At 33.4% G+C, this 72,089-nt stretch overlaps 1 protein-coding gene across 1 annotated transcript; it reads left to right on the top strand.

The window, feature by feature from the left end:
* Window positions 1–17,017: 17,017 nt before the first annotated feature.
* LOC139898686 (WAT1-related protein At5g40240-like) lies at window positions 17,018–54,709 on the top strand. The gene is made up of 7 exons (XM_071881442.1): window positions 17,018–17,249; window positions 17,375–17,440; window positions 48,378–48,491; window positions 48,956–49,154; window positions 49,229–49,387; window positions 50,481–50,632; window positions 54,289–54,709. Exons 1-7 carry the CDS (start codon window positions 17,047–17,049, stop codon window positions 54,437–54,439), a joined length of 1,044 nt encoding a protein of 347 aa, XP_071737543.1. The 5' UTR covers window positions 17,018–17,046; the 3' UTR covers window positions 54,440–54,709.
* Window positions 54,710–72,089: the final 17,380 nt, after the last annotated feature.

The following is a 72,089-nucleotide window of genomic DNA, read 5'->3' as shown; positions in this document are numbered from 1 at the left end:
AGTGGAAGTATGTTTTCTAAAATGGTCATCTAGACGTCGTTCTTTCGACTGAAATGACTATCTTTACAATAATGACTTGTAACTTATTTTTCCGACTATAAACCTATACTTTTTCTGTTTAGATTCATAAAATAGAGTTCAATATGAAACCATAGCAATTTGATTCACTCAAAACGGATTTAATATGAAGAAGTTATGGGTAAAACAAGATTGGATAATTTTTCTCATTTTAGCTACGTGAAAATTGGTAACAAATCTATTCCAACCATAACTTAATCAACTTGTATTGTATATTATATAATATTGAGATACCATAGACACGTATACAATGTTTCGACCTATCATGTCGACACATTTATATATATTTAGGAACAACCATAGACACTCTATATGTGAATGTTGGAGTTAGCTATATAGGGTTGAGGTTGATTCTAAAATATATATAGTTTGAGTTGTGATCAATACTGAGATACGTATACACTGGGTCGTGGATTGATTCAAGATAATATTTATCGATTTATTTCTGTACATCTAACTGTGGACAACTAGTTGTAGGTTACTAACGAGGACAGCTGACTTAATAAACTTAAAACATCAAAATATATTAAAAGTGTTGTAAATATATTTTGAACATACTTTGATATATATGTATATATTGTTATAGGTTCGTGAATCAACCAGTGGCCAAGTCTTACTTCCCGACGAAGTAAAAATCTGTGAAAGTGAGTTATAGTACCACTTTTAAAAATCTAATATTTTTGGGATGAGAATACATGCAGGTTTTATAAATGATTTACAAAATAGACACAAGTACGTGAAACTACATTCTATGGTTGAATTATCGAAATCGAATATGCCCCTTTTTATTAAGTCTAGTAATCTAAGAATTAGGGAACAGACACCCTAATTGACGCGAATTCAAGTCTAGTAATCTAAGAATTAGGGAACAGACACCCTAATTGACGCGAATTCTAAAGATAGATCTATTGGGCCTAACAAACCCTATCCAAAGTACCGGATGCTTTAGTACTTCGAAATTTATATCATATCCGAAGGGTGTCCCGGAATGATGGGGATATTCTTATATATGCATCTTGTTAATGTCGGTTACCAGGTGTTCACCATATGAATGATTTTTATCTCTATGTATGGGATGTGTATTGAAATATGAAATCTTGTGGTCTGTTGTTACGATTTGATATATATAGGTTAAATCTATAACTCACCAACATTTTTGTTGACGTTTAAAGCATGTTTATTCTCAGGTTAATACTAAGAGCTTCCGCTGTTGCATACTAAAATAAGGACAAGATTTGGAGTCCATGTTTGTATGATATTGTGTAAAAACTGCATTCAAGAAACTGATTTCGATGTAACATATTTGTATTGTAAACCATTATGTAATGGTCGTGTGTAAACATGATATTTTAGATTATCATTATTTGATAATCTACGAAAAGCTTTTTAAACCTTTATTTATGAAATAAAGGCTATGGTTTGTTTTAAAAATGAATGCAGTCTTTGAAAAAACGTCTCATATAGAGGTCAAAACCTGGCAACGAAATCAATTAATATGGAACGTTTTTAATCAATAAGAACGGGACATTTCAGTCAATGGGCAACTTAATTTAGCACAAAATTTTCTACTCATATAGCTTTTATCCGCACCCCAATCAAATAAAACATAAGCAGATTTATCGTCAATAAGAAACGTACCCGTAACAAGCTCCAGGTCTTCCTGTGCTTCTACCGCATTAATATTGAAAACTCTTCCACGACCCTGCCCATTAGTATTCCCCTGATTCGGGCAATTTCTAATAATGTGGCCCGGTTTTCCACATTTATAACAAACAGCGTTGGTATTACTTGCTCCGACACTATTCGTTTCAGCATTACTTGTTCCGACATTATTTGTTCCTTTAGTTCTGTTAAACTTTGTTCCGTAGACCTCACACTTTGTCGCGCTATGACCATTTCTTTTACACCTGTTGCAAAATGTTGTGCAAAACCCCTGATGATTTTCTTCACACCTATGACATGGCTGTTTTTGGTTTTTGTTGCCGTTGTTGTTATTGAGGTTGTTGTTGGGATTGTTATTGTTGTTGAAACGGTTGTTGTAGTTGTTGTTGTTGTTGGGATGTTTGTTGTAGTTATTATTAGGATTGCGGTTATTGTTGCGATTGTTGCTGCGGTTGTTGGGATAGTTGTTGCGATTGTGGTTGTAATTGTTGTTGTTGTTGTACTGGTGACTCTTGTCACCGTTTTCCTCCCACTTCCTCTTGAGTTGTTTCGTGTTGGCTTCTTCGGCCGCCTGCTCTTTAATTCTTCCCTCAATCTGATTTATGAGTTTATGAGCCATTCGACTTGCCTTCTGTATAGAAGCGGGCTCGTGTGAACTCACATCTTCTTGAATCCTTACTGGTAACCCTTTTACAAACGCGTCGATCTTCTCTTCTTCATCTTCGAATGCTCCCGGACACAATAGGCACAACTCTGTGAATCGTCATTCATATGTGGTAACGTCGAACCCTTGTGTTCGTAACTCTCTAAGTTCTGCCTTGAGTTTATTGACTTCGTTTCTAGAACAGTACTGCTCGTTCATCAATTGCTTGAATGCCGACTACGGTAGTGCGTAAGTAGCATTTTGTCCTACCTGTTCAAGATAGGTGTTCCACCACGTTAACGCAGTACCTGTGAAGGTATGCGTAGCGTACTTAACTTTTTCCTCTTCAGTACACTTACTTATAGAAAATACCGATTCGAATTTCTCGGTCCACCATTTCAATTCAATTGGTCCTTCAGTTCTATCAAATTCCAAAGGTTTGCAGGCAGTGAATTCTTTGTATGAGAATTCTACACGATTTCTTGCGCCGTTAGCTGCATTGCTAGATTCAGAGTTATTGTTGGTATGTAGCGCAGTCTGTACTGCCGCTATGTTTGCAGCAAGAAAGGTACAAAATTCCTCTTCGCTCATATTCATTGTGTGTCGAGTAGTCGGTGCCATTTCCTTCAAAATAGCCAACTGAATTGAGTTAATCATACAGAATATTAAGAGTAGTTAATAGTATTTCGTAGCATAATATAAACTCATTTATAAAAGCTTTTTCTTCATATTAGCGTTTTATAAGTTTAAATTCGGGTACTATCTACCCGTTAATTTCATACTTAGTAGCTAATATACAATTCAACTACTACAATTCCATATGAAAAACTGATTATAATAATATATCACATAGAAATATTCTTCAAACTTACAACTTCGCTATATTACATATAACTTGAAATATAGTACACTATGAAGATAAATCTAGTTAATACGCAAGTTGTTCAGCAAAGGAAATAAAGACACGTGATTCATAAGTCCAGAAACAAGTCATGCATTCTGGTTTTACTAAGACGACTTCCCATCCTTGGTCTTGTGGAAAATAACCATTATGACCATTGGCTAGGCAGCATGTTGTAATTTCGTCAAAAGGACGAGGGTTTCGTAATGTCCAACAGCCCCGTAATAATCTAAAAACCTTGTTTCTCACCCCAACTACTGAATCCGTCACTTGTGAGAAGGTTTTATTTAAAAGTTGCAATCCGATGTTCTTTTTCTCACTTTGGTAAGAAGTGAACATCACTAACCCGTAAGCATAACATGCTTCTTTATGTTGCATGTTAGAAGCTCTTTCTAATTCACGAAATCCTATGTTGGGATATGTTAAGTCAAAATAGGTTATTAACCCGTAGCGAAAAATTGCATTTGGGTTCCTCGTATTTAATGCTTTAAAGAAAACACGGCGTAACTTACGGTCTCCCCAATGTGATATACCCCACCTATCAAAGGAAAGCCTTTTATAAACTAAGGCATTTCTGGAAAGTCTTTCAAATGTTTGACAAGTTAATTTCGCCATAACTAAATGTGCTGATGAATTCTGACCGACTCTAGACAAGATTTCCTCAATCATATCCTCTGGTAGGTCTTCTAAAATATTCGGTTGTCTACCCTTAAAGTCCATTTTGTTTTTATACTGTAAAATAGACAAGGATTAGATTCGTAATAACAAACAATACAAGCAATTTTTACATAGAACATAAAAGTACAAGCACACTACAATACATATAATACACAACATGATTACAACCCTCTAATCTGAATCACTGGTTTCTTCTTCTTCGGACATGGTTCGTTTTCCTAATTTTCTAGGAATATATGGTGTTCCTCTAATACGAGCCGTCATTTTCTATAATGGTTTAGAAAAACCTGGTGGTTTAGAGGTTCCCGGGTCATTGTTACATTTTAGGAAATACGGATGTTGCCGATACATATAAAGTTCATCGGGGTTGGAATCGGGTTTCTCTATTTTTATACCTTTTCCCTTATTATTTTCTTTCACTTTATTAAATTGGGTCGAGGTAATTTCTATAACATCATCGGAATCCTCATCGGGATCCGATTCATCGGGAAATTGGTAATCTTCCCAATATTTTGCTTCCTCAGCAGAAACACCATTGACCATTATTAACTTTGGTCTACTGGTTGACGATTTTCTTTTACTTAATCGATTTACTATATGTATCATTATTTCTTCCTCCGGAACCTCTTCTTCTTCTGGTTTCTCCTCTTCTGATTCCTCCTCTTCTGGTTCCTCCTCTTCCGGTTCCTCCTCTTCCAGTTACTCCTCTTCCGGTTCCTCTTCGGGAATTTGTGAATCTTCCCAAAATATATTCGACTCTTCATTATTATTAGGTGAATCAATGGGATTTGTACTAGAGGTAGACATCTATCACATAATATCAAATACGTTAAGAGATTAATATATCACATAATATTTACATGTCAATAATATATAGTTTCCAACAACAAAAATGTTAAGCAATCGTTTTTGAAGAAAAACACGGTCGAAGTCCAGACTCACTAATGCATCCTAACAAACTCTGTAAGACACATTAATGCAATTTTCTGGTTCTCTAAGACCAACGCTCTGATACCAACTGAAATGTCCCGTTCATATTGATTATAAACGTTCCATATTAATTGATTTCGTCGCGAAGCTTTGACCTCTATATGAGACGTTTTTCAAAGACTGTATTCATTTTTAAAACAACCATAACCTTTATTTTATCTATAAAGGTTTAAAAAGCATTACGTAGATTATCAAATAATGATAATCTAAAATATACCGTTTACACACGACCATTACATATTGGTTTACAATAAGAATATATTACATCAAAAATAAGTTTCTTGAATGCAGTTTTTACATAATATCATTTAAGCATGGACTCCAAATCTTTTCCTTATTTTAGTATGCAACAGCGGAAGCTCTTAATAATCACCTAAGAATAAACATGCTTAAAACGTCAACAAAAATGTTGGTGAGTTATAGGTTTAACCTATATATTATTAAATCATAATAATAGACCACAAGATTTCATATTTCAATATACATCCCATACATAGAGATAAAAATCATTCATATGGTGAACACCTGGTAACCGACATTAACAAGATGCATATAAGAATATCCCCTATCATCCCGGAAAATCCTTCGGACATGATAAAAACAACATCGAAGTACTAAAGCATCAAGTACTTTGGATGGGGTTCGTTAGGCCCAATAGATCTATCTTTAGGATTCGCGTCAATTAGTAGATCGGTTTACTAATTCTTAGGTTACCAAGCAAAAGGGGCATATTCGGCTTCGATCATTCACACATATAATATAGTTTCATTTACTTGTGTCTATTTCGTGAAACATTTATAAAACTGCATGTATTCTCATCCCAAAATATTAGTTTTTAAAAGTGGGACTATAACTCACTTTCACAGATTTTTTACGTCGTCGGGAAGTAAGACTTGGCCACTGGTCGATTCACGAACCTATAACAAATATGTACATATATATCAAAGTATGTTCAAAATATATTTACAACATTTTTAATACATTTTAATGTTTTAAGTTTATTAAGTCAGCTGTCCTCGTTAGTAACCTACAACTAGTTATCCACAATTAGATGTACAGAAATAAATCGATATATATTATCTTGAATCAATCTACGACTCAGTGTATACACGTCTCAGGCTAGATCACAACTCAAAGTATATATATTTTTGGAATCAACCTCAACCCTGTATAGCTAACTCTAACATTACTGCATATAGAGTGTCTATGGTTGTTCCAAATAATATATATACATGGGTCGATATGATATGTCAAAACATTTGCATATGTGTCTATGGTATCCCAAGATTACATAATATATTAGAATACATGTATAATATAATATAAGTTAGCTAGGATATGATTTGTATAGAATTGTTACAATATTTCCCGTAGCTACAACAATCAAAAAATATCCAATCTTGTTTTACCCATAACTTCTTCGTTTTAAATCCGTTTTGAGATAATCAAATTGCTATGGTTTTATATTGAACTCTATTTTATGAATCTAAACAGAAAAAGTATAGATTTATAGTCATAAATATAAGTTACAAGTTGTTTTTGTAAAAGGTAGTCATTTCAGTCGAAAGAACGACGTCTTGATGACCATTTTGAAAAACATACTTCCACTTTGAGTTTAACCATGATTTTTGGATATAGTTTCATGTTCATAAGAAAAATTATTTTTCCAGAAGAACAACTTTTAAATCAAAGTTTATCATAGTTTTAAATTATCAAACCCAAAACAGCCCGCGGTGTTACTACGACGGCATATGTCCGGTTTTATGGTGTTTTTCGTGTTTCCAGGTTTTAAATCATTAAGTTAGCATATCATATAGATATAGGACATGTGTTTAGTTGATTTTAAAAGTCAAGTTAGAAGGATTAACTTTTGTTTGCGAACAAGTTTAGAATTAACTAAACTATGTTCTAGGGATTTCAAGTTTAAACCTTCGAATAAGATAGCTTTATATGTATGAATCGAATGATGTTATGAACATCATTACTACCTAAAGTTTTGTGGATAAACCTACTGGAAAAGAGACAAATGGATCTAGCTTCAAAGGATCCTTGGATGGCTTGAAAGTTCTTGAAGCAGAATCATGACACAAAAACAAGTTCAAATAAGATCATCACTCGAAATAAGATTGTTATAGTTATAGAAATTGAATCAAAGTTTGAATATGAGTATTACCTTGTATTAGAAAGATATATTACTGTAAATAAGAAAGATTTCTTGAGGATGGATGATCACTTTACAAGATTGGAAGTAAGCTAGCAAACTTGGAAGTATTCTTGATTTTATGAAACTAGAACTTATAGAATTTATGAAGAACACTTAGAACTTGAAGATAGAACTTGAGAGAGATCAATTAGATGAAGAAAATTGAAGAATGAAAGTGTTTGTAGGTGTTTTTGTTCATTGGTATATGGATTAGATATAAAGGATGTGTAATTTTGTTTACATGTAAATAAGTCATGAATGATTACTAATATTTTTGTAATTTTATGAGATATTTCATGCTAGTTGCCAAAGGTTGGTTCCCACATGTGTTAGGTGACTCACATGGGCTGCTAAGAGCTGATCATTGAAGTGTATATACCAATAGTACATACATCTAAAAGCTGTGTATTGTACGAGTACGAATACGGGTGCATACGAGTAGAATTGTTGATGAAACTGAACGAGGATGTAATTGTAAGCATTTTTGTTAATTAGAAGTATTTTGATAAGTGTCTTGAAGTCTTTAAAAAGTGTATGAATAAATATTAAAACACTACATGTATATACATTTTAACTTAGTCGTTAAGTCATCGTTAGTCGTTACATGTAAATGTTGATTTGAAACCTTTAAGTTAACGATCATGTTAAATGTTGTTAATCCAATGTTTATTATATCTAATGAGATGTTAAATTATTACATTATTACATTATCATGATATTATGATATATTAATATATCTTAGTATGATATATATACAGTTAAATGTTGTTACAACCATAATCGTTACATATATGTCTCGTTTCAAAATCATTAAGTTAGTAGTCTTGTTTTTACATATGTAGTTCATTGTTAATACACTTATTGACATGTTTTCTTATCATTTATCATGATTAAATATAGTGTATCAATATCTTAATATGATTCATATGTATTTAGTAAGACGTCATTATAACGATAATCGTTATATATATCGTTTCGAGTTTCTTAATTCAATAAACTCAATTTTATGTAAATAACTCATTGTTAAAATACCTAATGAGATAATTACTTATCACAATATCATGTTAACTATATATATATTCATATATATGTCATCATATAGTTTTTACAAGTTTTAACGTTCGTGAATCACCGGTCAACTTGGGTGATCAATTGTCTATATCAAACCTATTTCAATTAATCAAGTCTTAACAAGTTTGATTGCTTAACATGTTGGAAACATTTAATCATGCAAATATAGTTTTCATTTAAGATATAATCATGGAAAAGTTCAGGTCACTACAATCATTCCGGGAAATCCTTCGGACATGATAAAAACAACATCGAAGTACTAAAGCATCCGGTACTTTGGATGGAGTTTGTTAGGCCCAATAGATCTATCTTTAGGATTCACGTCAATTAGTAGATCGGTTTACTAATTCTTAGGTTACCAAGCAAAAGGGGCATATTCGGCTTCGATCATTCACCCATATAATGTAGTTTCAATTACTTGTGTCTATTTCGTAAAACATTTAAAAAACTGCATGTATTCTCATCCCAAAATATTAGATTTTAAAAGTGGGACTATAACTCACTTTCACAGATTTTTACTTCGTCGGGAAGTAAGACTTGGCCACTAGTCGATTCACGAACCTATAACAAATATGTACATATATCAAAGTATGTTCAAAATATATTTACAATATTTTTAATACGTTTTACTGTTTTAAATTTATTAAGTCATCTGTCCTCGTTAGTAACCTACAACTAGTTGTCCATAGTTAGGTGTACAGAAATAAATCGATATATATTATCTTGAATCAATCCACGACCCAGTGTATACACGTCTCAGGCTAGATCACAACTCAAAGTATATATATTTTTGAAATCAACCTCAACCCTGTATAGCTAACTCCAACATTACTGCATATAAAGTGTCTATGATTATTCCAAATAATATATATACGTGGGTCGATATGATATGTCAAAACATTTGCATACGTGTCTATGGTATCCCAAGATTACATAATATATTAGACTACATGTATAATACAATATAAGTTAGCTAGGATATGATTTGTATAGAATTGTTACAATATTTCCCGTAGCTACAACAATCAAAAAATATCCAATCTTGTTTTACCCATAACTTCTTCGTTTTAAATCCGTTTTGAGTGAATCAAATTGCTATGGTTTCATATTGAACTCTATTTTATGAATCTAGACAGAAAAGGTATAGGTTTATAGTCAGAAATATAAGTTACAAGTCATTTTTGTAAGAGGTAGTCATTTCAGTCGAAAGAACGACGTCTTGATGACCATTTTGAAAAACATACTTCCACTTTGAGTTTAACCATGATTTTTGGATATAGTTTCATGTTCATAAGAAAAATCATTTTCCCAGAAGAATAACTTTTAAATCAAAGTTTATCATAGTTTTTAATTATCAAACCCAAAACAGCCCGTGTTGTTACTACGACGGCGTATATCCGGTTTTACGGTGTTTTTCGTGTTTTCCGGTTTCAAATCATTAAGTTATCATATCATATAGATATAGAACATGTGTTTAGTTGATTTTAAAATTCAAGTTAGAAGGATTAACTTTTGTTTGCGAACAAGTTTAGAATTAACTAAACTATGTTCTAGTGATTACATGTTCAAATCTTCGAATAAGATAGTTTTATATGTATGAATCGAATGATATTATGAACATCATTACTACCTCAAGTTTAGTAGGTAAACCTACTGGAAGTGACAAGAAATGATCTAGCTTCAAAGGATCTTGAATGGCTTGAAAGTTCTTGAAGTAGAATCATGACACGAAAACAAGTTCAAGTAAGATTATCACTCGAATTAAGATAGTTATAGTTATAGGAATTGAATCAAAGTTTGTATATGAGTATTATCTTGATATAGAATGATTTCTTACTGTAAAAAATAAGGATTTCTTGAGGTTGGATGATCACTCTACAAGATTAGAAGTGAGCTAGTAAACTTGGAAGTATTCTTGATTTTATGAAACTAGAACTTGTAGAATTTATGAAGAACACTTAGAACTTGAAGATGGAACTTGAGAGAGATCAATTAGATGAAGAAAATTGAAGAATTAAAGTGTTTTTAGGTATTTTTGGTCGTTGGTATATGGATTAGATATAAAGGTTATGTAATTTTGTTTTCATGTAAATAAGTCATGAATGATTACTAATATTTTTGTAATTTTATAAGATATTTCATGCTAGTTGCCAAATGATGGTTCCCACATGTGTTAGGTGACTCACATGGACTGCTAAGAGCTGATCATTGGAGTGTATATACCAATAGTACATACATCTAAAAGCTATGTATTGTACGAGTACGAATACGGGTGCATACCAGTAGAATTGTTGATGAAACTGAACGAGGTTGTAATTGTAAGCATTTTTGTTAAGTAGAAGTATTTTGATAAGTGTCTTGAAGTCTTTCAAAAGTGTATGAATACATATTAAAACACTACATGTATATACATTTTAACTGGGTCGTTAAGTCATCGTTAGTCGTTACATGTAAATGTTGATTTGAAACCTTTAAGTTAACGATCATGTTAAATTTTGTTAACCCAATGTTTATTATATCTAATGAGATGTTAAATTATTAAATTATCATGATATTATGATATATTAATATATCTTAGTATGATATATATACAGTTAAATGTTGTTACAACGATAATCGTTACATATATGTCTCGTTTCGAAATCATTAAGTTAGTAGTCTTGTTTTTACATATGTGGTTCATTGTTAATACACTTAATGACATGTTTACTTATAATTTATCATGATTAAACATAGTGTATTAATATCTTAATATGATTCATATGTATTTAGTAAGACGTTGTTATAACGATAATCGTTATATATATCGTTTCGAGTTTCTTAATTCAATAAACTCAATTTTATGTATATAACTCATTGTTAAAATACCTAATGAAATACTTACTTATGATAATATCATGTTAACTATATATATAATCATATATATGTCATCATATAGTTTTTACAAGTTTTAACGTTCGTGAATCACCGGTCAACTTGGGTGGTCAATTGTCTATATGAAACCTATTTCAATTAATCAAGTCTTAACAAGTTTGATTGCTTAACGTGTTGGAAACACTTAATCATGTAAATATCAATTTCATTTAATATATATAAACATGAAAAAGTCCGGGTCACTACATGGAGTGTATGCTCTAGTTGCACCACCACAACGCACTAAATGAGCCCTCAAAGGAGGATGGGGATATATATATTGGATATGAAACATCTTCAATTATAAGATATATTGAACCCATGACAGGTGATGTTTTTACAGCATGTTTTGGTGATTGCCTTTTTAATGATAAATTGGTCCCTAGATTAGGGGAAGAAATGAAAATAAATAAAATGATGTTTCATGGTGTGAACAACAATTAAGGTATCTTGATCTTCGCACAAAAGAATGCGAAACAAAAGTTCAAAAAATAATGCGTATGCAAGAACTCGCAAATCAATTACTTGATTCATTTAAAGATATAAAAAGAGTGACTAAATCATATATAATAGCAGGAAATGCTCCAGCTCGAATTAAAATTTCAAAAGCTGGCAATAATGTCACTCATGAGTCTTTGTCACGTATGAAACGTGGAAGACCAATTGGTTCTAAAGATAAAAATCCTCGAAAAGAAAAATCACCTGATAATGAGGTAATAGAAAATGTTCAAGAAGAACCACAAATCAACATTCCTTCTGCAGAGGATATTGATAAATGTAAATACATAAATTGCGATAAATTATGCAATATTATGGAACCGAAATGAAATGAAAAATCTTGATGAGATATTTTCATATAATGTTACAATGACATCATGAATAAAGATGATGATCTGGAATCAAAATCTGTCATTGAATATCAAAATAGACATGATTGAGCTCAATGGAAAGGAGCAATACGAGCTGAATTAGAATCGCTCAATAAAAGAAAAGTTTTTGGATCAATCGTTATCACTTTTAAAGATGTGAAACGTATGGGATACAAATGAATTTTTATCCGAAAAAGAAATGTGCAAATGAAGTTACAAGGCAAAACTAGACTTGTAACTCAAGATTTTCCACAAAGACCATAAATGAATTATGAGGAAAATTTATCCTCCTGTAATGGATACAATTACTTATTAGATACTTAATCAACCTGGTAGTTACTTAAATGCATCTCATGAATGTTGTTACTACTTATCTGTATGGATCACTTGATAGTGATATACATGAATATACTTGAAGGGTTTAAGGTATCATAAGCATCTAATGCAAAACCCAAGGGAATGTATTCCATTAAATCACAAAGATTTTTATATGAGTTTATACAATCGGGACGTATGTGGTATAACCAATTAAATGACTACTTGATAAGAAAAAGGTATACATATAAACTTATTTGCACGTGTGTTTTATAAAAAACAATGTTCGAATATGTGATCGTAGTTGTTTATATTAGTTATCTTAAATAAAGAAATCTATGAAGCCATTCAACTTCTAAAGAAAGATTTTGAAATGAAAAAATCAAGTATTACGTTGATTTACATATTGAGCATATGACCAATGACTTACTTATACATCAAACAACTTATACCAAAAAGATTTTTAAAACATTTTAATATGGACAAGACAAAAAACCATTAAGTACTCCTATGGTTGTTAGATCTCAATATTGATACTGATCCATTTCATCCTCTAGAAGATCATGAAGATCTTCTTGGTTAAGAAGTTCCATATTTTAGTGCAATTGGGGCTCTTATGTATCGTACAAATTATACAAGACCTGACATTTCTTTTGCATTTAATTTGTTGACAAGGTTCAGCTCAGCCCCTACCAAAAGGCATTAGAATGAGATCAAACACATATTTTGATACCTTCGGGGAACTACTGATTTATAATTATTTAATTCTAACAACTCGAAACAAGATTTGTTTGGTTATACAGATGCAGATTATTTATCTGATCCACATAAAGCTAAATATCAAACTGGATATGTATTCCTAAATGGAGGCACGTCAATATCATGGCGTTCTCAAAAACAAACACTTGTTGCAACATCATCAAATCATGCCGAAGTGATTGCATTACATGAAGCCACTCGGGAATGTTTTTGGTTAAGATCAATGACACAACTCATTACTGATTCTTGTGGACTAGAACGCGATAAAAGTCCAACAACTATCTATGAAGATAATGCAGCTTGCATAACACAGATGAAAGAAGGGTATATCAAAAGTGACCGAACAAAACACATACCTCCTAGATTCTTCTCATACACTCAAAATTTCATCAAGGACAACCAGATTGAAATGAGATATGTTGAATTCAGTAAAAACTCTGCCGATATTTTAACCAAATCACTTCCAACTGCTGTTTTCAGAAAACACGTTCATAATATTGGCATGAGGCAAGTTCAAAAGATGTAACGACTCAGCGATGTCTACTTGAGGGGGAGTTAACTCTAAGCTGCACTCTTTTTCCTTTGGCTAAAGTTTTTATTCCACTGAATTTTTCTTTAGCAAGGTTTTTAACGAGGCAGTAACATGTAGTTGATTTTTTTTAATGAAACAAAAATGTCGTCTAAGGGGGAGTGTTATAAATCATAGGCTTTTGATAAAGTAAAATGTGGTGGCCGACACTTTTTGGTGGATCAACAAATTAAGTGGATCAATTCACGAATATTACTATTCCACCTAACTGCACAGTGAATTATTGTAGTATTCGAATGTAATCACTGATTGTACCATTCTTACATATATATGAAATATATATTCCTCTCTCCATTACTACTCTTCAATATTTAAGTATTGTATAAACTTAGACAAAAGGTAGTAATAAACTACTAAATTACAACAGTTAGTAATTTTAATTTTAATTATAATGTATGTTTTTTATAATGGTTTTATTAATTTTTAATATATTTTATAACAAACTCATATTTTTACGGGTCTTACAACCAAGTATCTTTTAGATTGAACTAGTTCGAACCGTCCCGCGCGTTGCGGAGGGGCTTTCGGGCTGCGTATTCACATTTAACGTAGCGTTGTGCATTTACATAGGGGAACACGGCCATGTGTTAAGCGCCGTTTTAGATATCCTTGTGTTAAGCGTTTTTTAAAAAGTATCTGTTTCGAACGTATTTAGTTTTGTTTTGTTCAATAAATTTTTTCGAGTGTAACGGTGCTGTCGGAAAAATTTAACTCGCGGCGAGCAGAAAGATACGGGCTGTCGTTGTGTTTAGCGTTTTTTTTAAAAGTGTCCGTTTCGAATGTGCTTAGTTTCGTTTTGTTCATAAAATTATTTCAAGTCTGACGCTGCCGTCGAAAAAATTTAACTCGTGGCGAGCGGGAATATACGGGTTGTCGTTGTGTTTAGCGTTTTTTAAAAAATTATCCGTTTCGCGTATAGTTAGTCCCGTTGGGTTCGTAAGATTCTTCCGAATTGAACGGTGGTCTGAGAAAAATTTAACTCGTACCGAGCGAGAAGATAGGATCCGTTATAAATTCGGGTGAAATTAGTTTATTTATTTTATTGAAGGTATATATTTACACTTTTAACCCCTGAAAAAGTGTAAACTTAAGGGGCCGTTGTGTAAATATAGCCGAAGTTGAGGGATCGTTTGTAATGTGAACGCAAACTCAAAACGACAATACGATATAACTAAAACTACACACTTCTCCATCTCATTTAGTATATAAAGTATTAGTATTAATATTAATTAATTAATATTAATTAACAAGTTTTTTAGTTAGCCGCGCGTTGCGGCGGTGAACCCCTTATTTTTTTATATATATAAAACATAATTAGCCAGTTTTCGTTGTACACAACCTATATTTTAAATTAAATACTTAAACGTTAATAACCATAAAAAAAAAATTAAAGAGAAAATATCTTTCCAATAAATAACTACAATAGTTAAAATCAACAAAATTTGAATATTCTTGTTATTGAAGTAGTAAAGTGTGTAAGTAGAAAAGTATATTTGTAAAAAAAAAAGGAGGTAAAGTAGAAGATGTAAAAAATATTAAAAGAAGTGGTAAAGAAAGAATAAATGAAGTCATTTACAAACTATAAAAAAAGTTAGATTGAAAAAAGAATTTTAAAATTATAGAATGAGAGTGAGAGGACTGAAATAGGAAGAAAAAATGTTAAGGGGTGCATTATGAACAATTTAATAAAATGAAAGAATAATGGGTAAAAAAATTAAAAAATAATAAAAGGGGGGAAAAGGAGAGGGAGAACTGGGACTTGGGAGTCGAACCTCTGACCAATTGGTATATAAGCCAGACGGATAGCTAGTGAGCCGCTCGTGCTTTTGTTTTAAACTCACAATTTTTGGTATTTATACCTTAAAAAAGTGGTTTTAAAAGAAGACAAAAACAATTCAAAATTTTTACCCTTAAAGTTGATTATTATTACGGATGGGTCCTAATGAAATAGTGATCATTTTTTTTTTGTCTTGTTTTGTTTTCTAAATGAATCTATAGATAATATTAATATTAATATTAATATTAATATTATTAATTAATGATGATCATTGCATACGATACATATGTTTCGGTTAGTAAGTTGTAGTTTTTTGTTTATGCATGTTGACCAATAAAAGTCAACCTACCAATACAAAGTTGAAATTTCACCATCTGAGACCAATATAACTTTATACGCAACATGTTGAGGAATCAATCCTTAATACTTTTTTTTTTTTTTTTTTTTGAAAAAAAAAACGAAAACTCATATAGAAACGAGACCGTTTTCTAAAAGAAAACGCCCCTCAACAAGAAATCAATCCTTAATATTTCCTCTTGACTGCATTTATTTTGCAAATTTGGCTTGTCTTTTTTTCTTCTTTTTTTCTTGTTTTGAACAGCTATATGAATGTTATTAAATCAAAACACTAGCAAGGAGTTAGTGAATAAACAAAATACAAACGGTTAAAAAACCAAGTTGACCAGAATAAACAGAATACACACGGTTAAAAAACCAAGTTGATCATGACGGTACAACTTACATCTAGCTTTTTGCCAAGTAGCTAAAGAAAAAAAAGATTACAAAAGGTTATTAAACCAAATTGACCATGACGGTACTTTACATCTAGCTTTTTGCCAAGAGAAAGCAAATAAACGAGAACAGTCAAACAAATCACTTTCTCGAATGCTATTGTTATTAAAAACAATATCATTACGAAATCGTCATATCCCACCATAGAGCAATCGAGAAAATGCACGCGAGTCTATGGTAAATAGGAAACCCAACCTCCTTAACCTAATTTCTTCTGATCTTAAAAAAAATTCTCTCCTCTCTTCTCTCTTGCTCCCAAATGACGGTTACCGCTTTCACTAACCGATGTGATTTTTTTTTTTTTTTAAAAAAATTCAAATACTTCTAACCCGAAGCATGTAATCATGTAATACATAACACGCATTAAAATTAAATGTTCTTAGGAAAAAAAATCTAATTTGGCGAATTATAGAGTTTAAGTAATGGTCGTTAAATATTTAGCTGAAACATCAAGGTCGTTCCTGGTTATCGTTTAAAAAATGACGGACGTTATCATTGGGTACCAACAAAGAAAATTTACCAAAGCACATGTACCAACAATGCAAAAACAAAGTTAAAGTTTCCTCATAAAATTTACAAACAGCGTAATTTTTTTTATTTATTATTATTATTTTTTTTTTTTAAAAGTAAAAAGAAAAAAACACACTCTCTATTACGGTCTGATTCAAGAAATGAAAACACACGGATTAAATATGTAAATTCATAAACTTGGGTCTTGGGGTTGGTAAGCTATCAGATCAATAAATATCAATACCTTATCGATACTTAAAAAAGTAAACAGAGAAAACGCAGAATATAGAGAGAGAATGAGTGTCAAAGAAAGGGGCATATTCTTGTACAAAGACGTATTACCATTTGCAGCAATGGTAATGGTTGAATGCATGCAAGTAGGTGGTAACACGCTCTTTAAATCTGCAAGTGCTCAACAAATTAATTCTTATGTTTTCACCTTCTATATCTTCCTTATTGGCTTCATCATCCTATTGCCTTGTTTTATCATCTTCTATAGGTATGTATGCAAAAATGTATAGTTGTGATTTAGACTTGGTACTAACTAATCAAGTAATCGGCCTAATTTTGATTTTTCTAATTTGGAATTTTTTTAAAAATCATTTTTACCTAACTTTATTGTAGAAGAACAAGCATTCCACCCGTCGAGTTCTCAATTATTTGCAAGATATTCATGCTCAGTGTGCTCGTGTAAGTTACCTTAACTTTGCAAATTGCACAATCAATTCACTGAATAATTATAAAATAAGTTTATACCTTTTCAAATTGTGTATTCATCAGGTTTTTTCGTTTTAATCGATTTGGTTTTCTCAGTTATGAAAGATTTGGGAGTAAAACTGAAACTGAACCCAAAATCAAATTCAATGTTATAAATAGTTCTTGAAGTACTGCAAGTAATTTTAAGTCATATTTATTTTTTTATTTTTTTGAAAAGCAACTTTTTATCAAGAGACCACAAAATATACAAGGCTTATAACCTATACAACTCGAATGCTATACAACTCGAATGCTATACAAATATATACAACGCAACAACTTGTACAATATGCATGTTAATTAGTACATCCATCCTTTCCAAATCTAGCTTGTACGGTTACACATATCTTCCCTAACCCCTCGCCCACCTGCCACAATAATCCTGCATTTTTTAATCTTAAAAAGACACTATAAAATATCCACTAAAATACCACTAAATCACCATAATATCTCGATTCTTCACTCCTCCTCCTTCATCATCCACTGGGGGCACCTGCAACCCCTGTCCTTAACTAGTTTCGCCCGACTCTTACACTCTGTTACAAAGTTTTATCCAGATAGATAGAAAAGAAAATAACAGAAAAAGAAAGTATATGAAAGAAAAGAAAAGAAGCGATTACTATTTTTATGTTGGTGTTCCCAAGTCGGAGGAAAAAGAAAGGAGTAAATAAATGTGTATTTTTTTTTGTTAATTAAATTAAATGTGTACAATGGTATTAAGTAGTTGTTGAACCCTCGTTTCGCGCCTGGGGTTTGGTTTTTAATGTATTTTATTGTGTTTAGTTTGTAAAATTATTTCGTCGCTAAAGAATGATGTCGTTGAAGCGCAACTCGAGTCGAACTAAAAGGTATAACCCGTGAAAGATATAAATGTTATTTTAAATTAACAATATATGTCCATCTCCGCGTTTAGCTATATAATTATCGACTTTTAAAAATTTAACGCAAAATCAACGTGTATGAAAAGTACTTCACATATTTAGCGTTTTTTAAAAAGCGTCCGTTTTGCGTATAGTTAGTGACATTGTGTTTCTAAAATTATTTCGAGTTTAACGATGGTGTCGGAAAAATTTAACTCGTTGCGAGCTAAAAGATATGACCTGTTGAATATTTGGGTGGAGTTTATTTAACATTTTTTATGAAAATAGTTACTTGACACTTTACGCCTAGTTTGGGGGTCGAAAATGCCCCTAATTACTATTAATAATTTTTTTCTATTATTAGATAATATAGTAAAGTAATAATTAATACTCTGTAATATCATGCGTAAAAAGTCAATAATTTAGTATACTCCGTATTATTATTATTAATATATTAAAATTAAAATTCATTTTTGAATTCAATTTCTTATCAAACCGAATTTAAATTTTTTAAAATGGTTTCTATTAATTCTCGATCCAATTCCAAATCTAATATTTAGATAAAACCGTTTCAAACAAATATTGACACTCGTGGTATACAATTTTTTCAAAAATATAAGTTAATTAGAGAAATAATATATTTTCTGATCGAACTGAGCTATGACACCCATACCTTATCTCCGAATTAATAACTAAAACCGGCCACCACAAATTTCCTTAAAAAGTAATTATTGTTTTTTTTTCTTGTGACCATATCCGAAAAACATTTTTTTTTTCTTTTTGAAAAGCTACTTTTATAGTAACTAATAACTAGAAAAAATTTCGACCGCGCGTTGCTGCGGTTATATTCGACGCGCGGTCGAATTTGGATATACGTTGTTTGGTACCTAATATATCTAGTAGGTTGGGTTGTTTGTTGGACGTGTATGTAATATAGCCCGAAATATTTACTTTTTTAACGGTGTCCGTTTCGCGTATAGTTAGTGCGTTGTGTTCGTAAAATTATTTCAAATTGAACGGTAGTCTCAGAAAAATTTAAGGGCCCGTTATTTAGTGTTTTTTTAACGATGTCCGTTTTCGCGTATAGTTAGTCCCGTTGGGTTTGTGAGATTTTTTCGAGTTGAACGGTGGTCTCGAAAAAATTTAACTCGCACCGAGCGAGAAGATAGGGCCCGTTATAAATTCGGGTGGAGTAAGTTTCTTTTATTTTAATAAAATTATATATTTATATATATATATATATTTACGCTTTCTACCCCTGAAAAAGTGTAAAGTTGAGGGGTCGTTGTGTAATTTGAGCGGAAGTTGAGGGACCGTTTGTAGTGTGAACGCAAACTCAAAATAACGTTCCGTTAAAACTAAAACGACCAAAATTCGGTCGACTAATAGTATATAGGTATAATAGGACTTTGGTTATATTCGGGTTGTCTCGCAACTAAGAAACAAACCTAGATACTTGCTCAAATGCGAGCCGAACAAGACAAAATCAAATAACCATTAACAAGCAAAGATACAATCAAAGAGGAACGAACACTACCGAACTGTAACAACCCTCACTTTTCGACTTCTAAATTTACTGAATTAACCCTAGGGTTATATGTCTGACTATATATATTAAGGGTTGTTATATACAATTAAATATTGACCGAATAGTAATTTTTATTCAACAATGTACGCTTAAATAAATAATATATTATTAATTTATATAATTTGACATAATTTAACTAAGTATATAAACTTTGTATCACTTTTATTATTTAGTTAATGTATTATATATTTAACTATATAATAAATCTAATTATATATAAATGTAATAATATTTACAAACTTACTAAAACTATAGTTTAATAATTAAAATCATAATTATTATTAAAAATACAAAATACCGAATTATTTATTATTTCTATGTAAAATTTGTATTTATTAATTAAATAAAAAAAATAAAAAAAAAATATTATTGACAAATATTCTTGGAAAAGCATTAAATCAGTTTGTTTATTTATATAAAAAAATCCTTAAAATAAATGAAAAAATAAATAAATAAATAAATAAATTACTTTTTAATTAAAAATTGTAATGAAAAAACTACTTTTATTATTTTATTTTGTGCATTATCCCATGACCTAACATTTAATACTTTTTAATTTTAAAATTCCATTAAGAATTAAAATATTTCTTTTTCTTTTAATTATTTTATTCTTTTTACCTAATTTTTTCAAGTATAAATACCCCTCATTTCTCATTCAAACTCACACCAAAATTTCTCTCATTCTCTCTTTGAAGAATTACTACTAGTAAGTATTCTTTTCTTACTTTTTATTTTTTTTACTTTTTACTTTTTACTTTTTACTTCGGTTATTATTTTTACCGAAACATATAAATAATGTTATAAATTATATGCAATTAAAAATAAAATAAATAACATGTATGCACTATTACTATTACTAGCACCTATAACCTACTACTTATATTGTAACATAAAAACATTTTGGGATATGTATTAGAGATGTATAGATCTTCGAACTTTCTTGACGAATGGTTTCTATGAGATTCTAGGCAGAGGGTTTGGATTTCCGATTTAAAAGGTCCTATGGCTCAAGCCCCTAGATCTAAATTAGCCATTCGAAGGGAAATGGGTGATTGGAAGCTTATCTAATACGGCAAGTATCCTAAAATGGAAAACACTGATAAAAGTAGAAACTCTCTAGTCATAGAAACTTAGTAAAATAAGAAACTTTCTAAAAATGGAAACTTTATAAAAATAGTAACTTACTAGGAATAGAAACTTAGTAAAACAAACTATACTTAAACACATATTTAAACTTAAACATGGGCAAAACACTTAACTACTCTTAAATGTCAATAGGTTGACTTTCCTGCTCACTCATTCAACTCTTTATTCCGATGAATAACTCTCTCTCTACTTACTAAGGTGAATTCATAGCCCCTCTTTATTGCTAGCAAACTTACTTACTTTTACTTGGGGTGAGACACATGCTGTTTTTACTTTTTACACTTTAGACACAAGTACCAAACTGTTAAACTATGCTATACCCGGCTATGTCCGACTAAGTCCCTACAGTGATATTTTTAATTGCTGCGGCATGCTTAATTATTGGGGGTAGGCCTATCGGGAGTAACGTCCCCGATACATTTGACTAAGTCTTTGTATTACTTAATAATGAAATTAAACCGACAAGGACAGACACAACTTGTCATGGGGCAAACTTGAACGTTTAGTCTAAATATCACGCATTGGCATAACTTTTTGATCCTGCGGGAGATCAACCTTACAAACTAAATCTTGTGGTCTAAAACAACGGTCAAACTTTCGTTAAACCTATGAACTTCACTCAACCTTTTTGGTTGACACTTTAGCATATTTTGTCTCAGGTGCTGTTTGATTCAAGCTCTTATACTTACTGCTTATGTGATGCTACTTGGACATAGGATCAAGAGATATCACATTTATTACTTCTGCATGTGAACATTTACGTTATTGTTATTCCTGTCATTGTAACGACATTTCATTTTCTGCTGCGTACTCAATAAAGTTAAATTCATCATTTAGTATTGTTCTCGTTTATTATAATATGTTGGTATGTTTTGATATTAGTGACGTTCCTTCCAGACCCTATTGGGAGGACGTTACAGATTGGTATCAGAGCATAACCAGGCTGTTATAGAGAACCAGGATTGCATTTTTATGTGTGCCTTACTTGTTAGCTAGGGTGCCTTAGCAATCTAGGAAACTATAACCTTTCCTGCCTTAGAATTAAAGCACTTAGGATTGCCCCATAATCTTAACGATTATGCTTTAATAAACTTGACTTAAAGATTCTAATCAAAATATCCTTCCTAATGTTAGGATCTCTAATTATCATCAAACGACCAAAATGAATCTTTTCAAGCCAACCGAAAAAGATACTGAAAGGTCTTCCACAGAAAGACCAGTCCAAAGTCCACCTTATGGCTTTGGTGGTCCTCCCTCACCAAATTATAGCCCAAATACTACTCTAAAGTTACATGGGTCTCCTGAATACTATCCAACCCCGAGGAATAAAGACAAGAGGAAATGTGTTGAAGAAACTGGGCCGTCAAAGAAAAGATCCCGATCTCCTTTCTACGATGAAGTTGATGCCAAGTACGAGCTCATGAATCTGCGAAAAACTACCGATGACCTAATTCGCCATATTGCAAGGATCGATTTTCAAATGAAGGAAAAAGACCTAGCGATCAAGAAGCTCATGGAGGAAAATGTTGAACTAAAGAAAGAGATAAAGTTGGTGAAGTATGAAGGTGATAGAAATACCCGATGGGGGAAGCAATCTCTCTCCTACCTAAGAGAAGATGTTGACCTTAGATTGAAGATGGAGGAAAATCACGTGAATAATCAACTTTCTATAAGGGACCACAAGTACCATGTAATCAACAATGAAGTTTCTAACCTTTATGATAATCTCGAGTTCCTGCATGAGAAACAAAAGGCGAAGAATGAGAAAGTTGAGAAGTTTATGAAGAAGGTTGAGGACGAGAAGAAGGAATGTGAATCTTAATATTCTTTAGTTATCTTTCTATTTTCCATCTATGTAAAGGTTATGCCTTAAAACTATTTCTATTTCCGAATCATATATTAAAAGGCTTATTTAATGCCTAGTTCCTTAATAAAATAAAGTGTTTTATTTATATCATGTGATATTAATACTTTATCTTATTCCTACTTGTAATTGCTCAAATTTGTTAACTTATCCGACTTATGTTCACTTTTATGTAGTGACATCATGGTTCGTTCAGCTGCACCTACCCTTAACAATGTTGTGTTAACTATTGAGCAATTCCAACAGTTACGCGCTGCCGCCCAAGGCAACGCCCAAGCTAACCATGCTAATCCACAACCGAAACCTTGTTCCTACAAGGATTTTTCAAACTGTCATCCTCCTGCATTTAAGGGGACTGAAGAAGCTGTCGAACTAGTCCGTTGGTTCGAGAAGATGGAATCTATTTTCCGTATTTGCAACTGTGGTGATAACGATCGAGTAAAGTATGCCACTAGCTCATTGGGTGGAAATGCTTTAACTTGGTGGAATGCTCATGCCAAGTCCGTAGGAATTGATAATGCTAATGCAATTCCATGGGATGAACTCAAAAGCATGATGGTCAACAAATTCTGTCCTCGAAGTCAAGTTCAGAAACTTGAAGCTGAGTTCTGGGAACTCAAGGTCAAGGGTACTGACATTGATAACTATACCAATCGTTATCTGGAGCTTTCTACTCTATGTCCTGAAATGTTTCCTACTGAAGCTAGAAGAATTGAGCGGTATATTGAAGGTCTTTCAGAGGATGTTCAAGGGAATGTTATTGCTGCTGAGAAGGTTACTTTGGATGCTGTGATTCTCATGACACAAAATCTCATGTTGGCCAAGAGAAGAAGGGCGTCGACCAATAAGCAAGTTGAAACCAAGGGTAATGATGGTAAGAGGAAGTTTGAGCCATCTCAAGGTTCGGCTCAGAATGATAATAAGAAGCCTGCGGATGGTACAAGGTCGAATTATAAGGGTACTTATCCTTTCTGTATTCGTTGTGAGAGGCATCACCCGGGGAAGTGTACTGCAGTTTGTGCGTTGTGTAAGAAAGTGGGACACGTTGCTAAGACGTGTAAGACTCCTCCGAAGGATAAGGCTATTGTTCCGGCCAAAGCTCCTCCTACATGCTATACTTGTGGAGAGAAGGGACACATTAGTCCGAATTATCCTAAGAAGAAAAATAATCCCGCTACTGGAGCTAATGCTACTGCTGCGAAGGGTCGTGCGTTTGTTATTACTGCTGCTGAAGCCCGAGATGAAGATGAAGTTATCACGGGTACGTATCTTGTCAATAATTTCTATGCAACTATTTTATTCGATACTGGTGCCGACAGAAGTTACGTGTCTAGTGATTTTTGTACCCTATTTGCTGAAAAGCCTCAACCCTTAGAAACTAAAAGATTAGTAGAAGTAGCCAATGGAAAGGTCTTGCAAGTCGATAAAATCTATAAAAACTGCAACCTAATCTTAGCCGATAAAGAATTTAAGATAGACCTTTTGCCGGTCGAGCTCGGAAGTTTTGACGTCGTAGTTGGAATGGACTGGTTACGTCCATTGAGAGCTGCCATCATGTGTTACGATAAAACCATTCATGTTCCATTGGAAAATGGAGAGACTCTTATCATCCAAGGTAAAAAGAGTGGTTCCAATCTCAATATTATCTCCTGTATTAAAACCCGCAAACACCTTATGAAAGGTTATCCAGCTATTCTAACCCACGTTAAGATGATCGAATCGAAAGAGAAGTGTATTGAAGATGTACCAGTGGTTAAAGACTTTCCCGATGTGTTTCCCGAAGATCTTCCTGGTCTTTCACCTCCTCGACAAGTTGAATTTCAAATTGATTTAGCTCCCGGTGATGCTCCTATTGCTAAAGCACCATACCGTTTAGCACCTTCCGAAATGAAGGAACTTTCCAACCAGCTCCAAGAACTATTGGATAAAGGTTTCATTCGTCCAAGCTCGTCCCCATGGGGAGCTCCTATTCTATTTGTTAAAAAGAAGGATGGTACGTTAAGGATGTGCATTGATTACCGCGAACTTAACAAGCTTACTATCAAGAACCGTTATCCGTTGCCACGTATTGATGATCTATTCGACCAACTTCAAGGGTCAATTGTTTATTCAAAGATTGATTTGAGGTCCGGATATCACCAACTTAGAGTCAAGGAATCTGATATTCCTAAGACTGCTTTTCGCACTCGTTATGGGCACTATGAATTCTGTGTCATGCCTTTTGGTTTGACCAATGCTCCTGCCATTTTCATGGATCTCATGAACCGTGTCTGCAAACCTTATCTCGATAAATTCGTCATTGTTTTCATTGATGACATTTTGATCTACTCCAAGAGTGAGAAGGAACATGAGCAACATCTGCGCGTGATTCTTGAACTCTTACGAAAGGAACAACTCTACGCTAAGTTTTCTAAGTGCGAGTTTTGGCTCAAAACCGTACAATTCCTCGGACACGTTGTTGATAGTAATGGAATACATGTCGATCCAGCTAAGATTACCGCTATCCAGAACTGGGAGATACCAAAGACTGCGAAGCATATTCGTCAATTTTTGGGACTTGCCGGTTATTATCGGAGATTCATAAAGGATTTTTCCCTTCTTGCCAAACCTCTTACGAAGCTAACTCAAAAAGGGAAGAAGTTTGAGTGGTCCGAAGAACAGGAATCTGCTTTCAAGATTCTGAAAGAGAAGTTGACCATAGCCCCGATTCTATCTTTACCTGAAGGTACTGACGATTTTGTTGTTTACTGCGATGCCTCAAAGCAAGGCTTTGGTTGTGTTTTAATGCAACGTGAAAAGGTTATTGCCTACGCATCTAGACAGTTGAAGAAACACGAGGAGAACTATACCACACACGACCTTGAGTTAGGTGCCGTGGTATTTGCATTAAAGATATGGAGACATTATCTATATGGTACCCAGTTTACGGTGTACACTGACCATAAAAGTCTTCGACACATCTTTGATCAAAAACAGCTGAATATGAGGCAAAGCCGATGGCTCGAGTTATTGAACGATTATGACTGTAAGATGGAATATCATCCTGGCAAGGCAAACGTAGTTGCTGATGCCCTTAGTCGAAAAGACGATGTTAAACGTGTTCGTGCCTTAAACCTGAAAATCAAATCAAATATTATATCACGAATCTGCGAAGCTCAACTGGAAGCTATTAAACCAACACTTATCGAAGGTGAAGGACCTATCGGTTTCGAGAACCAACTCCAAGTGAAAGCTAATGGTACACGGTACTTTGGCAACAGAATTTGGATTCTCCGCTTCGGTAATCTCCGTGAACTACTCTTGGATGAAGCTCATAAGACTAGGTATTCTATTCATCCGGGTTCCAGTAAGATGTACCACGATGTGAAGGAATTCTACTGGTGGCCTAATATGAAAGCCGACATTGCTACTTATGTTAGTAAGTGTCTCACTTGTTTGAAAGTCAAGGCTGAACATCAAAAGCCTTCTGGTCTGTTGACACAACCCGATATTCCGCAGTGGAAGTGGGAATGTATCGCTATGGACTTTATTACTAAATTGACCAAGACTTCTAGTGGCAATGATACTATATGGGTCATAGTAGATCGTCTTACTAAATCTGCTCATTTCTTACCGATCAAGGAGACCGACAAGATGGAGAGATTGTCACAACTGTATATCAAAGAAATTGTCTCTCGTCATGGTGTTCCTATATCAATCATATCCGATCGCGACAGTAGATTCACTTCCAGATTCTGGAAATCCTTACAAACTGCTCTTGGAACTCAACTCGACATGAGTACTGCTTATCATCCGCAAACCGATGGTCAAAGTGAACGAACCATTCAAACATTGGAAGATATGCTTCGCGCTTGTGTTATCGACTTCGGCAAAGGCTGGGATAGACATTTGCCTTTGGTTGAATTCTCTTACAATAATAGTTACCACTCAAGTATTAAGGCTGCACCTTTTGAGGCCTTATACGGACGAAAATGTAGATCCCCACTGTGCTGGGATGAATTAGAGGACAGACAGTTAACTGGTCCTGAAATCATACACGAGACAACCGAAAAGATAGTTCAGATTAAGAAACGAATAGAAACTGCCCGCAGCCGACAGAAGAGCTATGCTAATAAAGGTCGGAAAGATTTGGAATTCCAAGTTGGTGACAAAGTCATGTTGAAAGTATCCCCTTGGAAAGGCGTCGTTCGTTTTGGTAAACGAAGCAAACTAAGTCCGCGTTTTGTTGGACCCTTCAAGATTACTGAAAGGATCGGACCCGTGGCTTATCGATTAGAATTACCTGCTGAACTTAGCAGCGTACACAACGTATTTCATGTCTCGAATCTTAAAAAGTGTCTCGCTGATGACACTCTCGTTATTCCTTTGGATGACATTCGCATTGATGATAAAATGCACTTCATAGAGGAACCCGTAGAAGTCATGGACCGATCTGCTAAACGCTTAAAACAAAACACCATACCTATTGTTAAGATCCGTTGGAATTCACGACGTGGCCCTGAGTATACCTGGGAACGTGAAGACCAAATGAAACAGAAATATCCCCATCTCTTCTCAACCGCTGATGCATCCGAGAAGTCTACCTAAAATTTCGGGACGAAGTTTTTATTAACGGGGAGGTACTGTAACAACCCTCACTTTTCGACTTCTAAATTTACTGAATTAACCCTAGGGTTATATGTCTGACTATATGTATTAAGGGTTGTTATATACAATTAAATATTGACCGAATAGTAATTTTTATTCAACAATGTACGCTTAAATAAATAATATATTATTAATTTATATAATTTGACATAATTTAACTAAGTATATAAACTTTGTATCACTTTTATTATTTAGTTAATGTATTATATATTTAACTATATAATAAATCTAATTATATATAAATGTAATAATATTTACAAACTTATTAAAACTATAGTTTAATAATTAAAATCATAATTATTATTAAAAATACAAAATACCGAATTATTTATTATTTTTATGCAAAATTTGTATTTATTAATTAAATAAAAAAATAAAATAAAATAAAATAAAATATTATTGACAAATATTCTTGGAAAAGCATTAAATCAATTTGTTTATTTATATAAAAAAAAATCCTTAAAATAAATGAAAAAATAAATAAATAAATAAATAAATTGCTTTTTAATTAAAAATTGTAATGGAAAAACTCCTTTTATTATTTTATTTTGTGCATTATCCCATGATCTAACATTTAATACTTTTTAATTTTAAAATCCCATTAAGAATTAAAATATTTCTTTTTCTTTTAATTATTTTATTCTTTTTACCTAATTTTTTCAAGTATAAATACCCCTCATTTCTCATTCAAACTCACACCAAAATTTCTCTCATTCTCTCTTTGAAGAATTACTACTAGTAAGTATTCTTTTCTTACTTTTTTTTTACTTTTTACTTTTTACTTTTTACTTTTTAATTCGGTTATTATTTTTACCGAAACATGTAAATAATGTTATAAATTATATGCAATTAAAAATAAAATAAATAACATGTATGCACTATTACTATTACTAGCACCTATAACCTACTACTTATATTGTAACATAAAAACATTTTGGGATATGTATTAGAGATGTATAGATCTTCGAACTTTCTTGACGAATGGTTTCTATGAGATTCAAGGCAGAGGGTTTGGATTTCCGATTTAAATGGTCCTATGGCTCAAGCCCCTAGATCTAAATTAGCCATTCGAAGGGAAAGGGGTTATTGGAAGCTTATCTAATACGGCAAGTATCCTAAAATGGAAAACACTGATAAAAGTAGAAACTCTCTAGTCAAAGAAACTTAGTAAAATAAGAAACTTTCTAAAAATGGAAACTTTATAAAAATAGTAACTTACTAGTAATAGAAACTTAGTAAAATAAACTATAATTAAACACATATTTAAACTTAAACATGGCCAAAACACTTAACTGCTCTTAAATGTCAATAGGTTGACTTTCCTGCTCACTCGTTCAACTCTTTATTCCGAGGAATAACTCTCTCTCTACTTACTAAGGTGAATTCGTAGCCCCTCTTTATTGCTAGCAAACTTACTTACTTTTACTTGGGGTGAGACACATGCTGTTTTTACTTTTTACACTTTAGACACAAGTACCAAACTGTTAAACTATGCTATACCCGGCTATGTCCGACTAAGTCCCTACAGTGATATTTTTAATTGCTGCGGCATGCTTAATTATTGGGGGTAGGTCTATCGGGAGTAACGTCCCCGATACATTTGACTAAGTCTTTGTATTACTTAATAATGAAATTAAACCGACAAGGACAGACACAACTTGTCATGGGGCAAACTTGAACGTTTAGTCTAAATATCACGCATTGGCATAACTTTTTGATCCTGCGGGAGATCAACCTTACAAACTAAATCTTGTGGTCTAAAACAACGGTCAAACTTTTGTTAAACCTATGAACTTCACTCAACCTTTTTGGTTGACACTTTAGCATGTTTTGTCTCAGGTGCTGTTTGATTCAAGCTCTTATACTTACTGCTTATGTGATGCTACTTGGACATAGGATCAAGAGATATCACATTTATTACTTCTGCATGTGAACATTTACGTTATTGTTATTCCTGTCATTGTAACGACATTTCATTTTCCGCTGCGTACTCAATAAAGTTAAATTCATCATTTAGTATTGTTCTCGTTTATTATAATATGTTGGTATGTTTTGATATTAGTGACGTTCCTTCCAGACCCTATTGGGGGGACGTTACACGAACCGACAAAGAAAAAAACGAACTCAAACAAAAAGAAACCGACAAACATCAAAACGCCTAAACTTAACACACTAGGCAACACCTCAAAAAACATCAACCAATCGACCAAACCGCTAAAATCGCTTCCAGGGTAGGCCCGGAGGGGAGTAACCTGATCGACCACTCAGGGAAGAAATTTTTTTTAAGAACAATTTTTTTATATATATATATGGACACAATTAGAGATATTTGAGAAACAAAGGAACTAGGGAAACACAACTTAAACAACGAAGGCGATGCACAATAGACTCATAAACAACAATTAAATGCCTCATATAAAAAAGAAATCAAAGTCCGCTAGCATTTGAGCGGTGAAATGTCCCGTTCTTATTGATTAAAAACGTTCCATATTAATTGATTTCGTTGCGAGGTTTTGACCTCTATATGAGACGTTTTTCAAAGACTGCATTCATTTTTAAAACAAACCATAACCTTTATTTCATAAATAATGATAATCTAAAATATCCTGTTTACACACGACCATTACATAATGGTTTACAATACAAATATGTTACATCGAAATCAATTTCTTGAATGCAGTTTTTACACAGTATCATACAAACATGGACTCCAAATCTTGTCCTTATTTTATTATGCAACAGCGGAAGCTCTTAGTATTCACCTGAGAATAAACATGCTTTAAACGTCAACAAAAATGTTGGTGAGTTATAGGTTAAACCTATATATATCAAATCGTAACAATAGACCACAAGATTTCATATTTCAATACACATCCCATACATAGAGATAAAAATCATTCATATGGTGAACACCTGGTAACCGACATTAACAAGATGCATATTTAAGAATATCCCCATCATTCCGGGACACCCTTCGGATATGATATAATTTTCGAAGTACTAAAGCATCCGGTACTTTGGATGGGGTTTGTTAGGCCCAATAGATCTATCTTTAGGATTCGCGTCAATTAGGGTGTCTGTTCCCTAATTCTTAGATTACCAGACTTAATAAAAAGGGGCATATTCTATTTCGATAATTCAACCATAGAATGTAGTTTCACGTACTTGTGCCTATTTTGTAAATCATTTATAAAACCTGCATGTATTCTCATCCCAAAAATATTAGATTTTAAAAGTGGGACTATAACTCACTTTCACAGATTTTTACTTCGTCGAGAAGTAAGACTTGGCCACTGTTGATTCACGAACCTATAACAATATATACATGTATATTAAAGTATGTTCAAAATATATTTACAACACTTTTAATATATTTTGATGTTTTAAGTTTATTAAGTCAGCTGTCCTCGTTAGTAACCTACAACTAGTTGTCCACAGTTAGATGTACAGAAATAAATCGATAAATATTATCTTGAATCAATCCACGACCCAGTGTATACGTATCTCAGTATTGATCACAACTCAAACTATATATATTTTGGAATCAACCTCAACCCTGTATAGCTAACTCCAACATTCACATATAGAGTGTCTATGGTTGTTCCGAAATATATATAGATGTGTCGACATGATAGGTCGAAACATTGTATACGTGTCTATGGTATCTCAAGATTACATAATATACAATACAAGTTGATTAAGTTATGGTTGGAATAGATTTGTTACCAATTTTCACGTAGCTAAAATGAGAAAAATTATCCAATCTTGTTTTACCCATAACTTCTTCATTTTAAATCCGTTTTGAGTGAATCAAATTGCTATGGTTTCATATTGAACTCTATTTTATGAATCTAAACAGAAAAAGTATAGGTTTATAGTCGAAAAAATAAGTTACAAGTCGTTTTTGTAAAGGTAGTCATTTCAGTCGAAAGAACGACGTCTAGATGACCATTTTAGAAAACATACTTCCACTTTGATTTTAACCATAATTTTTGGATATAGTTTCATGTTCATAATAAAAATCATTTTCTCAGAATAACAACTTTTAAATCAAAGTTTATCATAGTTTTTAATTAACTAACCCAAAACAGCCCGCGGTGTTACTACGACGGCGTAAATCCGATTTTACGGTGTTTTTCGTGTTTTCAGGTTTTAAATCATTAAGTTAGTATATCATATAGATATAGAACATGTGTTTAGTTAATTTTAAAAGTCAAGTTAGAAGGATTAACTTTTGTTTGCGAACAAGTTTAGAATTAACTAAACTATGTTCTAGTGATTACGAGTTTAAACCTTCGAATAAGATAGTTTTATATATATGAATCGAATGATGTTATGAACATCATTACTACCTCAAGTTTAGTAGGTAAACCTACTGGAAGTGACAAGAAATGATCTAGCTTCAAAGGATCTTGGATGGCTTGAAAGTTCTTGAAGTAGGATCATGACACAAAAACAAGTTCAAGTAAGATTTTTACTCGAATTAAGATAGTTTATAGTTATAGAAATTGAATCAAAGTTTGAATATGAATATTACCTTGAATAAGAAAGATAACCTACTGTATATAACAAAGGTTTCTTGATCTTAGATGATTACTTGGAATGGATTAGAAAGCTTGGAAGTAAATTAGTAAACTTGAAGGGATTTTTGAAGTGTTCTTGAAGTGTTCTTCCTATGATGATTATAGCTTGATTCTTGAAGTGATTTTTGATGAAGATGATGATTAACTACTGGAAAAATACCTTCATAATAGTGTGTGTGTGTTGAGAGAGAATTAGAAAGAGAATTGGAAGTGAAATGGAGTGAATGATGAGTGGTAATTGGTGAGTGGTGAGTGGGGTTAAAAGGAGTTCTAGTTAGTTGACTAGCTCATGGTAGAAGTTAAAATTGATTAGTCATACATGACATAATCAAGAGTGGAATCCCATGCTAGTTCCTATTGGTATATACCCATAGTAAGTACGTTTTAAAGCTGTGTATAATACGGGTAAGAATACGACTAGAATTCTTGATGAAAGAAAAGAATGGGAAAGCAACTGTAACCATTTTCGTTAAGTATGAGTGTTTTGATATATGTCTTGAAGTCTTCCAAAAGTATTTTAATACATCTAAATACACTACATGTATATACATTTTAACTGAGTCGTTAAGTCATCGTTAGTCGTTACATGTAAGTGTTGTTTTGAAACCTTTAAGTTAACGATCTCAATTAATGTTGTTAACCCATTGTTTATTATATCTAATGAGATGTTAAATTATTATATTATCATGATATTATGATATATTAATATATCTTAATATGATATATATACATTTAAATGTCGTTACAACGATAATCGTTACATATATGTCTCGTTTCGAAATCCTTAAGTTAGTAGTCTTGTTTATATGTATATAACTCATTGTTAATATACTTATGGAGATACTTAATTATCATAATCTCATGTTAACCATATGTATATCCATATATATATATCGTCATGTCGTTTTTACAGGTTTTAACGTTCGTGAATCGCCGGTCAACTTGGGTGGTCAATTGTCTATATGAAACATATTTCAATTAATCAAGTCTTAACAAGTTTAATTGCTTAACATGTTGGAAACATTTAATCATGTAAATATCAATCTCAATTAATATATATTAACATGGAAAAGTTCGGGTCACTACAGTACCTACCCGTTAAATAAATTTCGTCCCGAAATTTTAAGCTGTTGAAGGTGTTGACGAATCTTCTGGAAATAGATGCGGGTATTTCTTCTTCATCTGATCTTCACGCTCCCAGGTGAACTCGGGTCCTCTACGAGCATTCCATCGAACCTTAACAATTGGTATCTTGTTTTGCTTAAGTCTTTTAACCTCACGATCCATTATTTCGACGGGTTCTTCGATGAATTGAAGTTTTTCGTTGATTTGGATTTCATCTAACGGAATAGTGAGATCTTCTTTAGCAAAACATTTCTTTAAATTCGAGACGTGGAAATTGTTATGTACAGCCGCGAGTTGTTGAGGTAACTCAAGTCGGTAAGCTACTGGTCCGACACGATCAATAATCTTGAATGGTCCAATATACCTTGGATTTAATTTCCCTCGTTTACCAAATCGAACAACGCCTTTCCAAGCTGCAACTTTAAGCATGACCATCTCTCCAATTTCAAATTCTATATCTTTTCTTTTAATGTCAGCGTAGCTCTTTTGTCGACTTTGGGCGGTTTTCAACCGTTGTTGAATTTGGATGATCTTCTCGGTAGTTTCTTGTATAATCTCCGGACCCGTAATTTGTCTATCCCCCACTTCACTCCAACAAATCGGAGACCTGCACTTTCTACCATAAAGTGCTTCAAACGGCGCCATCTCAATGCTTGAATGGTAGCTGTTGTTGTAGGAAAATTCTGCTAACGGTAGATGTCGATCCCAACTGTTTCCGAAATCAATAACACATGCTCGTAGCATGTCTTCAAGCGTTTGTATCGTCCTTTCGCTCTGCCCATCAGTTTGTGGATGATAGGCAGTACTCATGTCTAGACGAGTTCCTAATGCTTGCTGTAATGTCTGCCAGAATCTTGAAATAAATCTACCATCCCTATCAGAGATAATAGAGATTGGTATTCCATGTCTGGAGACGACTTCCTTCAAATACAGTCGTGCTAACTTCTCCATCTTGTCATCTTCTCTTATTGGCAGGAAGTGTGCTGATTTGGTGAGACGATCAACTATTACCCAAATAGTATCAAAATCACTTGCAGTCCTTGGCAATTTAGTGATGAAATCCATGGTAATGTTTTCCCATTTCCATTCCTGGATTTCGGGTTGTTGAAGTAGACCTGATGGTTTCTGATGCTCAGCTTTGACCTTAGAACACGTCAAACATTCTCCTACATATTTAGCTACATCGGCTTTCATACCCGGCCACCAAAAATGTTTCTTGAGATCTTTGTACATCTTCCCCGTTCCATGATGTATTGAGTATCTGGTTTTATGAGCTTCTCTAAGTACCATTTCTCTCATATCTCCAAATTTTGGTACCCAAATCCTTTCAGCCCTATACCGGGTTCCGTCTTCCCGAATATTAAGATGCTTCTCCGATCCCTTGGGTATTTCATCCTTTAAATTTCCCTCTTTTAAAACTCCTTGTTGCGCCTCCTTTATTTGAGTAGTAAGGTTATTATGAATCATTATATTCATAGATTTTACTCGAATGGGTTCTCTGTCCTTCCTGCTCAAGGCATCGGCTACCACATTTGCCTTTCCTGGGTGGTAACGAATCTCAAAGTCGTAATCATTCAACAATTCAATCCACCTACGCTGCCTCATATTCAGTTGTTTCTGATTAAATATGTGTTGAAGACTTTTGTGATCGGTATATATAATACTTTTGACCCCATATAAGTAGTGCCTCCAAGTCTTTAATGCAAAAACAACCGCGCCTAATTCCAAATCATGCGTCGTATAATTTTGTTCGTGAATCTTCAATTGTTTAGACGCATAAGCAATCACCTTCGTTCGTTGCATTAATACACAACCGAGACCTTGCTTTGATGCGTCACAATAAATCACAAAATCATCATTCCCTTCAGGCAATGACAATATAGGTGCCGTAGTTAGCTTTTTCTTCAATAACTGAAACGCTTTCTCTTGTTCATCATTCCATTCAAATTTCTTCCCTTTATGCGTTAATGCAGTCAAGGGTTTTGCTATTCTGGAAAAGTCTTGGATGAACCTTCTGTAGTAACCAGCTAGTCCTAAAAACTGGCGTATGTGTTTCGGAGTTTTCGGGGTTTCCCACTTTTCAACAGTTTCTATCTTTGCCGGATCCACCTTAATACCTTCTTTGTTCACTATGTGACCGAGGAATTGAACTTCTTCCTACCAAAATGCACACTTTGAAAACTTAGCGTACAATTCTTCCTTCCTCAATACTTCTAACACCTATCTCAAATGTTCACCGTGTTCTTGGTCATTCTTTGAGTAAATAAGTATGTCATCAATGAAAACAATGACAAACTTGTCAAGGTATGGTCCACACACTCGGTTCATAAGGTCCATGAACACAGCTGGTGCATTAGTTAAACCAAATGGCATGACCATAAACTCGTAATGACCGTAACGTGTTCTGAAAGCAGTCTTTGGAATTTCATCTTCTTTCACCCGCATTTGATGATACCCGGAACGTAAGTCAATCTTTGAATAAACAGACGAGCCTTGTAGTTGATCAAATAAGTCGTCGATTCTCGGTAGTGGGTAGCGGTTCTTGATGGTAAGTTTGTTCAACTCTCGGTAGTCGATACACAACCTGAATGTACCATCTTTCTTCTTGACAAACAAAACAGGAGCTCCCCACGGTGATGTGCTTGGTCGAATGAAACCACGCTCTAAAAGTTCTTGTAATTGGCTTTGCAGTTCTTTCATCTCGCTGGGTGCGAGTCTGTAAGGAGCACGAGCTATTGGTGCAGCTCCTGGTACAAGATCAATTTGAAATTCAACGGATCGATATGGGGGTAATCCCGGTAATTCTTTCGGAAATACATCGGGAAATTCTTTTGCAATGGGAACATCATTGATGCTCTTTTCTTCAGTTTGTACTTTCTCGACGTGTGCTAGAACAGCATAGCAACCTTTTCTTATTAGTTTTTGTGCCTTCAAATTACTAATAAGATGTAGCTTCGTGTTGCCCTTTTCTCCGTACACCATTAAGGGTTTTCCTTTTTCTCGTATAATGCGAATTGTATTTTTGTAACAAACGATCTCTGCTTTCACTTCTTTCAACCAGTCCATACCGATTATCACATCAAAACTCCCTAACTCTACTGGTATCAAATCAATCTTAAATGTTTCGCTAACCAGTTTAATTTCTCGATTCCGACATATATTATCTGCTGAAATTAATTTACCAGTTGCTAATTCGAGTAAAAATTTACTATCCAAAGGCGTCAATGGACAACTTAATTTAGCACAAAAATCTCTACTCATATAGCTTCTATCCGCACCCGAATCAAATAAAACGTAAGCAGATTTATTGTCAATAAGAAACGTACCCGTAACAAGCTCCGGGTCTTCTTGTGCCTCTGCCGCATTAATATTGAAAACTCTTCCTTGGCCTTGTCCATTCGTGTTCTCCTGGTTTGGGCAATTTCTGATAATGTGGCCCGGTTTTCCTCATTTATAACAAACTACATTGGCATAACTTGCTCCGACACTACTTGCTCCGCCATTACTCGTTCCGACACCATTTGTTCCTTTCGTTCTATTAACCCCTGGTCCGTAGACCTCACACTTCGCCGCGCTATGACCATTTCTTTTACACTTGTTGCAAAATTTGGTGCAGAACCCCGAGTGATACTTTTCACACCTTTGGCATAGCTGCTTCTGATTGTTGTTGTTGTTGCGGTTATTATTGTTGTTGGGATGATTGTTGTTGTTGTTGTTGTTGTTGTTGTTGTTGTTGTTGTTGTTGTTGTTGTTGTTGTTGTTGTTGTTGTTGTTGTTGTTGTTGTTGTTGTTGTTGTTGTTGTTGGGCCGTTTGTTGTAGTTGCAATTGATGTTGCGATTGTTGGGATAATTGTTGCGATTATTGTTGTAATTGCTGTTGTTATTGTATTGGTGATTCTTATCACCGTTTTCCTCCCACTTTCTTTTGACTTGCTTCACATTGGCCTCTTCAGCAGTCTGTTCTTTAATTCTTTCTTCAATCTGGTTCACTAGTTTGTGAGCCATTCTACATGCCTGTTGTATGGAGGCGGGCTCGTGTTGAAATGTCCCGTTCTTATAGATTAAAAACGTTCCATATTAATTGATTTCGTTGCGAGGTTTTGACCTCTATATGAGACGTTTTTCAAAGACTGCATTCATTTTTAAAACAAACCATAACCTTTATTTCATAAATAAAGGTTTAAAAAGGTTTACGTAGATTATCAAATAATGATAATCTAAAATATCCTGTGTACACACGACCATTACATAATGGTTTACAATACAAATATGTTACATCGAAATCAGTTTCTTGAATGCAGTTTTTACACAATATCATACAAACATGGACTCTAAATCTTGTCCTTATTTTAGTATGCAACAGCGGAAGCTCTTAATATTCACCTGAGAATAAACATGCTTTAAACGTCAACAAAAATGTTGGTGAGTTATAGGTTTAACCTATATATATCAAATCGTAACAATAGACCACAAGATTTCATATTTCAATACACATCCCATACATAGAGATAAAAATCATTCATATGGTGAACACCTGGTAACCGACATTAACAAGATGCATATATAAGAATATCCCCATCATTCCGGGACACCCTTCGGATATGATATAAATTTCGAAGTACTAAAGCATCCGGTACTTTGGATGGGGTTTGTTAGGCCCAATAGATCTATCTTTAGGATTCGCGTCAATTAGGGTGTCTGTTCCCTAATTCTTAGATTACCAGACTTAATAAAAAGGGGCATATTCGATTTCGATAATTCAACCATAGAATGTAGTTTCACGTACTTGTGTCTATTTTGTAAATCATTTATAAAACCTGCATGTATTCTCATCCCAAAAATATTAGATTTTAAAAGTGGGACTATAACTCACTTTCACAGATTTTTACTTCGTCGGGAAGTAAGACTTGGCCACTGGTTGATTCACGAACCTATAACAATATATACATATATATCAAAGTATGTTCAAAATATATTTACAACACTTTTAATATATTTTGATGTTTTAAGTTTATTAAGTCAGCTGTCCTCGTTAATAACCTACAACTAGTTGTCCACAGTTAGATGTACAGAAATAAATCGATAAATATTATCTTGAATCAATCCACGACCCAGTGTATACGTATCTCAGTATTGATCACAACTCAAACTATATATATTTTGGAATCAACCTCAACCCTGTATAGCTAACTCCAACATTCACATATAGAGTGTCTATGGTTGTTCCGAAATATATATAGATGTGTTGACATGATAGGTCGAAACATTGTATACGTGTCTATGGTATCTCAAGATTACATAATATACAATACAAGTTGATTAAGTTTTGGTTGGAATAGATTTGTTACCAATTTTCACGTAGCTAAAATGAGAAAAATTATCCAATCTTGTTTTACCCAACTTCTTCATTTTAAATCCGTTTTGAGTGAATCAAATTGCTATGGTTTCATATTGAACTCTATTTTATGAATCTAAACAGAAAAAGTATAGGTTTATAGTCGGAAAAATAAGTTACAAGTCGTTTTTGTAAAGGTAGTCATTTCAGTCGAAAGAACGACGTCTAGATGACCATTTTAGAAAACATACTTCCACTTTGAGTTTAACCATAATTTTTAGATATAGTTTCATGTTCATAATAAAAATCATTTTCTCAGAATAACAACTTTTAAATCAAAGTTTATCATAGTTTTTAATTAACTAACCCAAAACAGCCCGCGGTGTTACTACGACGGTTTAAATCCGGTTTTACGGTGTTTTTCGTGTTTCCAGGTTTTAAATCATTAAGTTAGCATATCATATAGATATATAACATGTGTTTAGTTGATTTTAAAAGTCAAGTTAGAAGGATTAACTTTTGTTTTCGAACAAGTTTAGAATTAACTAAACTATGTTCTAGTGATTACAAGTTTAAACCTTCGAATAAGATAGCTTTATATATATGAATCGAATGATGTTATGAACATCATTACTACCTTAAGTTCCTTGGATAAACCTACTGGAAAAGAGAAAAATGGATCTAGCTTCAACGGATCCTTGGATGGCTCGAAGTTCTTGAAGCAGAATCATGACACGAAAACAAGTTCAAGTAAGATCATCACTTGAAATAAGATTGTTATAGTTATAGAAATTGAACCAAAGTTTGAATATGATTATTACCTTGTATTAGAATGATAACCTACTGTAAGAAACAAAGATTTCTTGAGGTTGGATGATCACCTTACAAGATTGGAAGTGAGCTAGCAAACTTGAAAGTATTCTTGATTTTATGTAACTTGAACTTGTAGAATATATGAAGAACACTTAGAACTTGAAGATAGAACTTGAGAGAGATCAATTAGATGAAGAAAATTGAAGAATGAAAGTGTTTGTAGGTGTTTTTGGTCGTTGGTGTATGGATTAGATATAAAGGATATGTAATTTTGTTTTCATGTAAATAAGTCATGAATGATTACTCATATTTTTGTAATTTTATGAGATATTTCATGCTAGTTGCCAAATGATGGTTCCCACATGTGTTAGGTGACTCACATGGGCTGCTAAGAGCTGATCATTGGAGTGTATATACCAATAGTACATACATCTAAAAGCTGTGTATTGTACGAGTACGAATACGGGTGCATACGAGTAGAATTGTTGATGAAACTGAACGAGGATGTAATTGTAAGCATTTTTGTTAAGTAGAAGTATTTTGATAAGTGTATTGAAGTCTTTCAAAAGTGTATAAATACATATTAAAACACTACATGTATATACATTTTAACTGAGTCGTTAAGTCATCGTTAGTCGTTACATGTAAGTGTTGTTTTGAAACCTTTAGGTTAACGATCTTGTTAAATGTTGTTAACCCAATGTTTATAATATCAAATGAGATTTTAAATTATTATATTATCATGATATTATCATGTATGAATATCTCTTAATATGATATATATACATTAAATGTCTTTACAACGATAATCGTTACATATATGTCTCGTTTAAAAATCATTAAGTTAGTAGTCTTGTTTTTACATATGTAGTTCATTGTTAATATACTTAATGATATGTTTACTTATCATAGTATCATGTTAACTATATATATATCCATATATATATCATCATATAGTTTTTACAAGTTTTAACGTTCGTGAATCACCGGTCAACTTGGGTGGTCAATTGTCTATATGAAACATATTTCAATTAATCAAGTCTTAACAAGTTTGATTGCTTAACATGTTGGAAACATTTAATCATGTAAATATCAATCTCATTTAATATATATAAACATGGAAAAGTTCGGGTCACTACACGTGTGAACTTATATCTTCTCGGATTCTTTCCGGTAATCCTTTCACAAACGCGTCGATCTTCTCTTCCTCATCTTCGAATGCTCCCGGACACAATAGGCACAATTCTGTGAATCGTCTTTCGTACGTGGTAATATCAAATCCTTGGGTTCGTAACCCTCTAAGTTCTGTCTTGAGCTTATTGACCTCGGTTCTGGGACGGTACTTCTCGTTCATCAAGTGCTTGAATGCTGACCACGGTAGTGCGTACGCATCGTCTTGTCCCACTTGCTCTAGATAGGTATTCCACCATGTTAACGCAGAACCTGTGAAGGTATGCGTAGCGTACTTTACTTTGTCCTCTTCAGTACACTTACTTATGGCAAACACCGATTCGACCTTCTCGGTCCACCGTTTCAATCCGATCGGTCCTTCGGTTCCATCAAATTCCAAAGGTTTGCAGGCAGTGAATTCTTTGTAGGTGCATCCTACACGATTTCCTGTACTGCTAGATCCAAGGTTATTGTTGGTATGTAGCGCAGCCTGTACTGCGGCTATGTTTGAAGCTAGAAAAGTACGGAATTCCTCTTCATTCATATTCACGGTGTGTCGAGTAGTCGGTGCCATTTCCTTCAAAATAGTCAAATGGAACAAGTTAATCATACAGAATATTAAGAGTAGTTAATAGTATTTCGTAGCATAATATGAACTCATTTATAAAAGCTTTTTCTTCATATTAGCGTTTTATAAGTTTAAATTCGGGTAGTACCTACCCGTTAAGTTCATACTTAGTAGCTAATATACAATTCAACTACTACAATTCTATATGAAAAACTGATTATAATAATATTTCGCGTTCAAAATTTTATACAATATTTTACAAACTTACAATACCGCTTATTTTACATAAAGCATGAAATATAGCACACAATAACTTTGATACAAGATAGTTGTGAAGATAATTCTAGCTAGTACACAAGTCGTTCAGCAAAGGCAATAAAGACACGCAATTCATACGTCCAGAAACAAGTCATGCATTCTGGTTTTACTAGGACTACTTCCCATCCTTGGTCTTGTGGAACATAACCGTTATGGCCGTTGATAAGACAGCGTGTTGTAACGTCGTCAAAGGGACGAGGGTTACGTAATGTCCAACAGTCCCGTAACAATCTAAAAACCTCATTTCTTACCCCAATTACCGACTCCATCACTTGTGGGAACGTTTTGTTTAATAGTTGTAGGCCGATGTTCTTGTTCTCACTTTGGTGAGAAGCGAACATTACTAATCCGTAAGCATAACATGCTTCTTTATGTTGCATGTTAGCCGCTTTTTCTAAATCACGAAGTCCAATATTCGGATATATTGAGTCAAAATAATTTCTTAACCCATTGCGTAAAATAGCATTTGGGTTCCCCGCAATATATGCGTCAAAGTAAACACATCGTAACTTATGGATTTCCCAATGTGATATCCCCCATCTTTCGAACGAAAGCCTTTTATAAACCAAGGCATTCTTGGAACGTTCTTCGAATGTCTTACAAACTGATCTCGCCTTAAATAGTTGTGCCGAAGAATTCTGACCGACTCTAGACAAGATTTCATCAATCATGTCTCCGGGTAGGTCTCTTAAAATATTGGGTTGTCTATCCATTTTGTGTTTTTATACTGTAAAATAGACAAGAGTTAGATTCATAAAAAAAATACTTATTAATACAAGCAATTTTTACATATATCATAAAGCATAAGCACACTATATTACATATATTACACCACACGAATACAACTATCTTATTCCGACTCGCTTGTTTCTTCTTCTTCGGTTTTGGTTCGTTTTGCCAAGTTTCTAGGGATATATGATGTTCCCCTAATACGAGCCGTCGTTTTCCATATTGGTTTAGAAAAACCTGGTGGTTTAGAGGTTCCCGGGTCATTGTTACAACTTAAGGACTTCGGGGGTTGACGATACATATAAAGTTCATCGGGGTTGGAATTAGATTTCTCTATTTTTATGCCCTTACCCTTATTATTTTCTTTTGCCTTTTTAAATTCAGTTGGGGTAATTTCTATAACATCATCGGAATTCTCGTCAGAATCCGATTCATCGGAGAATTGGTAATCCTCCCAATATTTTGCTTCCTTAGCGGAAACACCATTGACCATAATTAACCTTGGTCGATTGGTTGAGGATTTTCTTTTACTCAACCGTTTTATTATTTCCCCCACCGGTTCTATTTCCTCATCCGGTTCCGATTCTTCTTCCGGTTCCGATTCTTCTTCTGGTTCCGACTCTTCTTCCGGTTCCTCTTCGGGAACTTGTGAATCAGTCCACGAATCATTCCAATTTACATTTGACTCTTCATTATTATTAGGTGAGTCAATGGGACTTGTTCTAGAGGTAGACATCTATCACATAATATCAAACGCGTTAAGAGATTAATATATCACATAATATTCACATATTAAAAATATATAGTTTTCAACAAAATTTGTTAAGCAATCATTTTTCAAGTAAACACGATCGAAGTCCAGACTCACTAATGCATCCTAACAAACTCGATAAGACACACTAATGCAAAATTCTGGTTCTCTAAGACCAACGCTCTGATACCAACTGAAATGTCCCGTTCTTATTGATTAAAAACGTTCCATATTAATTGATTTCGTTGCGAGGTTTTGACCTCTATATGAGACGTTTTTTAAAGACTGCATTCATTTTTAAAACAAACCATAACCTTTATTTCATAAATAAAGGTTTAAAAAGCTTTACGTAGATTATCAAATAATGATAATCTAAAATATCCTGTTTACACACGACCATTACATAATGGTTTACAATACAAATATGTTACATCGAAATCAATTTCTTGAATGCAGTTTTTACACAGTATCATACAAACATGGACTTCAAATCTTGTCCTTATTTTAGTATGCAACAGCGGAAGCTCTTAGTATTCACCTGAGAATAAACATGCTTTAAACGTCAACAAAAATGTTGGTGAGTTATAGGTTTAACCTATATATATCAAATCGTAACAATAGACCACAAGATTTCATATTTCAATACACATCCCATACATAGAGATAAAAATCATTCATATGGTGAACACCTGGTAACCGACATTAACAAGATGCATATTTAAGAATATCCCCATCATTCCGGGACACCCTTCGGATATGATATAATTTTCGAAGTACTAAAGCATCCGGTACTTTGGATGGGGTTTGTTAGGCCCAATAGATCTATCTTTAGGATTCGCGTCAATTAGGGTGTCTGTTCCCTAATTCTTAGATTACCAGACTTAATAAAAAGGGGCATATTCGATTTCGATAATTCAACCATAGAATGTAGTTTCGCGTACTTGTGCCTATTTTGTAAATCATTTATAAAACCTGCATGTATTCTCATCCCAAAAATATTAGATTTTAAAAGTGGGACTATAACTCACTTTCACAGATTTTTACTTCGTCGAGAAGTAAGACTTGGCCACTGTTGATTCACGAACCTATAACAATATATACATGTATATTAAAGTATGTTCAAAATATATTTACAACACTTTTAATATATTTTGATGTTTTAAGTTTATTAAGTCAGCTGTCCTCGTTAGTAACCTACAACTAGTTGTCCACAGTTAGATGTACAGAAATAAATCGATAAATATTATCTTGAATCAATCCACGACCCAGTGTATACGTATCTCAGTATTGATCACAACTCAAACTATATATATTTTGGAATCAACCTCAACCCTGTATAGCTAACTCCAACATTCACATATAGAGTGTCTATGGTTGTTCCGAAATATATATAGATGTGTCGACATGATAGGTCGAAACATTGTATACGTGTCTATGGTATCTCAAGATTACATAATATACAATACAAGTTGATTAAGTTATGGTTGGAATAGATTTGTTACCAATTTTCACGTAGCTAAAATGAGAAAAATTATCCAATCTTGTTTTACCCATAACTTCTTCATTTTAAATCCGTTTTGAGTGAATCAAATTGCTATGGTTTTATATTGAACTCTATTTTATGAATCTAAACAGAAAAAGTATAGGTTTATAGTCAGAAAAATAAGTTACAAGTCGTTTTTGTAAAGGTAGTCATTTCAGTCGAAAGAACGACGTCTAGATGACCATTTTAGAAAACATACTTCCACTTTGAGTTTAACCATAATTTTTGGATATAGTTTCATGTTCATAATAAAAATCATTTTCTCAGAATAACAACTTTTAAATCAAAGTTTATCATAGTTTTTAATTAACTAACCCAAAATAGCCCGCGGTGTTACTAAGACGGCGTAAATCCGGTTTTACGGTGTTTTTCGTGTTTCCAGGTTTTAAATCATTAAGTTAGCATATAATATAGATATAGAACATGTGTTTAGTTAATTTTAAAAGTCAAGTTAGAAGGATTAACTTTTGTTTGCGAACAAGTTTAGAATTAACTAAACTATGTTCTAGTGATTACGAGTTTAAACCTTCGAATAAGATAGTTTTATATATATGAATCGAATGATGTTATGAACATCATTACTACCTCAAGTTTAGTAGGTAAACCTACTGGAAGTGACAAGAAATGATCTAGCTTCAAAGGATCTTGGATGGCTTGAAAGTTCTTGAAGTAGGATCATGACACAAAAACAAGTTCAAGTAAGATTTTTACTCGAATTAAGATAGTTTATAGTTATAGAAATTGAATCAAAGTTTGAATATGAATATTACCTTGAATAAGAAAGATAACCTACTGTATATAACAAAGGTTTCTTGATCTTAGATGATTACTTGGAATGGATTAGAAAGCTTGAAAGTAAATTAGTAAACTTGAAGGGATTTTTGAAGTGTTCTTGAAGTGTTCTTCCTATGATGATTATAGCTTGATTCTTGAAGTGATTTTTGATGAAGATGATGATTAACTACTGAAAAAATACGTTCATAATAGTGTGTGTGTGTTGAGAGAGAATTAGAAAGAGAATTGGAAGTGAAATGGAGTGAATGATGAGTGGTAATTGGTGAGTGGGGTTAAAAGGAGTTCTAGTTAGTTGACTAGCTCATGGTAGAAGTTAAAATTGATTAGTCATACATGACATAATCAAGAGTGGAATCCCATGCTAGTTCCTATTGGTATATACCCATAGTAAGTACGTTTTGAAGCTGTGTATAATACGGGTAAGAATACGACTAGAATTCTTGATGAAAGAAAAGAATGGGAAAGTAACTGTAACCATTTTCGTTAAGTATGAGTGTTTTGATATATGTCTTGAAGTCTTCCAAAAGTATTTTAATACATCTAAATACACTACATGTATATACATTTTAACTGAGTCGTTAAGTCATCGTTAGTCGTTACATGTAAGTGTTGTTTTGAAACCTTTAAGTTAACGATCTCAATTAATGTTGTTAACCCATTGTTTATTATATCTAATGAGATGTTAAATTATTATATTATCATGATATTATGATATATTAATATATCTTAATATGATATATATACATTTAAATGTCATTACAACGATAATCGTTACATATATGTCTCGTTTCGAAATCCTTAAGTTAGTAGTCTTGTTTATATGTATATAACTCATTGTTAATATACTTATGGAGATACTTACTTATCATAATCTCATGTTAACCATATGTATATCCATATATATATCGCCATGTCGTTTTTACAAGTTTTAACGTTCGTGAATCGCCGGTCAACTTGGGTGGTCAATTGTCTATATGAAACATATTTCAATTAATCATGTCTTAACAAGTTTGATTGCTTAACATGTTGGAAACATTTAATCATGTAAATATCAATCTCAATTAATATATATAAACATGGAAAAGTTCGGGTCACTACAAGCGGGACCCAAAAGATCTTTTTTGAAATGATTATATTATTCGCTATGGCCTAAGATTATATAGATTATATTATTCGTTCTAAGTACTTCGATTCACGGAATCGGCCCTGACCATTTCAAACAAAGCTTATATGCTTCTCGACCCATTCTTTGAAACTATACCTTCAACCTTTATAAGATACACTGGTTTTCCAAACGAGGCTTATACGAATACGATATGGGAGACTCATAAGAAGAGCCCTTTGATGGACCTACTAATTTGTTAGAAATTGGGTATGGTTTGAATGTCCGGATTAATTCTTGAATCTTGTATTCACTTTCTCTATAAAGTATTTCGACCTAATGATTGCCTTAGTTTCACGAAGTCTTTAAAGGGATAAGATAAGAACTCAATTTGTGTTTTTAACAATGAAATCACAAATCAGATTGTTGAAGAAATTAGAATTATGTGTGTTGTGTTATGTAAGCAAAAGTGCCAAAACGAAATTAAGATATTCAGTTAATATTGGCTGTTAAACTGAAAGGGTACAACTCTTCAATTTGGCGGGAAAAGTTGCTACACGAAAAGGTGTAATTATTGACTGGAAACCTTTGGCAGACACCTTTTCGACAGGGGCGCTGCCTCTTGGACCCTCGCCAGAGGGCACAACCCCCTTGACCCCTGCCCGCTCACTTGGGAGCGGGGCCCCAGCCAGGGGCGCTGCCCATTGGTCCCCGTAAGGGGGCACAACCCCCTTGACCCCTGCCCACTCACCTAGGAGCGGTGCCCCAACCAGGGGCGCTGCCCCTTGGACCCCGCAAGGGGGCCCCTTGACTCCTGCCCGCTCACTTGGGAGCAGGGCTCCAGCCAAGGGCGCTGCCCCTTGGACACCGCCGGGGCTGCTGCCCCTTGAACCCCACAAGGGGCGCACCCCTTTACCCCAGCCATTTTCGCCTACGATATTGAGTCAACTCTTACGAGCGTGTACTCCACACTCACCGAACCCGTTAACAAGTATAACTCAATAGTCTTTGCTTACACATAAATCACAACTACCTAAAATATTGTTCGATCACACTAAAGTCACCAACACAATTTGCCAACGACCATAGGAGGTTCAAGAATCAACTCAAAAAAGCCTGTGAATCTCTCGGTGTGTCATTTTTTCATCACATAGAGCAAAAATGCCATTTTATTCTTAACCGAACGGTTGATTGCACCTTCCATTAAATGGTCTCTTTATTTGCAATCAAGTCCTTTTACTTTAATTAGGTTAGACATTATAACCAAGGGCAGAAGATAGGCTATAGCAAGAGGGGAAGAGCGGTAGTTGCCCCACCAGAGTTTTAACTTACAGCTAGCCCTTGTACATTAGGCGAGCTTAAGTAAATAAATTTTTATACATATATTATATACCCTACATGGTCACATAAAGAAAAAACGTTAAGGCTATGGTGGTTTTTACAACTACATTTTGTCATATTAGCGCAACTTGATTATTTCCTTCTCATCACTAACCCATCACACTACACTAGTATCCATGACATACCCCTATACCATCAAATGAACTCACTTAAATTAATAATTAATTAATATAATATACCAATTTTAATGCATAATGTACAAGAAACAAAAACAATGCTCCGTGATAAAATATGTTCTACAACCGCGTGGGGTACCGCGGCCATCCAACCAAGCTCTAATCACATTCACTGGTATCGGTGTTGTTGAAAGGGAGCTCCAACTACGCTCCCAACCATGGACCAATACTAGTGGTCTTACATTTTATGGTCTCGATTTTCTAATGATCTATACATTTTATGGTCTCGTCCCTTCGATAATAAAAATTCAAGTTACACCACTGATTATAAGACAAAACAAAACAGTTTCTCACTTTTGTAGAGTTAATGTATAATAATAAACATGTAATGAATATTTGGATGATGTAATATGACAGGTATATGTCACAAATATTTGGTTATATTGGTCTCAAGTATAGTTCTCCAACCCTGTCGTCAATCATGAGCAACCTTTCACCTGCTTTCACTTTCATACTTGCATACTTTTTCAGGTTTCACACTCATTCTCGTCCTTTGTTCATCTAACTGTCTCGTTTTGTTAAAAATGATAACGAAATCTCTACGAGCTATATCCAAAAATGATTAGAGTAAATTATACCGGTATTTGGTTCACATGATCGTCCTTATCTTTTGAAAAAATTACACTAATAGTCTATATGTTTTACATGAAATTACTTCAATCGTCCTTATCTTTTGAAAATTACGCCGAGCATCCCTGACTTACCTAAAAGTGTATATTTTTAAATAGGTCAGGGACGATTGATGTAATGTTTAAAAGATAATAACGATATGTTTGATTTCATGAAGACTACGTATACGGTTGCCGTGTACTACATAATCAATCAAGGACGATCGGTGTAATTTGTAAAAGATAAGGACGATTGATGTAATTTCATATAACTTATTATGTCATCTGTCAGTAATACTGTAAAAAAAATTTGGTTACGATTTCTAGGATGGAAACAGTACATTTGCGAAGCTATACTACTCAAGCCAAAATAATAGGAACGATAGTGTCGATTTCAGGAGCGATTATAGCAACATTCTATAGTGGTCCATCAGTTTTATCAAACTCGATTACCATGAATTGGATTGTAGGAGGGATTTTGCTAGCAAGTCAATATTTTCTACTTTCCCTTGCAATGGTTGCGCAGGTACTGAAATATATTGCGTCGTTTACCATTCAAAACCATAAATTTATACATGAGTATTGTCTAAATATTTGCAGGCGAAGATACTGCTAGTGTATGCAGTAGATATCATGTTAGTGTTCATATTTGGCATATGTGGATTGTTCGTAGCTGGAGTTGGAGGATTAGTCATGGCAAGAGATTTAGATGCATGGAAACTAAAACCGGATATCATTTTGGTCACTATACTATACATGGTACGCATCGAAATTGAAAGAATAAAATGTCTACATATGAGCTCAATAATTGACTGCTATCTCTGTCATAAATTAGATTTAGAGTTGAACTCTAAGACCTAACCCTGACAGTGAGGTGTAGTCCGATTTCGTATTTTTTGGGTAAAAAAATTGTTTTTTGACTCTGATGTGGCAATGTTATGGAGTAAAGTTAAATAGCTGAGTGTTAAATTTGATTGAATGAAAAAGTTTTGAGTGATATGGAAAAATATGAGTGGAAGTTTTTAGGGAAAAAATTAATAATAGAAATATATCCGTGTTATATCTTGATTGGATGAAAAAATTCTCACGCCAAATAATATTGTTAGAAAATAGGGTTGTAATTGATTATCCGATTGGTTCTTGAATTGTGTAATCACTTTCTCGATTAAGTATTTTGACCCTACAAGCCTCGGGTATCACGAATTCCTTATCGGGATAAGACAAGAACAAGATTTTATTCGAGGCAAGAAGATTCAAATCTAAGTGTATATGAGAATGTATTTTCTGTATATTTTTCGTATGTGAAAGCAAGTATGGCCAAAAACGAATATATTAATTCGGCAGTTAAAATTAAAGGGATGCAACCCTTCAATTCGGGCGGGAAAAACCGTTATAAAACAGTCATGCCTTTTGGCAAGAAAACCGGTTGGAAGGCAACTTGTCATGCCTTTTGGCGGGAAAACCGGTTGGAAGGCAACTTTTCAATGTAAACTACAGTGCATTTTCGGTTGAGGTTTCAGGGCGCTGCCCCTCGCGGGGTTCGGGGCACTTCCCCCTCGACCCCTGCCCGTAAAAGTTGGCTAGACACTATCGCAAATATAGCGGGGGTCAAGGGCCCCTTGCGGGGTCACCTCCGTCAAATTTTCCAGCATATCTAACGCCATGAATCTGACTCCTGGTTATTGGCAGTCTAATGGGGTTATATGTTCGACATGATGTTGGCGTCCTAACATATATATCATGATCTTAATTAAGTAATAAATCATAATGTCAAGTGTTAGATTAAGAAAAGCCAAAAAAAAAAAAAAACTGTATGTTGTATTTTACTATTTATTGCGGCTCATATATGCAGGGGTTTTCTTCTGGATTTGTTAACGTTGTGATACAAATGTGGGCGTTGCGTTTGAAAGGCCCTGTTTACGTATCAATGTTCAAGCCACTAACTATTGTGATAGCGCTCGTTATGGGTGTCTTGTTTCTCGGCGATTCATTACATCTTGGAAGGTAATTAATCTTTCACTGTTATCCTCTACCACGCTAACTATATACTAATGCCTCATCCGTCTAAGTATAATCACGTGTATGCTTAGATGCATCTTGTGTCTTGTTATTTACAAACAAGTAGTCAAAAATGAATAGGCTATGAACACACGTAGATAGTAATGATGACTCCGTATATAAACATACCAAATCTCTCTCGATTACGCATACAGACATACAGTTTAGAGTGTGCACTCATCAACCTGATATGGTAACAACATGGTTCAATTGTTATATGTCCTTAAATGCTAAATGTAGTACTCCTGTATTGGAATGAATCGACCAAAATGCTAATTTTATTTGTGTAAACATTATTAATTTTAAAATATTCGTATCTTTATCTTGTATCTTGTTATTCGTCTGCAAACTGTAAATGATTATTTAAAATCAAGATTAGACATGACAAGAATATCTTAATAAGTTAAAATTAAAAGTACAAATATTGTCTTAATTATCAGTGGCGAATCTAGAATCGTAGTCACAGATGTCACTAATTAAAAGTTTAAAAACATTTACCTTGATTTTTTACCCTATCCAATGGTATCACTAGTTAAAAGTCTAATAAAATTTCACTAATATCGTGTATTTCACTGTTAACCCGTACTATCAGTGCCAATATAGTAGGTCTGCCCTAAATTACGAAGTAAAAGTAAAATAAGGCCGGTGATATTCACTCATATGTTGATATATCCAACATTTATTATGTAGTGAGTACTTATACTACACTTAATAATAATAAATATTCTCTCCGTCTTAATTTAATAGATTTATTTTTCATTTTGAGATGTTTTAGTTTAATAATTCATTTTCAAAATAAGGTAAAATTCTTTTGTATCTATATTTTATTATGTAAAACAAAAAAAAATGTAAAAAGTAAGAAGTAAAACAGAAAGTAGAAAAAGAAAAAAAAAATACAATGCAAGGATAATATTTTTTAAATTGTGTATTTTTTTTCTCCCTATTACTCTGTTATTAAATTGGGAAGAAGGGTACTAAATGTATGAATGCATATATCATCACTCATCTATCTATATAGTTATATAAAACTTTAAAAATAATAATGTTATCATTAAACTAATTATCCTTTAATTTTTATAATGATAATTTTATAATTATATATTAATTTAATTAAAAAATAATACGAAATCTTTTACAAAAAGAAATATTAATCTCTCCTAAATTGTAATTTTAATTTTTTAAAAAAATTTAAAAGGCATTTATTATCACTAATAATAATTATTTATATTAAAAATATAAATACTTAACTTTAAGCGAACTTTTTTATTATTATTACTTTTAATATAATAATTATAATTATAATTATTATATTATTAATATTCAAATTTAAATTCTTTTTAAAAAATTAATTATATTACATATGTATGCGAAAATACGTGTCTCTATATATTTATAAAAATAATGACAAGTTTCTTAGTCAAACGGATAATTAAAATATATGACTTTAGCATTTAAATTTGCTTAATATCTAAAATATTTCATTAAATTGTTTCGTTTAAAATGACCATTGATTTCACGTTTCTAAATATAAGACAAAATTTAATACGGAGTAAAATATATCATCACTCATTTCTAAATATAACACAAAAATTTAATAAACGGCACATTGGTTAAAAAGACATTTTGGAACTTACGCCCACATGGGCCACGTGACATATTTATTTCTTTTTCTATTTAGGAAATTGCACCTGATTTTTTTTTAGTTATTTCTAGTTTAATTTGCAACCATACAATAAAATGATTGTTTTGATAAATACTAGTTCACTGACCCGTGAATTCACGGATTTGGCGAAAGAAATGTACATTATAATATTAGTGTCATTAACCCGTTAATTATTATTTATTGCTCCTTATTTGGTAAAATTAATTGAATTTGAATATTTTTAACATATATAGTTTATTATAAAGTGTTTATAATATTAGTGTCATTCACATTGGTTTTGGTTTTAGTAATTTTATTAAATGAAAACATACTCAATTTTTAAACATTTAAGATTACTCGTATTCTAGAAATTTACAACACCACAATAGTTAATAAAGATATAATATAACGATCTTTTTTATTTATGTGGCTTTTCAAAAAAAGTTAATAAAAAATGATTTATTTCTATAAACTTTCGAAATCATATATATGTTACGTTGTAAAAAGTATTTATAAGTACGGTATTGACTACTATTAAAAACAACATCAAAACCTTATAATCATGTAGCACTTTCTACAAAGAACACATAAAGCAAAATACGTAAAACGTAAAGCGGATACGTAAAAAATAAAACATAAAAGTAAATGTAAAAATATAACATAAAATATACTGAAAGCGAAATGAAAACATAAACATAAACCATAAATTTAAAACGTTAATGCAAAATATAAAAGTAAAAAGGTAAACTCATGTGTGTATCAATGAAAGGGTATTTATAGATATTACTTGTTTATGTTATAATCTAAAATTTTATTTTATACTGAATTTAATACTGAGTAATTAATTCATTCATAGTACTTTTTATTTCAATTTTAACTATTCTTCTCAATTGGAAATAACAAAACATACACTCGTGTGTATATATGCAGTATATAATATACTCTTTTATCCAAAAATATTACAGTACTCCGTAACTTTCTTGTAAATAGATTAAAAACAAAAAATAGTTTCTCTTTGATATGAGGATTCCATACCCAAATGGCTGGGGGCTCGAAATCCCATTACTTTGTCACCTCAATAATATATGTCTATATTTTCTCTCTTTTGATTTTGACTAACCCAATAAAGTAATTGAAGAGAGTTTATTATTTTTATTATTGATTGATTAATTTTTATGTATGACATCATCCAATTTCCAAGTACAAATTTTAGAACACATTTTACAACTCTATAAAACACATGATGACCTCAACATCAACTCCAATTTATTAGATAGAATAGATAGATAGATAGATAACATTAAAATTGATCGGTTTAGACCACCCCTTATGGTTAGTTACCCGTCCGTTACCCGCTCATTACCCGTCATTACCCGTAATAAACCATAGGCACGAGCTAGTTACCCGCTTCCACCATGGATTTAACGGAAGTATGAAGGTTGGTTATAGTAATTGTGAGTCCCAATGGCTTTTTATTGTTTGAACTTGATGCTTTATTGCTTGTACATTGTATATTAAGAGGAGTATTTTTTTAGCCATTATAGGGAGTGTTTAGTTATGGGTTAGTTATAGAATATTAGTGTTGATGTAGCGCTGATGTGGAAGGTTAAGAGGATGAATAGTTTAGTTACGATAGGGAGTGGCGTTACTATTTTTATACATCGACTGAGTTGTACGGGATAATTTATCATCATTTTTATGTTAGATTTATGATTAGACAAATAAAATACTATTAATCACTTTGCAAATTAATACTACGAGTATATTGTTTTTATTACTAAGTTTCTAGAAAATTATTTTTTCCACAAAATCGAGTCTTAAAAGATTGCGAAAAAAGTAAAAGGCTATTATTTTTCCTTTTTACAATATATTTTCAAGTATTTTCAAAAATAAGGTTGTTAACAAAGTGAAGTTAATTTATTTAAAGGGTTAAAAAGTTGTATATTGTTATGTGGTGCAGTGTTGTGGGGGGCTCAATCATAACAATAGGTTTTTATGGAGTGGTGTGGGGTAAGGCCAAAGAAGAAGGTCAGGTATCGACTCAAACCACTGATCCTCTTCTCGAACCACATGATGATGCTCTTGAACAAGGTTCATTTATTTCCAGTTGAAGTACCAATTTACCTATATATTCCCACAAATTTTATAAAATTGTGTGATTCAATAAATGAGAAAAGAGAAGCTAGAAAAAGAAAAAAAAAATCTGATAAAACTGGTTCTACTCTCCTAGTACCATGTTATTTTGTGAAATTTAATTTGTAAATTTTTAGCAATTTGCTCGTATTGTTTTAAAGTAAAATGTAATTCCTATAGAAACTATAGTCTAGATATTTTGGTAGTTTGTCTATATGTTACCACATTCGTTTAGTTGTTTAATATATGTGACCGTCGAATCTTGTTCGTGTTAATTTCAACAATTTAACTCTTCTAGCATTTTCTTTAGTTTATATTGGTTAAGTAATCATTGTTAAATGATTACATATGGATGTCCTTGTTAAATGATAGGTTAGACTCAAGTTTAATCTACAGGCTTAGGTCCATTAGATTTTCTAGGATTATGTACTTTACAAATAGTGGTTAATGTAATCAATAATATTCACGGAAATTCATTGTCTAACATCGTATCAGAGCAGGTCTGATCCCAAGATTTAGTCGGTCGCCACGTACCACTGTTTCGTTACCGCCCGTCAAATCTTTTCTATTTGTTTCTAGTGCTGATAGACATGTCCGGTTTATAGGGTGTGTACAAGAGCAAATGTACAAGGTGTTAATTGTAATGATGCGTGATATATTGATATGATTAAACTAATACAACCATGACAATTCCAACTATAAAATAACCATCTACACAATTAACATAATGAGCTAATAAACTAATAGGCCCTTATAGAACACGGGTCAATAATACATATGCTAAATATACATTTGTCAAACATCCCCCGTAGTTGTAGCGGGGGCAGAGCGAAAGCTCAACTGGATCGGAACTCATCAAATAGCGTTGTGATATGACTAAAACGGACGGTTTTATTTGTGCGGTGTCGTTAGGTTGCAAAAGGTCAGAATCAGTTACCAAAATGGAGTAGTGGTTTTATTATTTATATTTAGCTGGGTTTCCTAGCTATAGTTCACCTACTTGTCTTCCTTTTAACGAGTAAGTGGTAAATATAACTCAGGTTCGTATTTTTGTATGTTTGCTCAGTAATGTGGGACAAAAGTGCGTATATAGTTAACCCTAGTGACAAGTGGTGATAGATTAAGATTAACTAATGTAATATAAGCTAGAAAGAATAAAAAGGGATAGATATGAAGAATAGAATACTGATGGGGAACTATCACGATAGTTTAACTTCCTAGAATAAACACTAAACATCAATCAACCAGGCTATAAACCTAACTGATTTATCACTAAGAGTTTAGGCTCTGAGGTTTCTGGCTAAGACGTATATCCCTACTACCAACACTAGCCTTAGAAGGTTTAAACGATCTTATGGATAGAATCCTAGGTACATGAATAAAGTGGTATATCCCTAAAGGAAAGTCTCAGCTTTTCTTAATTTTAGTTGGTCTAACTACAGTAATATTCCACCATTTAATACTAAGATATGCCTTAACATTAACAGATGTGCAATCTTAGGTATTCTAAGGTACTGCTAATTGGATTAGAGTTCTCTCCTTTGAGATCACTTACACAACCCTGGATCATCTTACAACATCTCAAGAACGTTGCTTCTGACGCGAATCGTACTTTTGAGCAAGCTAGTGTTCATTGAACTTCTATATTGCCTACCCTAATCAAAACCTAAATGGGCAGCTCTTCTCTGACGAGTAGATGATTATTCGTACGTAGGTAATATATCCCTATTGTGACGTTAAGCACACATAACTACTTACCTTGTATCCAAGGGTTGATCAAGTCCTAATACTAAGTTATAGCCACGTGAATAAGCGGAAACAGTGATCCGTGAATTAGACTTCTAAACCGTCAAGGTTTCAACATAATAATAGCATAAGTTTCAGATAAAGTATTCGACACATAATAAACATTTGCAACGGATAGATAAGCATGCAAGATGAAAGCAACTTAAAAATAACAAGATGAATTTATTAAATTAAGGAAAGCGTTCACCGTTTACAGACGAGATCTGGACCATTACAAGTGCTGACATCCTCTAGATCGCTCCTATTACAATCTTCGGCGTTCGCCTCCGGGTACTTAATTTCCCGCTCGGAGGTGAGAAGGCCTTGAAAGCTCTAGTGAGAGAAAGTGTATTGTAGTGAGAAAGTGAGGAGAGGTGTATTGAAAATGGATGACAAAAAGCCTTCAAATAGAAATGAAAAATGCCTGCAAATGGCTGGCAGGCCGTTTGCAAGGCCCGTTTGACTAGGCCACCCGTTTGTGATGCCCTTTTGTCTAGGCCCTGTGGCAGGCTGTTTTCCATAGTGGCATGCCGTTTGCCAAGCCGTTTGGGCCTGCCCTGGTCAGCCTATTTCCTGGATCGTAACTTGATTTCTTGTCTTTCACTGTTTTCGCTCTAGAATCTTCGTTTTAGCACCGATTCTCTTGATTCTTTTGCATCGTCTTCATAATTACTTAATCTACAAATGTTACCGAAAAAGCGATTATTTTGCCGCCAAAGTTTGGAACTTTATGTTTTTGGGACTCAATTTCGGGGGTAAAAACAAGACTTTTTAGCGGATATCACGTTGTATGAAAACCTTTGGTGAAGATATCTGCATACTGGTAGCGTGACGAACATGAAGCACACAAACATGACCTTTCATCACAAAGTCTCTAACAAAGTGTATATCTATCTCAATGTGTTTGGTGAAATGTCCCGTTCATATTGATTATAAACGTTCCATATTAATTGATTTCCTCGCGAGGTTTTGACCTCTATATGAGACATTTTTCAAAGACTGCATTCATTTTTAAAACAACCATAACCTTTATTTTATCGATAAAGGTTTAAAAAGCATTACGTAGATTATCAAACAATGATAATCTAAAATATACCGTTTACACACGACCATTACATAATGGTTTACAATAAGAATATATTACATCAAAAATAAGTTTCTTGAATGCAGTTTTTACATAATATCATACAAGCATGGACTCCAATTCTTGTCCTTATTTTAGTATGCAACAACGGAAGCTCTTAATAATCACCTGAGAATAAACATGTTTAAAACGTCAACAAAAATGTTGGTGAGTTATAGGTTTAACCTATATATTATCAAATCATAATAATAGACCACAAGATTTCATATTTCAATACACATCCCATACATAGAGATAAAAATCATTCATATAGTTTGAACACCTGGTAACCGACATTAACAAGATGCATATAAGAATATCCCCTATCATTCCGGGACATCCATCGGACATGATAAAACAACATCGAAGTACTAAAGCATCCGCTACAACGGATGGGGTTTGTTGGACCAAATAGATCTATCTTTAGAATTCGCGTCAATTAGTAGATCGGTTTACTAATTCTTAGGCTACCAAGAAAAAGGGGCATATTCGGCTTCGATCATTCACCCATATAATGTAGTTTCAATTACTTGTGTCTATTTCGTAAAACATTTATAAAACTGCATGTATTCTCATCCCAAAATATTAGATTTTAAAAGTGGGACTATAACTCACTTTTACAGATTTTTACTTCGTCGGGAAGTAAGACTTGGCCACTGATCGATTCACGAACCTATAACAAATATGTACATATATATCAAAGTATGTTCAAAATATATTGCCAATATTTTTAATATGTTTTACTGTTTTAAATTTATTAAGTCAGTTGTCCTCGTTAGTAACCTACAACTAGTTGTCCACAGTTAGATGTACAGAAATAAATCGATATATATTATCTTGAATCAATCCACGACCCAGTGTATACACGTCTCAGGCTAGATCACAACTCAAAGTATATATATTTTTGGAATCAACCTCAACCCTGTATAGCTAACTCCAACATTACTGCATATATAGTGTCTATGGTTGTTCCAAATAATATATATACATGGGTCGATATGATATGTCAAAACATTTGCATACGTGTCTATGGTATCCCAAGATTACATTAGAATACATGTATAATATAATATAAGTTAGCTAGGATATGATTTGTATAGAATTGTTACAATATTTCCCGTAGCAACAACAATCGTTTTACCCATAACTTCTTCGTTTAAATCCGATTTGAGTGAATCAAATGGCTATGGTTTCATATTGAACTATATTTTATGAATCTAAACAGAAAAAGTATAGTTTTATAGTCGGAAAAATAAGTTACAAGTCATTTTTGTAAAGGTAGTCATTTCAGTCGAAAGAACGACGTCTAGATGACCATTTTGGAAAACATACTTCCACTTTGAGTTTAACCATGATTTTTGGATATGGTTTCATGTTCATAAGAAAAATCATTTTCTCAGAAGAACAACTTTTAAATCAAAGTTTATCATAATTTTTAATTAACTAACCCAAACCAGCCCGCGGTGTTACTACGACGGCGTATATCCGGTTTTACGGTGTTTTTCGTGTTTTTCGATTTTAAATCATTAAGTTAGCATATCATATAGATATAGAACATGTTTTTAGTTGATTTTAAAATTCAAGTTAGAAGGATTAACTTTTGTTTGCGAACAAGTTTAGAATTAACTAAACTATGTTCTAGTGATTACATGTTCAAATCTTCGAATAATATAGTTTTATATGTATGAATCGAATGATGTTATGAACATCATTACTACCTCAAGTTTAGTAGGTAAACCTACTGGAAGTGACAAGAAATGATCTAACTTCAAAGGATCTTGGATGGCTTGAAAGTTCTTGAAGTAGAATCATGACACGAAAACAAGTTCAAGTAAGATTATCACTCGAATTAAGATAGTTATAGTTATAGGAATTGAATCAAAATTTGAATATGAGTATTACCTTATATTAGAAAGATATCTTACTGTAAATAAGAAAGATTTATTGAGGTTGGATGATCACTTTACAAGATTGGAAGTAAGCTAGCAAACTTTGAAGTATTCTTGATTTTATGAAACTAGAACTTATAGAATTTATGAAGAACACTTAGAACTTGAAGATAGAACTTGAGAGAGATAAATTAGATGAAGAAAATTGAAGAATGAAAGTGTTTGTAGGTGTTTTTGGTCATTGGTATATGGATTAGATATAAAGGATGTGTAATTTTGTTTACATGTAAATAAGTCATGAATGATTACTAATATTTTTGTAATTTTATGAGATATTTCATGCTAGTTGCCAAATGATGGTTCCTGAAATGTCCATTTCTTATTGATTAAAAACGTTCCATATTAATTGATTTCGTTGCGAGGTTTTGACCTCTATATGAGACATTTTTTCAAAGACTGCATTCATTTTAAAACAAACCATAACCTTTATTTCATCAATAAAGGTTTAAAAAGCTTTACGTAGATTATCAAATAATGATAATCTAAAATATCCTGTTTACACACGACTATTACATAATGGTTTACAATACAAATATATTACAATGAAATAAGTTTCTTGAATGCAGTTTTTACACAATAACATACAAGCATGGACTCCAAATCTTGTCCTTATTTAAGTATGCACAGCGGAAGCTCTTAATAATCACCTGAGAATAAACATGCTTAAAACGTCAACAAAAATTTTGGTGATTTATAGGTTTAACATATATATATATCAAATCGTAACAATAGACCATAAGATTTCATATTTCAATATACATCCCATACATAGATATAAAAATCATTCATATGGTGAACACCTGGTAACCGACATTAACAAGATGCATATATAAGAATATCCCCATCATTCCGGGACACCCTTCGGATATGATATAAATTTCGAAGTACTAAAGCATCCGGTACTTTGGATGGGGTTTGTTAGGCCCAATAGATCTATCTTTAGGATTCGCGTCAATTAGGGTGTCTGTTCCCTAATTCTTAGATTACCAGACTTAATAAAAAGGGGCATATTCGATTTCGATAATTCAACCATAGAATGTAGTTTCACGTACTTGTGTCTATTTTGTAAATCATTTATAAAACCTGTATGTATTCTCATCCCAAAAATATTAGATTTTAAAAGTGGGACTATAACTCACTTTCACAGATTTTTACATCGTCGGGAAGTAAGACTTAGCCACTGGTCGATTCACGAACCTATAACAAATATGTACATATATATCAAACTATGTTCAAAATATATTTACAACACTTTTAATACATTTTGATGTTTTAAGTTTATTAAGTTAGCTGTCCTCGTTAGTAACCTACAACTAGTTGTCCAACGTTAGATGTACAGAAATAAATCGATATATATTATCTTGAATCAATCCACGACCCAGTGTATACACATCTCAGGCTAGATCACAACTCAAAGTATATATATTTTTAGAATCAACCTCAACCCTGTATAGCTAACTCTCACATTACTGCATATAGAGTGTCTATGGTTGTTCCAAATAATATATACACATGGGTCGATATGATATGTCAAAACATTTACATACGTGTCTATGGTATCCCAAGATTACATAATATATTAGAATACATGTATAATACAATATAAGTTAGATAGGATATGATTAATATAGATTTGTTACCAATTTTCACGTTGCTACAACAAGAAAAATTATCCAATCTTGTTTTACCCATAACTTCTTCATTTTAAATCCGTTTTGAGTGAATCAAATTGCTATGGTTTCATATTGAACTCTATTTTATGAATCTAAACAGAAAAAGTATAGGTTTATAGTCGGAAATATAAGTTGCAAGTCATTTTTTAAGAGGTAGTCATTTCAGTCGAAAGAACGACGTCTTGATGACCATTTAGAAAAACATACTTCCACTTTGAGTTTAACCATGATTTTTGGATATAGTTTCATGTTCATAAGAAAAATAATTTTCCCATAAGAACAACTTTTAAATCAAAGTTTATCATAGTTTTTAATTATCAAACCCAAAACAGCCCGCGGTGTTACTACGACGGCGTATGTCCAGTTTTACGGTGTTTTTCGTGTTTCCAGGTTTTAAATCATTAAGTTAGCATATCATATAGATATAGAACATGTGTTTAGTTGATTTTAAAAGTCAAGTTAGAAGGATTAACTTTTGTTTGCGAACAAGTTTAGAATTAACTAAACTATGTTCTAGTGATTTCAAGTTTAAACCTTCGAATAAGATAGCTTTATATGTATGAATCGAATGATGTTATGAACATCATTACTACCTCAAGTTTTGTGGATAAACCTACTGGAAAAGAGACAAATGGATCTAGCTTCAAAGGATCTTGGATGGCTTGAAAGTTCTTGAAGTAGAATCATGACACGAAAACAAGTTCAAGTAAGATTTCCACTCGAAAAAAGATTGTTATAGTTATAGAAATTGAATCAAAGTTTGAATATGAGTATTACCTTATATTAGAAAGATATCTTACTGTAAATAAGAAAGATTTCTTGAGGTTGGATGATCACTCTACAAGATTGGAAGTAAGCTAGCAAACTTGGAAGTATTCTTGATTTTATGAAACTAGAACTTGTAGAATTTATGAAGAACACTTAGAACTTGAAGATAGAACTTGAGAGAGATCAATTAGATGAAGAAAATTGAAGAATGAAAGTGTTTGTAGGTGTTTTTGGTCGTTGGTGTATGGATTAGATATAAAGGATATGTAATTTTGTTTTCATGTAAATAAGTCATGAATGATTACTCATATTTTTGTAATTTTATGAGATATTTCATGCTAGTTGCCAAATGATGGTTCTCACATGTGTTAGGTGACTCACATGGGCTACTAAGAGCTGATCATTGGAGTGTATATACCAATAGTACATACATCTAAAAGCTGTGTATTGTACGAGTACGAATACGGGTGCATACGAGTAGAATTGTTGATGAAACTGAACGAGGATGTAATTGTAAGCATTTTTATTAAGTAGAAGTATTTTGATAAGTGTCTTGAAGTCTTTCAAAAGTGTATGAATACATATAAAAACACTACATGTATATACATTTTAACTGAGTCGTTAAGTCATCGTTAGTCGTTACATGTAAGTGTTGTTTTGAAACCTTTAGGTTAACGATCTTGTTAAATGTTGTTAACCCAATGTTTATAATATCAAATGAGATTTTAAATTATTATATTATCATGATATTATGATGTACGAATATCTCTTAATATGATATATATACATTAAATGTTGTTACAACGATAATCGTTACATATATGTCTCGTTTCAAAATCATTAAGTTAATAGTCTCATTTTTATATATATAACTCATTGTTAAAATATCTAATGAGACACTTACATATTATAATATCATGTTAACTATATATATAACCATATATATGTCATCATATAGTTTTTACAAGTTTTAACGTTCGTGAATCACCGGTTAACTTGGGTGGTCAATTGTCTATATGAAACCTATTTCAATTAATCATGTATTAACAAGTTTGATTGCTTAACATGTTGGAAACACTTAATCATGTAAATAACAATTTCATTTAATATATATATAAACATGGAAAAGTTCGGGTCACTACAGTACCTACCCGTGAAATAAATTTCGTCCCGAAATTTTAAGCAGTTGGAGGTGTTGACGTATCTTCTGGAAATAAATGCGGTTATTTCTTCTTCATCTGATCTTCTCGTTCACAGGTGAACTCGGGTCCTCTACAAGCATTCCATCAAACCTTAACAATTGGTATCTTGTTTTGCTTAAGTCTTTTAACCTCACGATCCATTATTTTGACTGGTTCTTCGATGAATTGAAGTTTTTCGTTGATTTGGATTTCATCTAACGAAATAGTGAGATCTTCTTTAGTAAAACATTTCTTCAAATTCGAGACGTGGAAAGTGTTATGTACAGCCGCGAGTTGTTGAGGTAACTCAAGTCGGTAAGCTACTGGTCCGACACGATCAATAATCTTGAATGGTCCGATATACCTTGGATTTGATTTCCCTCGTTTACCAAATCGAACAACGTCTTTCCAAGGTGCAATTTTAAGCATGACCATCTCTCCAATTTCAAATTCTATATCTTTTCTTTTAATGTCAGCGTAGCTCTTTTGTCGACTTTGGGCGGTTTTCAACCGTTGTTGAATTTGGATGATCTTCTCGGTAGTTTCATGTATTATCTCTGGACCCGTAATCTGTCTATCCCCCACTTCACTCCAACAAATCGGAGACTTGCACTTTCTACCATAAAATGCTTCAAACCGCGCCATCTCAATGCTTGAATGGTAGCTGTTGTTGTAGGAAAATTCTGCTAACGGTAGATGTCGATCCCAACTATTTCCGAAATCAATAACACATGCCCGTAGCATGTCTTCAAGTGTTTGTATTGTCCTTTCGCTCTGCCCATCAGTTTGTGGATGATAGGCAGTACTCATGTCTAGACGAGTTCCTAATGCTTGCTGTAATGTCTGCCAGAATCTTGAAATAAATCTGCCATCCCTATCAGAGATAATAGAGATTGGTATTCCATGTCTGGAGATCACTTCCTTCAAATACAGTCGTGCTAACTTCCCCATCTTGTCATCTTCTCTTATTGGCAGGAAGTGTGCTGATTTGGTGAGACGATCAACTATTACCCAAATAGTATCAAAACCACTTGCAGTCCTTGGCAATTTAGTGATGAAATCCATGGTAATGTTTTCCCATTTCCATTCCGGGATTTCGGGTTGTTGAAGTAGACCTGATGGTTTCTGATGCTCAGCTTTGACCTTAGAACACGTCAAACATTCTCCTACGTATTTAGCAACATCGGCTTTCATACCCGGCAACCAAAAATGTTTCTTGAGATCCTTGTACATCTTCCCCGTTCTAGGATGTATTGAGTATCTGGTTTTATGAGCTTCTCTAAGTACCATTTCTCTCATATCTCCAAATTTTGGTACCCAAATCCTTTCAGCCCTATACCGGGTTCCGTCTTCCCGAATATTAAGATGCTTCTCCGATCCTTTGGGTATTTCATCCTTTAAATTTCCCTCTTTTAAAACTCCTTGTTGCGCCTCCTTTATTTGAGTAGTAAGGTTATTGTGAATCATTATATTCATAGATTTTACTCGAATGAGTTCTCTGTCCTTCCTGCTCAAGGCGTCGGCTACCACATTTGCCTTCCCCGGGTGGCAACGAATCTCAAAGTCGTAATCATTCAACAATTCAATCCACCTACGCTGCCTCATATTCAGTTGTTTCTGATTAAATATGTGTTGAAGACTTTTGTGGTCGGTATATATAATACTTTTGACCCCATATTAGTAGTGCCTCCAAGTCTTTAATGCAAAAACAACCGCACCTAATTCCAAATCATGCGTCGTATAATTTTACTCGTGAATCTTCAATTGTCTAGACGCATAAGCAATCACCTTCGTTCGTTGCATTAATACACAATCGAGACCTTGCTTTGATGCGTCACAATAAATCACAAAATCATCATTCCCTTCAGGCAATGACAATATAGGTGCCGTAGTTAGCTTTTTCTTCAATAACTGAAACGCTTTCTCTTGTTCGTCCTTCCATTCAAATTTCTTCCCTTTATGCGTTAATGCAGTCAAGGGTTTTGCTATTCTGGAAAAGTCTTGGATGAACCTTCTGTAGTAACCAGCTAGTCCTAAAAACTGGCGTATGTGTTTCGGAGTTTTCGGGGTTTCCCACTTTTCAACAGTTTCTATCTTTGCCGGATCCACCTTAATACCTTTTTTGTTCACTATGTGACCGAGGAATTGAACTTCTTCCAGCCAAAATGCACACTTTGAAAATTTAGCGTACAATTCTTCCTTCCTCAATACTTCTAACACCTTTCTCAAATGTTCACCGTGTTCTTGGTCATTCTTTGAGTAAATAAGTATGTCATCAATGAAAACAATGACAAACTTGTCAAGGTATGGTCCACACACTCGGTTCATAAGGTCCATGAACACAGCTGGTGCATTAGTTAAACCAAATGGCATGACAATAAACTCGTAATGACCGTAACGTGTTCTGAAAGCAGTCTTTGGAATATCATCTTCTTTCACCCGCATTTGATGATACCCGGAACGTAAGTCAATCTTTGAATAAACAGACGAGCCTTGTAGTTGATCAAATAAGTCGTCGATTCTCGGTAGTGGGTAGCGGTTCTTGATGGTAAGTTTGTTCAACTCTCGGTAGTCGATACACAACCTGAATGTACTATCTTTCTTCTTGACAAACAAAACAGGAGCTCCCCACGGTGATGTGCTTGGTCGAATGAAACCACGTTCTAATAGTTCTTGCAGTTGACTTTGCAGTTCTTTCATCTCGCTGGGTGCGAGTCTATAAGGAGCACGAGCTATTGGTGCAGCTCCTGGTACAAGATCTATTTGAAATTCAACAGATCGATGAGGAGGTAGTCCCGATAATTCTTTCGGAAATACATCGGGAAATTCTTTTGCGATGGGAACATCATTGATGCTCTTTTCTTCAGTTTGTACTTTCTCGACGTGTGCTAGAACAGCATAGCAACCTTTTCTTATTAGTTTTTGTGCCTTCAAATTACTAATAAGATGTAGCTTCGTGTTGCCCTTTTCTCCGTACACCATTAAGGGTTCTCCTTCTTCTCGTACAATGCGAATTGCATTTTTATAACATACGATCTCTGCTTTCACCTTCTTCAGCAAGTCCATGCCCACTATTACATCAAAAACTCCCTAACTCTACGGGTATCAAATCAATCTTAAATATTTCGCTACCCAGTTTAATTTCTCGATTCCGGCATATATAATCTGCTGAAATTAATTTACCGTTTGCTAATTCGAGTAAAAATTTACTATCCAACGGCGTCAATGGACAACTTAATTTAGCACAAAAATCTCTACTCATATAGCTTCTATCCTCACCCGAATCAAATAAAACGTAAGTAGATTTATTGTCAATAAGAAACGTACCCGTAACAAGCTTCGGGTCTTCATGTGCCCCTGCCGCATTAATATTGAAAACTCTTCCGCGGCCTTGTCCATTCGTGTTCTCCTGGTTAGGGAAATTTCTAATAATGTGGCCCGATTTTCCACATTTATAACAAACTACATTGGCATAACTTGCTCCGACACTACTTGCTCTGCCATTACTCGTTCTGACACCATTTGTTCCTTTCGTTCTGTTAACCCCTGGTCCGTAGACCTCACACTTCGCCGCGCTATGACCATTTATTTTACACTTGTTGCAAAATTTGGTGCAGAACCCCGAGTGATGCTTTTCACACCTTTGGCATAGCTGCTTCTGATTGTTGTTGTTGTTGCGGTTGTTATTGTTGTTGGGATGATTGTTGTAGTTGTAGTAGTAGTAGTAGTAGTAGTAGTAGTAGTAGTAGTCGTAGTCGTCGTTGTCGTCGTCGTCGTCGTCGTCGTCGTCGTTGTTGGGCCGTTTATTGTAGTTGCGATTGATGTTGCGATTGTTGGGATAGTTGTTGCGATTATTGTTTAATTGCTGTTGTTGTTGTATTGGTGATTCTTAGCACCGTTTTCCTCCCGCTTTCTTTTGACTTGCTTCACATTGGCCTCTTCAGCCGCCTGTTCTTTAATTCTTTCCTCAATCTGGTTCACTAGTTTGTGAGCCATTCTACATGCCTGTTGTATGGAGGCGGGCTCGTGTGAACTTATATCTTCTTGGATTCTTTCCGGTAATCCTTTCACAAATGCGTCGATCTTCTCTTCCTCATCTTCGAACGCTCTCGGACACAATAGGCACAATTCTGTGAATCGTCTTTCGTACGTGGTAATATCAAATCCTTGGGTTCGTAACCCTCTAAGTTCTGTCTTGAGCTTATTGACCTCGGTTCTGGGACGGTACTTCTCGTTCATCAAGTGCTTGAACGCTTACCACGGTAGTGCGTAAGCATCATCTTGTCCCACTTGCTCTAGATAGGTATTCCACCATGTTAACCTGTGAAGGTATGCGTAGCGTACTTCACTTTGTCCTCTTCAGTACACTTACTTATGGCAAACACCGATTCGACCTTCTCGGTCCACCGTTTCAATCCGATCGGTCCTTCGGTTCTATCAAATTCCAAAGGTTTGCAGGCAGTGAATTCTTTGTAGGTGCATCCTACACGATTTCTTGCGCCGTTAGCTGCATTGCTAGATTAGGAGTTATTGTTGGTATGTAGCGAAGCCTATACTACGGCTATGTTTGAAGCAAGAAAGGCACGAAATTCCTCTTCGCTCATATTCAAGGTGTGTCGAGTAGTCGGTGCCATTTCCTTCAAAATAGTCAAATGAAACGAGTTAATCATATAGAATATCAAGAGTAGTCAATAGTATTTCGTAGCGTAATATGAACTTATTTATAAAAGCTCTTTCTTCATATTAGCGTTGTATACTCTTTAATTCGGGTAGTACCTACCTGTTAAGTTCATACTTAGTAGCTAACATACCATTTCAACTACTACAATTCTATATGAAAAACTAATCACAAAAAAAAAAAAAAAAAAAATCATATTCAAACCTTTATACAATAACTTGCAAACTTACAATACCGCTTTTTTTTTACATATAGCATGAAATATAGCACATAAAACTTTGATACAAAGTAGTTGCGAAGATAATTCTAGTTAATAAATAAGGCGTTCAGCAAAGGCAATAAAGACACGTTATTCATACATCCAGAAACAAGTCATGCATTCTGGTTTTACTAATACCACTTCCCATCCTTGGTTTTGTGGAACATAACCGTTGTGACCGATAGTAAGACAATGTGTTGTAACGTCGTCAAAAGGATGAAGGTTACGTAATGACCAACAGTCTCGTAATAACCTAAAAACCTCATTTCTTACCCCAATTACCGATTACGTCACTTGTGGGAACGTTTTGTTTAATAGTTGTAGCCCGATGTTCTTGTTCTCACTTTGGTGAGAAGTGAACATTACTAACTCGTAAGCATAACATGCTTCTTTATGTTGCATGTTAGCCACTTTTTCTAAATCACGAAGTCTTATATTCGGATATATTGAGTCAAAATAATTTCTTAACCCGTTGCGTAAAATAGCATTTGGGTTCCCCGCAATATATGCGTCAAAGTAAACACATCGTAACTTATGGATTTCCCAATGTGATATCCCCCATCTTTCGAACGAAAGCCTTTTATAAACCAAGACATTCTTGGAACGTTCTTCGAATGTCTTACAAACTGATCTCGCCTTAAATAGTTGTGCCGAGTAATTCTGACCGACTCTAGACAAGATTTCATCAATCATGTCTCCGGGTAGGTCTCTTAAAATATTGGGTTGTCTATCCATTTTGTGTTTTTATACTGTAAAATAGACAAGAGTTAGATTCATAAAAAAATACTTATTAATACAAGCAATTTTTACATATATCATAAAGCATAAGCACACTATATTACATATATTACACCACACGAATACAACTATCTTATTCCGACTCGCTCGTTTCTTCTTCTTCGGTTTTGGTTCGTTTTGCCAAGTTTCTAGGGATATATGATGTTCCCCTAATACGAGCCATCGTTTTCCACATTGGTTTAAAAAAACTTGGTGGTTTAGAGGTTCCCGAGTTATTGTCACAACTTAAGAAATACGGGTGTTGACGATACATATAAAGTTCATCGGGTTTGGAATCAAATTTCTCTATTTTTATGCCCTTTCCCTTATTGTTCTCTTTTGCCTTATTAAATTGTGTTGGGGTAATTTCTATAACATCATCGGAATCCTTGTCGGGATCCGATTCATCGGAGAATTGGTAATCCTCTCAATACTTTGCTTCCTTAGCGGAAACACCATTGACCATAATTAACTTTGGTCGGTTGGTTGAGGATTTTCTTCTACTTAACCGTTTTATTATTTCCCACACTAGTTCTATTTCTTCTTCCGGTTCCGATTCTTCTTCCAGTTCCGATTCTTCTTCCGGTTCCGACTCTTCTTCCGGTTCCTCTTCGGGAACTTGTGAATCAGTCCACGAATCATTTCAATTTACATTTGACTCTTCATTATTATTAGGTGAGTCAATGGGACTTGTTCTAGAGGTAGACATCTATCACATAATATCAAACACGTTAAGAGATTAATATATCACATAATATTCACATGTTAAAAATATATAGTTTCCAACAAAAATGTTAAGCAATCATTTTTAAAGAAAACACGGTCGAAGTCCAGACTCACTAATGCATCCTAACAAACTCGATAAGACACACTAATGCAAATTTTCTGGTTCTCTAAGACCAACGCTCGGATACCAACTGAAATGTCCCGTTCTTATTGATTAAAAACGTTCCATATTAATTGATTTCGTTGCGAGGTTTTGTCCTCTATATGAGACGTTTTTCAAAGACTGCATTCATTTTAAAACAAACCATAACCTTTATTTGATCAATAAAGGTTTAAAAAGCTTTACGTAGATTATCAAATAATGATAATCTAAAATATCCTGTTTACACACGACTATTACATAATGGTTTACAATACAAATATATTACAATGAAATAAGTTTCTTGAATGCAGTTTTTACACAATAACATACAAGCATGGACTCCAAATCTTGTCCTTATTTAAGTATGCGACAGCGGAAGCTCTTAATAATCACTTGAGAATAAACATGCTTAAAACGTCAACAAAAATGTTGGTGAGTTATAGGTTTAACCTATATATATCAAATCGTAACAATATACCACAAGATTTCATATTTCAATATACATCCCATACATAGTGATAAAAATCATTCATATGGTGAACAACTGGTAACCGACATTAACAAGATGCATATATAAGAATATCCCCATCATTCCGGGACACCCTTCGGATATGATATAAATTTCGAAGTACTAAAGCATCCGGTACTTTGGATGGGGTTTGTTAGGCCCAATAGATCTATCTTTAGGATTCGCGTCAATTAGGGTGTCTGTTCCCTAATTCTTAGATTACCAGACTTAATAAAAAGGGGCATATTCGATTTCGATAATTCAACCATAGAATGTAGTTTCACGTACTTGTGTCTATTTTGTAAATCATTTATAAAACCTGCATGTATTCTCATCCCAAAAATATTAGATTTTAAAAGTGGGACTATAACTCACTTTCACAGATTTTTACTTCGTCGGGAAGTAAGACTTGGCCACTGGTCGATTCACGAACCTATAACAAATATGTACATATATATCAAAGTATGTTCAAAATATATTTATAACACTTTTAATACATTTTGATGTTTTAAGTTTATTAAGTCAGCTGTCCTCGTTAGTAACCTACAACTAGTTGTCCACAGTTAGATGTACAGAAATAAATAGATATATATATTATCTTAAATAAATCCACAACCCAGTGTATACACGTCTCAGGCTAGATCACAAATCAAAGTATATATATTTTTAGAATCAACCTCAACCCTGTATAGCTAATTCCCACATTACTGCATATAGAGTGTCTATGGTTGTTCCAAATAATATATACACATGGGTCGATATGATATGTCAAAACATTTGCGTATGTGTCTATGGTATCCCAAGATTACATAATATATTAGAATACATGTATAATAAAATATAAGTTAGCTAGGATATGATTAATATAGATTTGTTACCAATTTTCACGTTGCTACAACAAGAAAAATTATCCAATCTTGTTTTACCCATAACTTCTTCATTTTAAATCCGTTTTGAGTGAATCAAATTGCAATTGTTTCATATTGAACTGTATTTTATGAATCTAAATAGAAAAAGTATAGGTTTATAGTCAGAAATATAAGTTACAAGTCGTTTTTGTAAGAGGTAGTCATTTCAGTCGAAAGAACGACGTCTTGATAACTATTTAGAAAAACATACTTCCACTTTGAGTTTAACCATGATTTTTGGATATAGTTTCATGTTCATAAGAAAAATCATTTTCCCAGAAGAACAACTTTTAAATCAAAGTTTGTCATAGTTTTTAATTATCAAACCCAAAACAGCCCGCGGTGTTACTACGACGGCGTATGTCCAGTTTTACGGTGTTTTTCGTGTTTCCAGGTTTTAAATCATTAAGTTAGCATATAATATAGATATAGAACATGTGTTTTGTTGATTTTAAAAGTCAAGTTAGAAGGATTAACTTTTGTTTGCGAACAAGTTTAGAATTAACTAAACTATGTTCTAGTGATTTCAAGTTTAAACCTTCGAATAAGATAGCTTTATATGTATGAATCGAATGATGTTATGAACATCATTACTACCTCAAGTTTTGTGAATAAACCTACTAGAAAAGAGATAAATGGATCTAGCTTCAAAGGATCTTGGATGGCTTGAAAGTTCTTGAAGTAGAATCATGACACGAAAACAAGTTCAAGTAAGATTTCCACTCGAAATAAGATTGTTATAGTTATAAAATTGAATCAAAGTTTGAATATGAGTATTACCTTATATTAGAAAGATATCTTACTGTAAATAAGAAAGATTTTTTGAGGTTGGATGATCACTCTACAAGATTGGAAATAAGCTAGCAAACTTGGAAGTATTCTTGATTTTATGAAACTAGAACTTGTAGAATTTATGAAGAACACTTAGAACTTGAAGATAGAACTTGAGAGAGATCAATTAGATGAAGAAAATTGAAGAATGAAAGTGTTTGTAGGTGTTTTTGGTCGTTGGTGTATGGATTAGATATAAAGGATATGTAATTTTGTTTTCTTGTAAATAAGTCATGAATGATTACTCATATTTTTGTAATTTTATGAGATATTTCATGCTAGTTGCCAAATGATGGTTCCCACATGTGTTAGGTGACTCA

Source organism: Rutidosis leptorrhynchoides, chromosome 3, assembly GCF_046630445.1.
Source record: "Rutidosis leptorrhynchoides isolate AG116_Rl617_1_P2 chromosome 3, CSIRO_AGI_Rlap_v1, whole genome shotgun sequence".
Lineage (NCBI taxonomy): Eukaryota > Viridiplantae > Streptophyta > Magnoliopsida > Asterales > Asteraceae > Rutidosis > Rutidosis leptorrhynchoides.
The sequence above is the reverse complement of the archived record's forward strand: the minus strand, read 5'-3'. Positions and strand labels throughout refer to the sequence as shown.

Coding starts and splice junctions, on each gene's coding strand:
- LOC139898686 (XM_071881442.1), top strand. CDS start 17,047: ATGAGTGTCAAAGAAAGGGGCATATTCTTGTACAAAGACGTATTACCA. Junction 17,441..48,377: donor TTCATGCTCAGTGTGCTCGT/GTAAGTTACCTT, acceptor GTAATATGACAG/GTATATGTCACAAATATTTG. Junction 49,155..49,228: donor CCCTTGCAATGGTTGCGCAG/GTACTGAAATAT, acceptor AAATATTTGCAG/GCGAAGATACTGCTAGTGTA.